Genomic DNA, 72089 nt, shown 5'->3' with positions numbered 1-72089 from the left:
GCTAGACTTACCCGTATACACGGATGATTACTTCACGGCAGAGTGGGACCATTTAACTCTGTTTTGTTTGTAAGTACATCTTTTTTGGCCAGCGTTGTGTCAAGTCACTCCGGTACACAATGACCGTGGCGTGTGCAGAATGTATCTCATCACAACTTTTTCCCACCTGCTAAATTCAGGGCATCAATGTTGTTGAGAAAAGTAGCAAAGCTTTCATATTCCTCGATGGCTATCGTATACAGTATCTTTCAAAAACACCACGGTAGAAAGGACTATCAACACATACTGAGTAGCTCACGTTATAGACAGAAGCATGCTACTTGGCAGACCAATCCAAACTCATCTTCTGGGATGTCCAGCCCATCCATTATCTCAGCAAACCATGGCTAGCTGGAAGGTTCCTTACTTTTTCCGTGGCTAAACCAACTAGGCTCGTAATTTAACCATTTTATTTGTATTTACAGTTTGTATTAACACGTTTGTTATTAACCTCTTGACGCTAGGGGTCATATTATTATTATTTTTTTAAAAGAACTTTCCCAAGGTAAACGGACTATTTCTCAGGTCCAGATCGTAGAATATGCATATAATTTACAGATTAGGATAGAAAACAGTCCAAAGTTTCCAAAACTGTCAAAATATTGTCTGAGTATTTCAAAACTGATTCTGCAGGCGAAAACCTGAGAAAATATAACCCGGAAGTGATATATTTTTTTTAAACTTCTACTTGCTACGCATCCCGGATCCGGGAGCACCCCCCACAGTAAAAAAGCTGACTAGCATAGCCTAGCATAGCGTCACAAGTAAATACTAGCATCTAAATATCATTAAATCACAAGTCCAAGACACCAGATGAAAGATACAGATCTTGTGAATCCAGCCATCATTTCTGATTTTTAAAATGTTTTACAGGGAAGACACAATATGTAAATCTATTAGCTAACCACGATAGCAAAAGACACAACTTTTTTTTCTCCACCATTTTTTTCCTGCATGGGCAGCTATCACAATTTCGACAAAATAAAGATATTTATTTAGCCACTAACCAAGAAAAAACTTCATAAGATGACAGTCTGATAACATATTTATGGTATAGCATATGTTTTTTTAGAAAAATGTGCATATTTCAGGTATAAATCACAGTTCTACATTGCAGCTGCAATCTGAAATAGTGCCGAAGCTGCCAGAATAATTACAGAGACCAACGTCAAATACCTAATTACTCATCTTAAAACATTTCTGAAAAATACACAGCGTACAGCAAATGAAAGCCCAACATCTTGTGAATCCAGCCAATGTCAGATTTTTTAAGTGTTTTACAGCGAAAACACAATATAGCATTATATTAGCTTAGCACAATAGCCAGAAACACAAGCAATTTACCAGCAGCACAGGTTAGCGATCGTAACAATACAGCAAAAGATATATAATTTTTGATTAACCTTGATATACTTCGTCAGATGACAGTCCTGTAACATCATATTACACAATGCATATAGGTTTTGTTCGAAAATGTGCATATTTAGCAGCACAAATCGTGGCTATACAATGTGATCAGTGGCAACAGGTCATGCATTCTGGCCGGCGCCATCTTGGAAAGGCTCCTAAGTTTACGATTATTTATCGATTAGATTGACTAAAAAATACAGGTTGGACAGCAAATGAAAGATGCATTAGTTATTAATGCAACCGCTGAGTTAGATTTTTAAAATTAACGTTACTAGACATACAGTGTGCGTTACAGCCAGACTAGTGCCGCAATAATGGCGGACAAATGCGTTTACATTTTTCCACATAAATACGGAATAACATCATAAATAGCTCTTACTTTTGGACGAGCTTCCATCAGAATCTTGGGCAAGGTGTCCTTTGTCCAAAAGAATCGTTGCTTGGTTGTAAAACGTCGTCTTCAACTTCGGAATTAGCAGCTAACAATAGCTATGTGGCCACAACATGCCCAAATCCCCAAAACGCAATACTAAGGAAATTCCGAAAATAGCAATATACTCGCATAAACTGATATAACTCGGTTTAAAATAACTTCGTTATGATGTTTCTAACACCTATATCGAATTAAATTACAGACGGATATAGCTAAGGCCGATAACTGAGCGTTTCAAAATGCCATCTTGAGGTCTTGCTTTGCGCAATGACGAACGACGAAAAGAGAGCTCACTTCGTTCCTTGGCCTTTTATAAGCTCTGAGAACTACGTAGACACTCCATTCCACTTCTCATTGGTTACTGACATCCAGGGGAAGGCGGGTGCAGTTCATGTCGACCCATAGGATACAGACAGAGCTTTAAACTGATCTGAGAACAGAGCCTCGTTTTCAGACCTTCGCAGTTCCTGTCATGGATTTCGCTGCAGAAAGAGTTCTGGTTCACCCACAGACATAATTCAAACGGTTTTAGAAACTAGAGATTGTTTTCTATCCAATAGTAATAATAATATGCATATTGTACGAGCAAGAATTGAGTATGAGGCAGTTTAATTTGGAGACGATATTTTCCAAAGTGGAAACAGCACCCCCTAGATTGAGAAAAGGTTAATTCTGTGTTTCCTGGCCAGTCTTTCTTCCATTTTAAAGGGGTATCAACCATATTCCTTTTCCAATGGCTTCCTCAGGCTGTGACCAGGCTTTAGACATAGTTTCAGGCTTTTATTTTGAAAAATGAATGAGTTTTTTCAAAAGTAGTCAGGTGTCCTCTGAATAGTACCTGCGTGCCAGAGGGGAGCTCTCCATTTTGCTTTTCTCTCTTATTGAATAGGTTATGTTCCGGTTGAAATATTATCGATTATGTTTGTTAAAAACAACCTGAGGATTGATTATAAAAACATTTGACATGTTTTTACGACCATTACGGATACTTTTTGGAATTTGTCGAACGGAACAAGGCTTTGGTTTTCTGAACATAACGCGCAACACAAATGGCGTTTTTTTGTGATAAAAGTAATATTTATCGAACAAAAATAACATTTATTGTGTAACTGGGAGTCTCGTGAGTGCAAACATCCGAAGATTATCTAAGGTAAGCGATTAATTTGATTGCTTTTCTGACTTTCGTGACCATGCTAATTTGGGGCTAGCTGTTGTAGCATTGATTGCTACACTCACAAAAGCTTGGATTTCTTTCGCTGTAAAGTATATTTTCAAAATCTGTCACGATAGGTGGATTAACAACAAGCTAAGCTATGTTTTGGTATATTTCACTTGTGATTGCATGATTATAAATATTTTTTGTAATATTTTTGCATTTGGCGCCCTGCAATTCTAGCGGTTGTTTAGGAAAATGATCCCGTAAAAGGGATCTGTGACGCAGAGAAGTTAAGGCACATCGAAAACGGTGTCGTGCTTCTAGCTCTTATGAAACTTAGCAGTATTTTGTTTTTTCATGTGTTATTTCTTACATTATTAGCCCAGAACATTTTTTGTGTTATTACATATAGCCGGAAAGAACTATTGGATATCAGAGTGGCGGTAACTCACAAGCACTATCAGCATTACATCCAAGAATACAACTTTACCGAATCGGATACTTTGTTGGTACCCCCCAGGGCAATTTAACTTGTTATGGCTGCAGGGGGCGTATTGAAAAACTGGAAAATATGTGCCCATTTTCAAATGGCCTCTTACTCAATTTTTGCTCGTACAATATGCATATTATTATTAATATTGGATAGAAAACACTGTCTAGTTTCTAAAACAGGTTTAATTATTTCTCTAAGTGAAACATAACTATTTTTACAGCCCATTTTCTATCCGGAAGTGAAATTTCCAAGAAGCTATGTCTCTCTTCAAGATACTCTCTATAAAAGGCCTTGGCACTTAGGACTGTAGAAACACGTCACACGTCTTCCCCTGGGTGTCATGCGGAAGTGAGAGAAGAAATGACTTGATTATCTCTGTCAGGGACTGAAAACAACATCTTGGAGTGATAAGTGCGCACTTTCTTTTTTTTTCTGGGCGCGAAGTAGGAACTGGACTGCGCTCCTGGAAAACCCTCGTTATAGGTGAATATGACCTCCGGCTTCGATTTTATTTGATACATGTCACAATATCATCCTAAAGTATGTTTTTTCAATATACTTTAATTATATTATTGAAATTTATTCTGGACTTTAGACGTGATGCGACGCAAGAATTTTGTCAAGACGGAGAGGTTAGCACGGCATGGCCAGTGTGCATGCTAATTCAAGAGGGACATCGTTCGTTCTGGATCCAAATGAAGACGGTTCTGAACAAAGGACCCTTTGGAGAACATTCTGATGGAAAATCAACAAAGATAAGGACCCAATTTGGGATGCTTTTTCATATATCTGTCGAACTGTGCTATCGCTAGCGTTTGACTAGAATCAATGCTGCTGTGTGTTAGCTATTGTAGTAAGCTAATATAAACGATATATTGTGTTTTCGCTGTAAAACACTTCAGAAATCGGAAATATTGTCTGTATTCACAAGATCTTTCTCTTTCATTAGCTATCCACCATATATTTTTCTGAAATGTTTTCTGATGTGTAATTAGTAGTTGACGTTGGTGTCTGTATTTTCTCTGGCTACTCCCGTGCGATTTCTGACTGTAGCTATGATGGTAGCAGTAATGTAAAACTGATTTATAGCTAAAATATGCAATTTTTTTGAACAAAACATAGATTTATTGTGTAACATGTTATAGGACTGTCATCTGAGGTAGTTTTTTCTAGGTTATTTAGGTTGGTTCTAGGTTAGTTAGGTTGGCTTGTGCATGCTACTTGCATCCTACTTGTGCTGTGAAAAATGTCTGTCCTCTTTTTTATTTGGTGGTGAGCTAACATAAATATATGTGGTGTTTTCTCTGTAAAACATTTAAAAAATCGGACATGTTGGCTGGATTGACAAGATGTTTATCTTTCAAATGCTGTATTGGACTTGTTAATGTGTGAAAGTTAAATATTTAAAAAAAATAGATTTTGAATTTCGCGCCCTGCATTTGAGCTGGATGTTGTCATAGGTGTACCGGCGTCGGGCTGCAGCCATAACAGGTTAACTGATTCCAGTTGCCGAACCAAAACAATTCCGGCGAAGGAGAGGTACTCGGAGTGGTCTTCTAGTCCGACATAGGAGGCACGCACACCACCCATCGCTAATGAGTATATTACTCGCTAATGTTCAATCTCTGGATAATAAAGTTGACGAGCTCAGGGCAAGCAATTATTTCCAGAGAGACATCAGGGATTGTAACATACTCTGTTTCACGGAAAGTCAAACAGGAAGTACCCGTGCTAAAGTCTATTCAACGCTGGTCTGACCAATCGGAATCCATGCTTCAAGATTGTTTTGATCACGCGGACTGGGATATGTCCCAGAAAGCTTCTGAGAATAACATTGACATATACACTGACACAGTGACTGAGTTCATCAGGAAGTGTATAGCAGATGTTTTTCCCACTGTGACTATTAAAACATATTGAAATCAGAAATCGTGGATAGATGGCAGCATTCACGCAAAACTGAAAGTGCGAACCACCGCACTTAACCATGACAAAGTGACTGGGAATATGGTTGAATACAAACAGTGCAGTTTAGCCCGCCATAAGGCAATCAACCAGGCAAAATGTCAGTACTAAGACAAAGTGAAGTTGCAATTCAACGGCTCAGACACGAGACGCATGTAGAAGGGTCTACAGACAATCATGGATTGCAAAGGGAAAACCAACCCCCTTGCGGTCACCAACGTCTTGTTGCCAGACAAGCTGAACACCTTCTTCACCCGCTTTGAGGATAACACAGTGCCACCAACGCGGCCCTCTCCGAAGGACTGTGGGCTCTCGTTCTCCATGGCCGACATAAGTAAGACATTTAAACGTGTTAACCCTTGCAAGGCTGCTGGCCCAGAAGGCATCCCTAGCCGTGTCCTCAGAGAATGCACAGACCACCTGGATGGAGTGTTTATGGACATATTCAAAATCTCCCTATCCCAGTCTGCTGTCCCCACCATTGTTCCTGTACCCAAGAAAGCAATGGTAACTGAACTAAATGACTATCGCCCCGTAGCACTCACTTCTGTCATCACGAAGTGCTTTGAGAGGCAAGTTAAGGGTCTGAGCAAAATACCAGCCTTGGTAAAGTTAAACATTTACCCTGAGGCCTTTCACTCTACAGCTACATTAGTCACCAGTGTCTCCCCAGAGGTCCATAGGTCATCCCTGTAGACTGTCCGAAGCTAGTGCCTTAGAGCTGTAGACTCATCATATACTTATCATGTAGTTTTCAACTTAGGATAGTGCCCTAAGCAACACACCGCTAAGTAGGAACGCCCTAGATAAGACATTAGACACAATGCCATGTTAGGGTCATTTAGCCAGGACCGTGGATGTATATAGAATACAGTCCAATTAGATGATTAAGATGTTGTAACTATTTTGTATATCTTTTGCTTATGTTTTTATTCATTTTTGTTTCATTTTCTTTGATACTTAGGAAATGACAGAGCCATAAACAAGTTCCCCATACAACTATCAGTTGGTGCCACAAGACCGCTCATTTGGGGAAGAAATGTAATGATGTATTTCGGGGGTGTTGTGCGTAAACATCTGCCTAAGTTACTGCCTAGATCTACCAGGCTGGACAACCGGACGACAGGTCCGGAACATCGATCCACAGCCAGGACATCTCCTGGCCGTTCTTGTGGTGGTCTGCAGCCTGCAGAAATCCTACCATGGTAAATCACCAGAGGGGGACTGCAACGATGATCCACAACCAGGACATCTTGTGGTCATTTTTATAGTGGGTTGCAACTTGCAGAAATCCTTCCAAGGTCGAATCCACCAGAGGGGGACTGTCATGACTCTCCTGGTCGAGGATCCAAGGCCTCAGATCAGCTTGGCAAACGGCTGACAGATAGCCAGACTCCCCTCACTCCTCTCTCCCACAGGAGATATTTTATGAAACCTTCACACCCTGTCTTAAATCAAGTGAGAGAGAACTCTCCCTTTGGTCTCTAGTATCAAGATTGGAATGTCTTTGTTACAGGGAAATTGTGCCTCCCCAAAACTATATTTCTATAACAGGAATGTTAGGAATGGCCAGTGGGGACCTAAAGAATAATCCTATCACATTGTTTATTATTTTGTGATGTTATTACAAACTGTATGAACCAAATACTGTAAGTTAGGAAGGAAACACATTCTAGCTTTCAAGTTTCCATCCCCATACAACTATCAGTATGATGTTAATACAATTTGAAGAACAATGAAAATATTTTTGTTAAGATATAAATGTGATTTTGGTTTTCTAATGAGATAATGGTTTTTCATGTCTATTGCACATTAACTAAGCCACGCCCCTAATGAGGTCAGAAGAGCGTGTCAGTGTGATGAAACCGCCTTTCCGACCAGAGTGCTTAAAAGGGCTTGCTAAGAATTAACATATCAGACCAGCAGACGGACAGCGATAGCTGAACGTTACGAATGGTTGAAACTAACAGACCAGTACATTGCCGGGTTGCTACTGGTGTGTAAAGTGGTCGGGAGCTGAAACGTGAATAATCAACCAAAGATCAAACCAGCAGACGTGAAGCCTTGGCTACACATTATGAGGTGAGAAGATAACCTCACCTATCAGAGCAGAAAGCGCACAGCTGTAGCTACTCGTTGAAATGGTTGAAACTCAACACGAGGTGAAGAAGATAAAGGCTAGACCACAACATTTGACAGTCTGCAGCTGTGCATGTAAAGGGATCTAGCACTTGAATATCTACCCAAGAAAGAAAGGAGAAATTCCCATCTCAGAGAATCATTGGTGCATCTGAAGAAACATCCACTACAAGCCGGAACAACAAAGAAGGAAATTGTGACCTCTGGTGGACAACCAGAGCCTATCACCCATCAAGCCACTTCTCATAGAACAGGCCTGGGTAATTATTTTCCATGGAGGGCCACACTTGAATACATTTTTGCCATCGGCCAGAATCATAGTACAGGATTATACATCATGTGTATGACTGTGTTGACAAAACTATCTACTGTAAATCACGTCCAGATATGCTACTTATTTTACTTTTTTAACATACACAGAAATAAACCACATCCATGTTCTCCTTTTGTTAGGTACAGTTGAAGTCGGAAGTTTACATACACCTTAGCCAAATACATTTATACTCAGTTTCTCACAATTCCTGACATTTAATCCCAGGATCACCACTTAACTTTAAGAATGTGAAACATCAAAATAATACTAGAGAGAATGATTTATTTCAGCTTTTATTTCTTTGATCACATTCCCAGTGGGTCAGAAGTTTAAATTGTTTAACTTGGGTCAATCGTTTTGGGTAGCCTTCCACAAGCTTCCCAAATAAGTTGGGTACATTTTGGCCCATTCCTCCTGACAGCGCTGGTGTAACTGAGTCAGGCTTGTAGGACTCCTTGCGCGCACACGCTTTTTCAGTTCTGCCCACACATTTTCTATGGGATTGATGTCAGGGCTTTGTGATAGCCACTCCAATACCTTGACTTTGTTGTCCTTAACTTGTTATGGCTGCAGGGGGCGTATTGAAAAACTGGAAATATGTGCCCATTTTCAAACGGCCTCTTACTCAATTTTTGCTCGTACAATATGCATATTATTATTACTATTGGATAGAAAACAGTCTCTAGTTTCTAAAACCGTTTGAATTATTTCTCTAAGTGGAACAGAACTCTTTTTACAGCCCATTTCCTATCCGGAAGTGAGATTTCCAAAAGCGATGTCTCTCTTCAAGAGCTTGTCTATAAAAGGGCATGTCACTTAGGACTGTAGAAACACGTCATACGCCTTCCCCTGGGTGTCATGCGGAAGTGAGAGCAGAAATGACTTGATTATCTCGTCCTGGGATTGAACACAACCTCTTGGAGTGAGAGTTGCGCACTTTATTTTTTTTTCTGGGCGCGAAGTAGGACCTGGACTCGGCTCCTGGAAAACCCTCGTTAAAGGTGAATATGATCTCCGGCTTCGATTTTATTTGATACATGTCACAATATCATCCTAAAGTATGTTTTTTCAATATAGTTTAATTATATTATTGAAATTTATTCTGGACTTTAGACGTGATGCGACGCAAGAATTTTGTCAAGAAGGAGAGGTTAGCGCCGCACGGCCAGTGTGCTTGCTAAATCAAGAGGGAAATCGTTCGTTCTGGAACCAAATAAAGACGGTTCTGAACAAAGGACCCCTTGGAGAACATTCTGATGGAAGATCAACAAAGATAAGGACCCAATTTGGGATGCTTTTTCATATATCTGTCGAACTGTGCTATCGCTACCGTTTGACTAGAATCAATGCTGCTGTGTGCTAGCTATTGTAGTAAGCTAATATAACGATATATTGTGTTTTCGCTGTAAAACACTTCAAAAATCGGAAATATTGGCTGTATTCACAAGATCTTTGTCTTTCATTAGCTATCCACCATATATTCTTCTGAAATGTTTTCTGATGTGTAATTAGTAGTTGACGTTGGTGTCTGTATTTTCTCTGGCTACTCCCGTGCGATTTCTGACTGTAGCTATGATGGTAGCAGTAATGTAAAACTGATTTATAGCTAAAATATGCACATTTTTTGAACAAAACATAGATTTATTTTGTAACATGTTATAGGACTGTCATCTGAGGTAGTTTTTTCTAGGTTATTTAGGTTGGTTCTAGGTTAGTTAGGTTGGCTTGTGCATGCTACTTGCATCCTACTTGTGCTGTGAAAAATGTCTGTCCTCTTTTTTATTTGGTGGTGAGCTAACATAAATATATGTGGTGTTTTCTCTGTAAAACATTTAAAAAATCGGACATGTTGGCTGGATTCACAAGATGTTTATCTTTCAAATGCTGTATTGGACTTGTTAATGTGTGAAAGTTAAATATTTAAAAAAAATAGATTTTGAATTTCGCGCCCTGCACTTGAGCTGGATGTTTTCATAGGTGTACCGGTGTCGGGCTGCAGCCATAACAGGATTTATTAAGCCATTTTGCCACACCTTTGGAAGTATGCTTGGGGTCATTGTCCATTTGGAAGACCCATTTGCGACCAAGCTTTAACTTCCTGACTGGTGTCTTGAGATGTTGCTTCAATATATCCACATCATTTTCCTCCCTCATGATGCCAGCTATTTTGTGAAGTGCACCAGTTCCTCCTGCAGCAAAGCACCCCCACAACATGATGCTGCCACCCCCATGCTTCACGGTTGGGATGGTGTTCTTCGGCTTTCAAGCCTCCCCCTTTTTCCTCCAAACATAACGATTGTCATTATGGCCTAACAGTTCTATTTTTGTTTCATCAGACCAGAGGACATTTCACCAAAAATGACGATATTTGTCCCCATGTGCAGCTGCAAACCTTAGTCTCGCTTTTTTTATGGCTGTTTTGGAGCAGTGGCTTCTTCCTTGCTGAGAGGCCTTTCAGGTTATGTCGATATAGGACTCGTTTTACTGTGGATATAGACACTTTTGTACCTGTTTCCTCCAGCATCTTCACAAGGTCCTTTGCTGTTGTTCTGGGATTGATTTTCACTTTTCGCACCAAAGTACGTTCATCTCTAGGAGACAGAATGCGTCTCCTTCCTTAGTGGTGTGACGGCTGTATGGTCCCATGTGTTTATACCTGCGTACTATTGTTTGAACAGATGCATGTGGTACCTTCAGGCACTTGGAAATTGCTCCCAAGGATGGACCAGACTTGTCTACAATAATTTTTCTGAGGTCTTGGTTGATTTCTTCTGCAAAGAGGCACTGAGTTTGAAGGTAGGCCTTGAAATACATCCACAGGTACACCTCCAACTGACTCAAATGATGTCCATTAGCCTATCAGAAGCTTCTAAAGCCATGACATTTTCTGGAATTTACCAAGCTGTTTAAAGGCAAAGCTAACTTAGTGTATATAAACTTCTGACCCACTGGAATTGTGATACAGTGAAATAATCTATCTGTAAACAATTGTTAGAAAAATGACTTGTGTCATGCACAAAGTAGATTTCCTAACCACCTTGCCAAAACTATAGTTTGTTAACAACAAATTTGTGGAGTGGTTGAAAAATGAGTTTTAATGACTCCAACCGAAGTGTATGTAAAGTTCAGACTTCAACTGTATATTGGGGGGGGGGGTATTTTAAGAACAAATTCTTATATACAATGACGGCCTACACCGGCCAAACCCGGACGACACTGGGACAATTGTGCGCTGCCCTATGGGACTTCCAATCACGGCCTGTGATACAGCCTGGATTCAAACCAGGATGTCTGTAGTGACGCTTCTAACACTGAGATGCAGTGCCTTAGACCGCAGGGCCACTCGGGAGCCCCCAAAATTGCATGGCCTCTAAAGGCACATTTAAAAGTGTCCCAGACAATAAGGGGATCTCTACCCTATCAACACTTTTCAGACAAGAAAGTAGTCAAGACGACTAACTTGATTGAGCCTCCGTCATATATCACTAGCTCAGGATTTTTAAGCCTCCTTATATCCACTAGTTCCAGTACATCCGTGATATTTTTGATTTCCTTAAGTGCATGAGGGTGGTAGTTTGTGGTGTAATTTCCTTTACAGTCCATTGAGGTATATAAAACTGTATCTCCAAGCATAATAGAGTCTTGTATTGCTTGTAGGTTTGATAATTCGCAGAGTACGACCCTGCCTCACGCAGGAAGCGGCGCAGGTCCTAATCCAGGCACTTGTCATCTCCCGTCTGGATTACTGCAACTCGCTGTTGGCTGGGCTCCCTGCCTGTGCCATTAAACCCCTACAACTCATCCAGAACGCCGCAGCCCGTCTGGTGTTCAACTTTCCCAAGTTCTCTCACGTCACCCCGCTCCTCCGCTCTCTCCACTGGCTTCCAGTTGAAGCTCGCATCCGCTACAAGACCATGGTGCTTGCCTACGGAGCTGTGAGGGGAACGGCACCTCCGTACCTTCAGGCTCTGATCAGGCCCTACACCCAAACAAGGGCACTGCGTTCATCCACCTCTGGCCTGCTCGCCTCCCTACCTCTGAGGAAGTACAGTTCCCGCTCAGCCCAGTCAAAACTGTTCGCTGCTCTGGCACCCCAATGGTGGAACAAACTCCCTCACGACGCCAGGTCAGCGGAGTCAATCACCACCTTCCGGAGACACCTGAAACCCCACCTCTTTAAGGAATACCTAGGATAGGATAAAGTAATCCTTCTAACCACCCCCCCCCTTAAAAGAGTTAGATGCACTATTGTAAAGTGGTTGTTCCACTGGATATCATAAGGTGAATGCACCAATTTGTAAGTCGCTCTGGATAAGAGCGTCTGCTAAATGACTTAAATGTAAATGTAAAATAATTTACTATAAATATTTTCAAAGAAGCGTGGATTATCATTATTTGGACCTTATAGCTTAATGAGCCAAAACTGTTTCTTAAAGTTCTCAGAACAATTTGAGAACATTACATTAAGTAGAACCATGAGGAAACATGTAGGAAACGTTATGAGGAAGTACTGAAAATCCCACAGAGGAATGTTTCTTAACTTTCTCTGAACTATTTTAGAATCTTCCCAATGTTAAAGCAGTTGGAGAACGCTTATACAACATTACCAATTTACCTCTGGTGGCCAAGTGGATCTAGTTTAGGAAATGCCATTGGTTTGTTGAGAATGCCATTGGTTTGACAGGCTGATGCGGAATTGGTTACAGGAAATAATTACGGCCACCTGGTAAAGTTAGCATAGGGCTGAATGTGCCAGGTTATGTAATGGGAACCGCTAACCTGTTGGCTTATCACGTGCAACTATGTCAACGATTTCAATTGGCTGATGCTTAAACTTAAATTAAACTGAAACGTAAACTAAGGTTCGCAAGTATAGCCACGGCATGTTTAGTACTGCAAGGTACATCCTGATAATGATCACATCTCCTCATTGCTGGGAATAGTTGTTTGCATGGTCCCTGAACTTACAGTAGCACTTTATTTGAAGAGTTTATAAATGGTTTATCATTGCTGTAAGAAAACAGTGGCAGGGAATGTCTGTTTTGCATAAAAAATATATCTGCATTTGGTAAATAATTGTTTGTACTTTAATATATATATACCTAATGATTGAATAATTTAACTTATAAATGCCTCATAAATTTAGACCATTTCTTCAGCCCGATCCCTCAGTTGTTTACAAAGTCAGTGGTATGGTAAAAGCTTTGTAACTATTTAAACTACAGATTTACAGAGAGTGCCAAAAGGAGCAGTTCTGATCATTGGCTTTGATGGGGAATTTTGAACACTGAAGACAAAAGCCCTATTTTGATGGTATTATGTAGTATTACAGCATATGTGGGTAATGTGTTTATTATTATTGCACATCAGTGATTTTAATGAACGATCCACACGGGATTAGGCTTCTTCCTAAAAATCTCTGAGAATGGTGTTTCTGATGGTCTGTTCCCAGATGTACTAATGTCTAGTCTAGTTTACGGAAGGAGGCGTGATAGGTTTCCATGTTTTTTAAAGGTTTTATTTTTTGAGACTGTTCCACAGTTTAAAAAAAAGGATATCTTAAGCACTTTAGTTATCATGTTTGAAGTTGCATTTTTTTTAGAAGTTACTTGAACATTTCTATAGGCTTCAGCAATGAACAACGTCTAAATATTAAAAGAAGTGCTTTGCTACTGTAAAGTTATGTGATTATTTGTGAACAAAGATTTTTTTTGTTTGTTTTTGAACAAACAAAATTCGGACATTGTCACGATCGTCTATGGGTGAGAGAGAGGACCAAGGCGCAGCGTGAAAGAAAGCCATCTTCTTTTAATGAAGAAAAAACAAATACTTATTAAACGAACAACAAACGTGAAGCTAAAACGAACTAAGTGCACACATGCAACATGGAACATAGACAATAACCCACAATCACCTAAAGCCTATGGCTGCCTTAAATATGGCTCCCAATCAGAGACAACAATAACCAGATGTCTCTGATTGAGAACCAAACCAGGCAACCATAGACTTTCCTAGACCTCTCTCCTGAACACAACCCCATACACTATACAAAACCCCCTAAACAATACAATCACCCTAAACTAGACAAAACACACAAACTTCCCATGTCACACCCTGACCTAACTAAAATAATAAAGAAAACAAAGAATACTAAGGCCAGGGCGTGACAGACATTTCATCCTACTGCCTCTGCAATGTGTGTAACCAATGCTTGTTGGATGTGATCAGCAGTGGTAGGTGCAAGTGGGATCCGCTGGACAGGGTCTCCGTCCTCTGGCTGCTCAGTTGGGTTGTCCTCTTCTGTTTGTAACTGTGGATGGAGTTCATGTTTCTCAGAAGTTGTGTAATACTATGCAGGCATCTACAACGTATTTAACATTTTGAGTCTGAGAGTTGTTTATCTTCATTATGGAGCACCAGCGACCCTTCAGACGACCGAAAGCATGCTTGACATCAATACGAGCACTGCTCAAGCATTCATTGAACAGTTTCTATGGTCCCCTTGCTACACCGTCGGGGAATGGCTTCATGACGTTTGTGGTCAGGTTGTAGGCTGAGTCGGCAACAATTAGAACAGGTGTGTCAACACTTTGTATGTTGTTGTTCAGTTGGGGGAAGAAAGTGCCGTTCTCCAGCTTTTGGCACAGATCAGAACTCTCAAAAACAAAACCATCATGGCACTTCGGTGGCCAACCGGCGTCAAAGTCTATGAACTTGTGGGTGTGATCCACTAGCCCTTGCAGCAGCACACTGTACCAGCCCTTATGGTTGTGGTAGTCGGTATGGTAGGTTGATGGAGCTACAATGGGTATATGAGTGCCGTCCAGGGCTCCAGCACACATTGGAAATCCAGTTTTCCTCTCAAATCCCACAATGATAGCCTTGACTTCAGGGAGGATTTTGGGTTTTCTGATGAACTGTAACGATATTCTATATCGTCCTCCTCATCGGACGAGGAGAGGCGAGAAGGATCGGACCAATATGCAGAGTGGTTGGTTTCCATGGTAATTTAATAACACGAAAACAAATATGCGATACAAAAATAACAAAATGAAACTACCGTGACAGTCCCGTGTGGCGAAACACTAACAAGGAACAAACACCCACAAAACACACGTGAAACCCCGGCTGCCTAAGTATGATTCTCAATCAGGGACAACGATTGACAGCTGCCTCTGATTGAGAATCATACCAGGCCGAACACACAAAACCCCAACATAGAAAACAACACATAGACAACCCACCCAACTCACGCCCTGACCATACTAAATAAATACAAAACAAGGGAAAACAGGTCAGGAACGTGACATGAACACTCCCTTCAATTTGTAGAGTGCCTCACACACCTCGCAGAAGATGTCCCATCCAGTGCTCACTCCAATTCTAAACAGGTTGGCCACGTCATGGAAATCAACATTGCTTGCCAGCTTGTACAGAGTAACCGCTACTCTTTTCTCCAGGGGCACTGGGGCTTTCATCACAGTGGTTTAGGGGTTTATGTGCACGCGAAGCTGGTCACGTAGATTTTTGGAAAGCTGCTTGTGGCATTCTGAAATTAAGGTACCAATCAATGTATTCAACGTTTTGTAGGATGTCAGTTTCCCAGAACATGCTTCTCCGCTCCTGTAAAAAAAGAGAATGCAGAGAAAGGTCTCATTATCAATAATGGTTCTGTCTAGAAACACACCTAATCCAGACCTGTTAAATGCAGGTGAACTAGCAGCAATAACATTAATAATAATAATGCTTTTCATTAGTGTTCTCAAAGCACCATATTATACCACACAATACCATATTGCATTCACGTACTACGGTATTTTTTAGGCCTACCACACAGAAACATATTGCATCCGAGTACAGTTCCATATTACATTCAAGTACCATAGTGTACCCCATGGGAGCATATTGGATTTAACACTTTCAAATGTCAAAGCCATGGCTTGTTTACATTCTTGTCATTTGTAGGCTAGGCCTACACATTGGAGTAAAAATGTGGGTTATTATTGTTTATTGAAAAAAGGTGGGTCTAATCCTGAATGCTGATTGGTTAAAAGCGTATTCCAGACAGTGTTTATTCCACATGTTACCACTGGCTAAATCTATGATGTTAAAATGCCTATTTACTCTGTTCCATCTGACTGCGCAATCCACTGTCTCATCAGCCCAGCCAAGCCATTTATAAACTTGATCTCCACTAGACATTATCTCACATTTCTTTTAGACAAACATTTTCGTTTTCAACAGTGGACGTTTGTATACACCTTGCTGTCTGTCTTTCCGACATTTGCAACATTGTTTCAATATTAAAATTTGATCTCTAGCTGTCCCATAGTAGTGAAAGTGTTGGGAGTCGGGACGAGACAGACAGGCAGGCAGAGTTTCTCAACCTGTCAAAATCATGAATCAGCTGGCATCATTTTTATGGAAATAAACAAAGAAATGTCAATAGTAAAAAGGTAAAATGAGACGAAGTGCAGCAAGTTTGTAGTTTCTAGCTTCAGTTTGCTGTGTTGTTGGCAACAGTGTCCTGATGAGAGAGCAAATTTTCTATGCCAAGCAAAATCGCGCCTCATTAGCTCCTTGTTATGGATGTATCCAAATGAATGTCTCTTGAAAACAGCTTAAACCAATGCAAATGCAGTTAGCCGTAGTTGGCTAGCTAGCAAGCAAGGGATAAGAACGTTGCCAGACAGTATGGCAATGGAACATTTAGAACGAACGACTGGGTCACGTCCATAGATACAGAACAAAAAGACTGAACGACTGGGTCGCGTCCATGGCAACCGAACCAACAAGCCATAAGACTCCTGAACAGGTAATCAAATGGACTATTTGCCTTGTGTGTCCCCCCAACCCTTCTTTACATTGCTGCTACTCTCTGTTTACCATATATGCGTAGTCACTTTATCTATTCTTTCATGTACATACTATCTCAATTATCCCGACAAACCGGTGCCCCCGCACATTGGCTACCTGCATTGTGTTCCGCCACCCGCCAACCCCTCTTTTACGCTACTGCTACTCTCTGTTTATCATATATGCATAGTCACTTTAACCATACCTACATGTACATACTACCTCAATCAGCCCGACTAGCCGGTGTCTGTATATAGCCTCACTACTGTTATAGCCTCGCTAATGTATATAGCCTCGCTACTGTTATTATTCACTGTCTTTTTACTGTTGTTTTTTATTTCCTTATCTATTGTTCACCTAATACCTATTTTTTACTTAAAAATTGCACTGTTGGTTAGGGCCTATAAGTAAGCATTTCACTGTAAGGTCTACACCTGTTGTATTTGGCGCACGTGACAAATAAACTTTGATTTGATTTGATTACTGGACCTCCATTAGAAAAAAGAATCCCGTCCAAATAGAGCTAAAGAGTTGGAGTGGAGAGGAACTTTTGATTGGCATTGTGTGAGACTGGGAATTAAATAACTTAATGTTAGGTTATGTGTCTTCTTTATTACTTTTCCTTTTATTGGGTTTACTTGTGAGTGTGAATATCTCTGTATCCATATTAGTTACACTAAAAAAGAGATTGAGGCAGAAAATGTCAGTTTTCAATATTTATTAGAATCCTAGAGAAGATAGTTGGAACAATAAATTGTAGCTTTTTGACTAATAGCCATACATTTCATTAAATTACTAAGGGACATTTTTCCAACATTCATGAAATGGAGTGATGTATTAACAGAAATGTGCTCCTAATTCATCGAGTAAGATTAGGCTTTCATTTAAATATACATTTCCATGAAATATGAAACAGTACAAAGAACTTGTATCAATCAATGGATATCTTGCCGATAGTACAATTCAAAGAGTCCTAACTTTTGTCGAACAAAAACATCATATATTTACATCTGCACATATCATCTTGGGAAGCAATTATTTCCAGTGAAAGTATTGAAGTCAATACTTGAACAATGGTTGATTCCTTCTCCTCAAGTTGGAAGCAGAAGCAACATTCCAATTTGAGGGTCTATGAGTTGTCCTGCCAGATTGGGGCTGCTTGTGAAAGGAAGCAAAGTGACAGGGGCAGTTCGACACCTCACCAGTGAAGTGGGTCAGTCATTGAGCTAATTTCACTCCTCTCTTCCTGGCTATGATGGAAGGGAGTGTGCGGCTGCCGGATTTTCTTTAAATGCCGCTGGCAATAACAGCAGGCATTTCCAACATATGGAAGAATGTATGTGAATGAAAGCAATACGTTACAGGGATGGCGAGACGCTTAGAAAGCACTGAACGGTGCAGAGGAATTTTAATGATGCAGCAGTTTAAGAGTTTACGATATAAAATCAATAGGATTTTGATGAAGGGTAGGGATTTCACATGGCTATGTTTATCAGTGCTTTGCGAATCCATAATGACAGCTCTGGCTTATGCTGAGCCTTTAACCTGTTGGCAACAGCAAGTCTATCCACAGTTGCATATTATTCTCAATATGGCATGGTTTGAATTGATATCAAACTATTCCATATCGAAGGGTATATGATTCACCCCACAGTGCAGTGCCATTATCCTGATGAAAAGCTCGGCAAAATGACAAGACCTTGATGGGTCTCATCCTGATCTCCCATTAGGCAGTGGATCGAAATATCTGGGCTCACGTCCAGTAGCCAAAAATACCATCTCTCTTTCTCTCACTCTCTCTCTCTTCCTGTCACTTTTTGTACCTGAAATCCTTGCATAGAGCTCTGATTGTAGGCTATGGCATGCCTTTTGCTCAGAGTATACCATGAAAGCAGTCCATTTCAATACTGACAATCCCGACTAACGCATTTGAAATGGTCACACACACTGTCAAAGTCTTTAAATTATATTTAAGATGAAGGGATCATTAATGACGAGGGAAGTTAATCAGGAAGTGACCCATAAATGTTGAGATATAAGAAGGAGTGTCTGCCACCACAAACTGCAACCAGTGTATTCAGGCGTTCTGTCTAACTGCTTTATATTCCATTTGGAGAATGGGATTCCACTCATGCATTAAGGAATATCTTGTTGCAATTGTTATTGAAGTGTCTCCACAGAGAATTGCAACTGCCTAAATTGAAAATTACAAATCATTTTCTCTAATGGAACCCATTATATTGTCAAATATGTGTCAGGGTGGTTTTTAATTTCTTCTTTATTTGAGGAATGTTTCATTAATTTTGCAGAGTGCCAAGGCATAACTTAAACTGTTACAGACCATTTCACTCAATTTAATACAGATTCTAATGATTTTCCTCCATTACTTAAATGTCTGAAATTATTATTTTATTTTTTATCTCCACGTCTCATGCATGATTCTCATTGTTAGAACCAGTTGGGGTGGCATTTACATCCCTCACCTTTGCAACCATGAAAAAAAGGTTTAAAATGACAAATAGTTACACATCATACATGTTTTTATTTAGACTGAGTGTTCAAAACATTAGGAATACCTGCTCTTTCCATGACATAGACTGACCCGGTAGCTCCAGGTGAAAGATATGATCCCCTATTGATGTCACCTATTAAATCCACTTCAATCAGTGTAGATGAAGGGGAGGATACAGGTTAAATAATGATTTTTAAACCTTGAGACAATTGAGACATGGATTGTGTATCTGTGCCAATCGGAGAGTGAATGGGCAAAACATATTTAAGTGCCTTTGAACGGGGTATGGTAGTAGGTGCCAGGTGCACCGGTTTGAGTGTGTCAAGAACTGCAACGCTGCTAGGTTTTTCAGGTTCAACAGTTTCCGTGTGTATCATAAATGGTCCACCACCCAAAGGACATCCAGCCAACTTGACACAACTGTGGTAAGCATTGGAGTCAACATGGGCCTGCACCCCTGTGGAACGCTTTCGATACCTTGCCCCAACAAATTGAGGCTGTTCTGAGGGCAAAACGGGGTGCAACTCAATATTAGGAAGGTGTCCTTAATGCTTTGTACACTGTTTATCAATGATAAAACATAATGCAAGTCCTTAATTATACTGCAGAACGTTACGAATTGTGGGCCTAGATTCAATCAGATCAAGCGTTAACCGGCGACAGCCAACACTGAGGTTGATGTTTAGGGGTGTCAGAGGTTAAACTGTATTGGTGCTGCCCTTGAGCATTGTCACGGACCCACACCCGTCCCTCTTGCTTTAAAGGTTCAGAACAACAGAGTGAAGTCTACATAGAAATAATGAAGCTCAAATTGAGAATCATTAAATGAAATAATGACGTATTCTAGCAGGCTAATCGAGGTGTAGATTTCATCTCACCTCCCAGTGTTCGAACTTGTAAACAAGGCTGCATGGGACTTCCCTTAATGCGACACCGTGCAGATAATGGCAATGTCCGCTTTAGGTATAAATGCCAGGAGCCGCTTGTGGATTTGACAGCTCTAACACAGTTCCACATCCGACACTGCCAAAACAACCGCTATGTGGATGATTATATTTAATAGAGTCCCAGGGCAAGCATATGTACTGTATGTATGTACGCACAGTATATAAATCAAATCAAATCAAATTTTATTAGTCACATACACATGGTTAGCAGATGTTAATGCGAGTGTAGCGAAATGCTTGTGCTTCTAGTTCCGACAATGCAGTAATAACCAACAAGTAATCTAACCTAACAATTCCACAACTACTACCTTATACACACACACAAGTGTAAAGGGATGAAGAATATGTACATAAAGATATATGAATGAGTGGTGGTACAGAACGGCATGGCAAGATGCAGTAGATGGTATAGAGTACGGTATATACATATGAGATGAGTACTGTAGGGTATGTAAACATAAAGTGGCATAGTTTAAAGTGGCTAGTGGTACATGTATTACATAAAGATGGCAAGATGCAGTAGATGATATAGAGTACAGTATATACATATGAGATGGGTAATGTAGGGTATGTAAACATGATATTAAGTGGCATTGTTTAAAGTGGCTAGTGGTACATTTTTACATAATTTCCATCAATTCCCATTTTTAAAGTGGCTGGAGTTGAGTCAGTATGTTGGCAGCGGCCGCTAAATGTTAGTGGTGGCTGTTTAACAGTCTGATGGCCTTGAGATAGAAGCTGTTTTTCAGTCTCTCGGTCCCTGCTTTGATGCACCTGTACTGACCTCGCCTTCTGGATGATAGCGGGGTGAACAGGCAGTGGCTTGGGTGGTTGTTGTCCTTGATGATCTTTATGGCCTTCCTGTGACATCGGGTGGTGTAGGTGTCCTGGAGGGCAGGTAGTTTGCCCCCGGTGATGCGTTCTGCAGACCTCACTACCCTCTGGAGAGCCTTACGGTTGTGGGCGGAGCAGTTGCCGTACCAGGCGGTGATACAGCCCGACAGGATGCTCTCGATTGTGCATCTGTAGAAGTTTGTGAGTGCTTTTGGTGACAAGCCGAATTTCTTCAGCCTCCTGAGGTTGAAGAGGCGCTGCTGCGCCTTCTTCACAACGCTGTCTGTGTGGGTGGACCAATTCAGTTTGTCCGTGATGTGTACACCGAGGAACTTAAAACTTTCCACCTTCTCCACTACTGACCCGTCGATGTGGATAGGGGGGTGCTCCCTCTGCTGTTTCCTGAAGTCCACAATCATCTCCTTTGTTTTGTTGACGTTGAGTGTGAGGTTATTTTCCTGACACCACACTCCGAGGGCCCTCACCTCCTCCCTGTAGGCCGTCTCGTCGTTGTTGGTAATCAAGCCTACCACTGTAGTGTCATCCGCAAACTTGATGATTGAGTTGGAGGCGTGCATGGCCACGCAGTCGTGGGTGAACAGGGAGTACAGGAGAAGGCTCAGAACGCACCCTTGTGGGGCCCCAGTGTTGAGGATCAGCGGGGTGGAGATGTTGTTACCTACCCTCACCACCTGGGGGCGGCCCGTCAGGAAGTCCAGGACCCAGTTGCACAGGGCGGGGTCGAGACCCAGGGTCTCGAGCTTGATGACGAGTTTGGAGGGTACTATGGTGTTAAATGCTGAGCTGTAATCGATGAACAGCATTCTCACATGGGTATTCCTCTTGTCCAGATGGGTTAGGGCAGTGTGCAGTGTGGTTGCGATTGCGTCGTCTGTGGACCTATTGGGTCGGTAAGCAAATTGGAGTGGGTCTAGGGTGTCCGGTAGGGTGGAGGTGATATGGTCCTTGACTAGTCTCTCAAAGCACTTCATGATGACGGAAGTGAGTGCTACGGGGCGGTAGTCGTTTAGCTCAGTTACCTTAGCTTTCTTGGGAACAGGAACAATGGTGGCCCTCTTGAAGCATGTGGGAACAGCAGACTGGGATAAGGATTGATTGAATATGTCCGTAAACACACCAGCCAGCTGGTCTGCGCATGCTCTGAGGACGCGGCTGGGAATGCCGTCTGGGCCTGCAGCCTTGCGAGGGTTAACACGTTTAAATGTTTTACTCACCTCGGCTGCAGTGAAGGAGAGCCCGCAGGTTTTGGTAGGGGGCCGTGTCAGTGGCACTGTATTGTCCTCAAAGCGGGCAAAAAAGTTGTTTAGCCTGTCTGGGAGCAAGACATCCTGGTCCGCGACGGGGCTGGTTTTCTTTTTGTAATCCGTGATTGACTGTAGACCCTGCCACATATATACCGTATGTATGTATGTAGGCAGGCAGGTAGGTGTAACAGAGGTCGTTGTATATTATTTCATACCCTGTAAAGAAACAAGTAAACATTTTCAATACCGCCTTTCATCTTAAATACTGTCCCAAGATTTTCAAAAGACAATCAGACTAAACAAGCCTAGCGTTTCCTCTTTTTTTGGATGTGTCCTCAGGCCAGTTGATGTGATGTTTGCTTTGTTCTTTTGTCTTCCTAATTGTTAGCCTTCCATACAGTTATGATATCAGTGGGAAAAATGATGTAAAAGATTAACAGATTGCTAGCTATGTGCATGTTGATGTTTAGCATGGTTTTCCTGTCAGCATGCAGGGGTTGTGTGGAAAAGCCTTGGGTTTGTTCCATCTGCAATCAAGCGAATTAGGGATAGATCGGTAATAATGCAATGCATATTTTTGGAGTGTCCTTTTTGCTAACAAATCGAATCTGAAAGAGATCTTCAGTGGCAAGTGACAGAGAGACACAAGGATTTTGTGGATGCTCTTCTTGTAATCAACATTTTTTGATGACTCTTGTCACTGTAAACATTGAAATCCTCTTAGCAAACCACAATGTGATTAGGAGGAGGCTACATTCCTCTTGGAAACTTTCAGCTTTTCCCAAGAGTTTAAAAACAATCAGCAGAGATATTTTCTTCTTTCTCAATTTAAACAGATCTTCGTTAATATATATATATATATATATATATATAGCTTTTCTGGGAGCAATTATATACATCCAGATTACAATCACACCTTGTGTGGTGGTGGTTGTATTTATAAATGGATTTTGTAAAGATAACAAAATGAATGCGGATCATAAATGTAGATTTGTACTGAAGGGTTATATTATTAGGATACAATAACATAGCCTGTGCTTTCAATATAACTAAATATGTCTGGGTTTTTAGAGTAAAACATGAGTCTTCAGAGTAAAGCATTGGTTAGGAAGCTTTACTGACCCCAGCTCCAAGTTCTCCACATGGAATCAACTGATTTGTTCCAAATCTTTGTAGGCGAAACAGATTAATTTTGGTTTCAATATAATCTGCTTTGGTTGGATCAAGAGTTCTGAAAGAATGTGAAATGCCACAATTCAGAGAAACAAATAAATTATTTTGATCTTTGCATGTCAGATACACAACACAATACATCTGGGTCTCCATAGTGTGCATTACCTCTAGATGACTGGTAGACATTTTATACAGTGCAGCTTTTGCCAAATGGTAAAACCTCTGCCACTGAGATCTACTGATGTCATTGTAATGTAAGTTGAAGCTAAGTATAGACAGAAACCTGATGTGGTTTTTCATGAGAGGCCAGAACTCCTCCAATGTTGCTTGAATTAAATTCCATTGCCTCTATTTCCTCCAATAGCTGTGCGGAAAGTAATACATCTCCTATAAAATATTACGTATAATTACAGTAAATTATATAGCATGTATCCAATGAACACTGTAATAAATTTAAAGGCATATTCACCAGAGCTCGTTAAAGTTTCAAACAGACATCTCTCTCACGTGAATATGAGGCATTGGACTGAAAAGTTTTGTGTTCCGCAAGAAAAAATAGTATACATGTTAACTCGATTGAATCAGGGGCTGTTCCACAAAACCCCAAATGTTCAGCGTCTTAATCAGTCACGGCCTTGTCGATGGAAGCTCACAATTCTACTAAGAAGCTCTGCCATCAAAGGGACAGGGCCATCTGGCTGGTGGCACTACTCTCTGAGTGGGTGATCTCGCTGCAAGGCCTGGGCCTCTGCCAGTGCCTCTCAGGAGAAGCCGAAAAAAGACGCACGACAAAGTCAGACTGGATTTATGGGTAAGAATGAACGAAGCCTTGGATGTGTTCGTTAGGGCACACTACAGAAACTATGTTTTAAACGCTTTGCAACAGAAAATGACAATAACCATTTCTCATTGGAAAAGTTTAGGTAGTCATTTGTTTCAGTCCTTTTTTTTGCCATTTTGTGGCTAATGAACAGAAGTCTGGTCAATAATTAAGGAAAAAGGATTTCAATTTCAATTTATGAAAGGGAAGAATGGTACACTGTCATACCGTTGAAGCTGAGCTGCTGTGTCACTCGGAAGGGACGAAGGTTAGCAGCCAGTGTTCTTAACAGTGCACTATGATGCGCAAGAAAAAATTATAAATTGAATCAAATTCATCACATTTTTATTTTGTTGCGTGTCAGACCCACTCATGTCATCAAGTTTACTCTTTTGAAATTTCATGTTATGCTTAGGATGTGGTAATGGCTTTGTGTTTGTGTTTCAGTTTACAGAGATAGACTGAGTAAGAGACTGTGCTTCGTTTTAATTACACTGTATTTTAATCTAACCCTTCTTTTTTGCCATGTGCTTCTTCGTTCCAAAATGGAAATATTGGAAAAAGACAAAGAAAAAGTTAGTCTCTGACCGCATACCTTCTTCTTTTTCAATTTTAATTTTGCCAGCCGACTAATCTTCGACATTCAAGCAACCAGTGTCATTGTCCACAATTTTTCTTGATCCTCTTTCACCTGGCATTATTTCCTGAGAAGGTTGCCAGTTTCACATTGCCAGATCTCCTGCATGTTTGTGATAAGATTAATTGAGTTACTTTTTCATCATCCATATGCCAGTAGAAATTAGATGAATGGCTCAGAGGAAGGTAATGAGAATTAGAACCCCAGCAGGAAAAAAACAACTATGTCATACTGGTTTGGAAGTTAGATGTCTGGACAGGGTGATTGTTTAGCATGTTCTGCTTGTGTAATATAGACATTCCTTATTTCATGACTTTGGAGATGTTAAACAGTCCATGACTATAATTATTGTTACTAGGCAAAATATAATTATTATTGTCTAATATACACTGAGTATACAAAACATTAAGAATACCTGCTCTTTCCATGACATAGACTGACCAGGTGAGTCCAGGTGAAAGCTACGATCCCTTATTGATGTCACTTGTTAAATCCACTTCAATCAGTGTAGATGAAGGGGAGGGGACAGGTTAAAGAAGGATTTGTAAGCCTTGATACAATTGATACATGGGTTGTGTATGTGTGCCATTCAGAGAGCAAAGACAAAAGATTTATGTCCCTTTGAACGGGGGGGACGGCTCATTATAATGGCTGGAATGGAGTAAGTGGAATGCATCAACCACATGGAAAGCATGTTTTGATGTGTTTGATGCCATTCCATTGATTCCATTCCAGGCATTACTATGAGCCCGTCCTCCCCAATCAAGGTGCCACCAGCCGCCAGTCGGTAGTAGTTGCCAGGCGCACCAGTTTCTGTCAAGAACTGCAATGCTGCTGTGTTTTTCATGCTCAACAGTTTCCTGTGTGTAACAAGAATGGTCCACTACCCAAAGGACATCCAGCCAACTTGACACAACTGTGGAAAGCATTGGAGTCAACATGGTCCAGCATCCCTGTGTAACGTTTTCAACACCTTGTAGAGTCCAAGCCCTGACGAATTGAGGCTGTACTGATGGCAAAAGGGAGGGGTTCAACTCAATATTAGGAAGGCGTTCCTAATGTTTGATATACTCAGTGTAAATAACCTACGGCGTAAGCCCCCCCACTCCTCTAGACATAGAAGAACGGTTCAACCACGTTAGATACTGTATATGGGTCCCTTTGGGACATAAATCCCACAGAGATGACTAATGACCACGGCCGCTATTCAAGCCAGGCACAACGGTCATTCTCAGTGAGGCTGAGTGTTACGGCCCTTTATTTGTAAAAGCAAGAGTGCACACTTTGGTAAAAAAGTTCAGTGGGCCAAAGAAGATAGATTGTCTCCATCACCCAAATTAATTTATCTTTTGGATAGTTCTTTATATATTATTTAGGAATCAAGGTGCATTGTTTGCTGCTGTACTGTACAAGGAGTGTTTTAATTCCTGTATTCCACACTGGTTTGGTCAAAGATTCGCCCTTAAAAAAGGCGAAGGTTCACTTTGTATGACTTCTAGTCAGAAAATGGCACAGATCTGTTTTTTCACAAGCCCCAAGATATATTTAGTCATTGTATCAGTGGTGAAATCTCTTTGAAAGTATGCAGCAGGGTGGATGTGACATTTTTTCCACCTTCCACGACATTACTCTTAAATGCAAGCAATGAAAATCTAAACTGATTAAAATGGCTGGGTTTACACATGAGTGAAAAGACATAGATATTAATATCCCAAATTATCCACGCTTGGAAACATGCCAATCTTGGCATGGAATGAAATAGAAAACATTTAACCAGGTTTCCAGATGTTAAATAAGGGAAACTGTCTGACTGTGACATACTGTAAGTATGCTTAGTGTGAAAGAGCTGGTGATGATTGGCCACATTGACTTGATTCCTTCATTTATTTAATGAAAAGAACTAACCAATGATAATGGCCTGGACAACTCTCTCATTGTGTTCTGATACATGATTGTAGAAATTATGAATGTAGTACAATTGTATTTTACATAAAGCTTGAGGCACAGTAAAAGAAACACATCCTAAAACAATGTACTCCCTCAGTTCTTTCGTTTTTCATTTTTTGACAGTTAGACTACAGGGAGGCTTAAATGCAACAGAAAAGATTTGCACAATTTCAGGAGATTATTCTTATTTTATTTAAAACATGGGTTTACTTTGGCTTAGGTGGGGATTAATAAAGCACATTTATCTGACACCACTTACCCTACATTTTGCTACCTGTCATTAGAGACAATTTTGGTCTGATTGGATTGCCACATGTGTCCATTACAACATGTTATCAACATGCTTTCTGACATTTCGACATCTTTTAATGAAATGATCCTCCCTTTTATTGACGCAGTTGCCCAATTTAAAGGAGCCCATGGTCAGCTGGGTATTTTCGGCCACTTTGGTGGAATGCTTGGCTCAGATTTGAAGGAAAATTACTTCCAATCCTGTGATCATCCCTGGCATAGGTTTACCCAACCCCATCCTGCTCACAACAGAGAGAGTTTGGAAGTGCATTTAAAGCAGATAATGGCCCATGGACACTCAGCCAGGAAGTTTACATTTACATTTAAGTCATTTAGCAGAAGTTCTGCAATTCTTGTTTGACAGTGGATCTAATATTGCAGAGTCAGTTTACTGCACAGATATATGGCATGTAGATCAGAGGAACATCTATTACAGATGCTCCTTTATTGCTCACACCCGTGTGATGTAACATCAGCCATCCAGTTTACGATCACAGATGTACTGTTATCACGAGGAAACCGTAAGGTGATGTGCTAACGTGTAAATACAGGTATACTGTTAATAGTCAAGTTATCGTGGCTATGAGTGTGCCAGATATATGTTTTGTCCTTGATCAAACATATCATTAGTTTGACAGGGCAATGGCATGTACTTTTACCACTAATGTACTTTTTCATTTCTCTCATAAATGCACTACATGTACAAAGGTATATGGACACCCCTTCAAATTAGAGGATTCGGCTATTTCAGCCACACCTGCTCCTGACAGGTGTTTAAAATCGAGCACAAAGCCATGCAATCTCCATAGTCAAACATTGTCAGTAGAATGACTTTTAACGTGGCACCGTCATAGGATGCCACCTTTCCAACAAGTATGTTTGTAAAATGTCTTCCCTTCTAGAGCTGCCCTGGTCAACTGTAAGTGCTGTTATTGTGAATTGGAACCGTCTAGGAGCAACATCTCAGCCGTGAAGTGGTAGGCCAAACAAGCTCACAGAACAGGACCACTGAGTGCTGAAGCGCGTAGCGAGTAAATATCGGGTGTTCTATATTGGCAACACTCGCTACCGAGTTGTCAGCACAAGAACAGTTCATCGGGAGATTCATGAAATGCGTTTCCATGGCCGAGCAGCCACACACAAGCCTAAGATCACCTTGCACAATGAGAGTTGGCTGGAGTGGTTTAAAGCTAGCCGCCATTGGACTCTGGAGCAGGGGAAACGTGTTTTCTGGAGTGATGAATCACGCTTCACCATCTGGCAGTCCGACTGACGAATCTGGGTTTGGCGGATGCCAGGACAACGCTACCTGCCCGAATGCAAGGTGCACACTATAAAGTGTATTTTTATTTATTTAAAAAAAATTCTACCAGTCACACTGCATTGTGTGTCCTTGACCAGGAACAAAGGTGAGTATTTTTTTAGTTGACAATTCTCCCAGAGTATATTAGATAGTCATGCAGACACAGTATAACTGGGCATTGAGAGAAACGGAAGACAATGAAAGCAAACTACACACCACCAATAGCAGTATTCAAATCAATTACCTTGCATACAGTGTACAGTATTACCTCAATTACCTCGACTAACTGGTTCCCCCGCACACTGACTCTGTACCGGTATCCCCTGTATATAGCCTCGCTACTGTTATTTTACTGCTGCTCTTTAATTATTTGTTACTTTTATTTCTTATTTTTTTAGGTATTTTTCTTAAAACTGCATTGTTGGTTAAGGACTTGTAAGTAAGCATTTCACAATATTTTTGTATTTATTGCTTTATTTAACTAGGCAAGTCAAGAAAGGTCTACACCTGTTGTATTCGGCGCATGTGTCAAATACAATTTGATTTGATTCACAGTGTACAGAGGAAACAAATCCTACCACAAATATGCCAAGCAATGACATGTTATTGCTGTATGTAAATTCTATTATACATGTATATTCTTTAATAGTCTCTGCATTGCAGCTTACTTATGTTCATCCCCATAAAATGATTACAACGTTAACCCTTCCCTTACCATCCACCTCAGATTAAAGTAAGTGATGGCTTGCTGTATCTACAGTGTAAGCTGCTTATGGACAAGCATGCCAAGCAGTAATCTATTTACCAATCGTAAACTGGATTCATCTCCACCGAAGATATGCTGGCGCTTTGAAAGACGGGCGCTCACAATAAAAGCTCCTACAGTGCATTCGGAAAGTATTCAGACCCCTTGACTTTTTCCACATTTTGTTACATTACAGCCTTATTCTAAAATTGATTAAATTGTTTTTTCCCCCTCATCAAACTACACACAATACCCCATAATGACAAAACAAAAACAGGTTTAGAAATTTTAGCAAATTTATTACAATAACAAAAACTGAAATATCACATTTGCATTTACAGTATTCAGACCCTTTACTGAGTACTTTGTTGAAGCACCTTTGGCAGCGATTACAGCCCCGAGTCTTCTTGAGTATAACACTATAAGCTTGGCACACCTGTATTTGGGGAGGTTCTCCCAATCTTCTATGCAGATCCTCTCAAGCTCTGTCAGGTTGGATGGGGAGCATTACTGCACAGCTATTTTCAGGTCTCTCCAGTAATGTTCAAGAGGGTTCAATTCCGGGCTCTGGCTGGGATGCTCAAGGACATTCAACGACTTGTCCCGAAGCCACTCCTGCATTGTCTTGGCTGTGTGCTTAGGGTCATTGTCATGTTGGAAGGTGAACCTTTGCCCTATTCTGAGGCCCTGAGCGCTATGGAGCAGGTTTTCATCAATGATCTCTCTGTACTTTGCTCCATTCATCTTTCCCTTAATCCTGCTTAGTCTCCCAGTCTCTGCCGCTGAAAAACATCCCTAAAGCATGATGTTGCCACCAAAATGCTTCACCGTAGGGAAATTGCTAGGTTTCCTCCAGACGTGAAGCTTGACTAAGAGTTAAATCTTGGTTTCATCAGATCAAATAATCTTGTTTCTCATTGTCTGAGAGTCCTTTAGGTGCCTTTTGGCAAACTCCAAGTGGGGTGTCGTGCTGAGGAGTGGCTTCCGTCTGGCCACTGTACCATAATGTCCTGATTGGTTGAGTGCTATACAGATGGTTGTCTTTCGGCAAGGGTCTCCCATCTCCACAAAGGAACTCTGGAGCTCTGTCAGAGTGACCATCAGGTTCTTGTTTACCTCCCTGACCAAGGCCCTTCTCCCCCGATTGCTCAGTTTGGACGGGCGGCCAGCTCTAGGAAGAGTCTTGGTGGTTCCAACCTTCTTCCTTTTTAGAATGATGGAGGCTATTGTGTTCTTGGGGACCTTCAATGCTGCAGAAATCCTGTCTCGGAGCTCTACGGACAATTCCATGGATTGGTTTACATTTTTTTTTTAAATGCACTGTCAACTGTGGGACCTTATATAGACAGGTGTGTGTCTTTCCAAATCATGTCCAATCAGTTGAATTTACCACAGGTGTACTCCATTCAAGTTGTAGAAACATATGAAGGATGATCAATGGAAACAGGATGCACCTGAGCTCAATTTTTAGTCTGATAGCAAAGGGTCTTATGTAAGTAAGGTATGTTTTTTATTTTTAATACATTTTCAAAAATGAAAAGTTACTTCGAAACTAGTGGATGGGACAGGTGAAGGTACAGTAGGCTTTATCTATTTATCTATCCCATCTGCCCTAGAGTGTGTGCTGCAAGAAGATCGATGGCGCTGAGTGCAATTCTGAGGGTTGATCGCCTCACGTTCACTGGAGCCATGTTTTCAATCAATGAGTTTGATGTAGGTTCAGTCGCTGGCAGGGATTGATTGGATGGAGTGTAATTGGTCTCATTTGGCACTGCAGTGAGTTACTCTGAGAACTTGATAAAGCAATGCTGCAGTACTGTACATGAAAACAGAATCATCCACTTGGATAGAGGGCACGTGAGCTACAGAACACTTGGCCCTGTATTCGGTGAATGGTCCTTTTCTCAATGTTTGCATTGAAAGTTGGATTGGGGCCTCCTTTAAAGTGAGAACATAAGAAGTACAGGAAGTGTGAGTACATGTCAAGTCTTGTTAGTTATCTGTTTTTAAAAAAGGTTAGAGGGAACTCAAAGGATGAGGTATACAATGATTAACAGTGTGAAGGGATAAATCAAGATTCTTTCCCTTTGTTTTTAATTTCCGAATGCGGTGTCAACTTAATGGCTTGATTAAGTAAGGTCAGTGAGTTAAATAGCAGGTTACAAGAGGGGACCATAATTATGGGAAAGGCTAATGATGGACTCATTTGAAGTTGGACCTTTTCAGAAAATTGTCTTCTCACTTCCCTAAGCAAAGCAAATAGGAGTGGAAAGCCAAGGTGGATTATGTGTGTAAGGGTTCAGGCTCAATTAACCTTCTTCAGCAATATTAGCTTAACTTTGGAAAGGATAAACTCAGAAATGTCATGAAAAGTTACAAAGCAGTTATTCCAAAACACCAACCAAATGAATTTTTAAAGATGATGCCGAGCTTTAAAGGATGTTTAAGCGATAATGCCTGAGAACCTGGGAATTATCGTGTGACAATTCCTGGCAAATGCTGTTCTGAAGCCCGAGTTCGGGATACAGCCAGGGAATTATCAAACGATAATTCCCTGGTTCGAGGGCATTATGGCTTTCATAAAATGGTTGCCAACATATGTATAAACATATTATTTAACGTAAAGTAAATTGTTTTTATGGATTCTGCTACCCAAGCGGGCTGGTTGTTAGTTATTTTCTCCAGTCGTTAATTCTAATAATTCTATTCATTCAACTTTGCTATGCTAAACAAGTCATTGGCATGTAGCTAGCTAGCAGAGATTCAATGATGATGAGAGAGAAGGACCTAAATAAATAATGACTGAATAAATATCCAATTTATTTTTATTTTTAACCTTTATTTAACTTGGCAAGTCAGTTAAGAACAAATTCTTATTTTACAATGACAGCCTAGGAACACTGGGTTAACTTGTTCAGGGGCAGAACAACAGATTTCTGCCTTGTCAGCTCTGGGATTTGATCTAGGAACCTTTCGGTTACTGGCCCAATGCTCTAGCCACTAGGTTACCTGCCGCCCCCCCAGTAGGCCTACATAGGCAATAACTATTATGGTTGGCGAGTCCGAACTAACCAAGCTAGTTGGTGATGTTAATAGGGAAGTTTCCGTTGATGGCACATGAGTGGAAGAACTGTCCATGGTCCTGACACTGGTTGGTGACAGCCAGTGCTTGCTTCTCTTTGCTGGCAAGTGTGAGATAGCATTTGTAAAATGATACATTGTTGCACAGGTTGTAGAGGCAGACAGGTAGGTTTATACAACCCCCAACTGTTGCAAAGCAAATAGTAGCATAGAAAAATTATGTGTACAGTAGATGCTTTTTAACAGAGGGAGATTAAGTTGATGATTTTCCTCCCTGGGCTGTAGGACAGTGGCATTATGACATTAACACATCATGTTATTTTGCGGGAGATGTTGTCCTACAATTCTTGTATATCGACCAACCAGAATCCAGAATCCAAACAACCCGTTTTATCGTAAAGTATGAAGTAGTTGTCTTACTCTTCTTTGACTGCCCAATCTGAGATTTGGGCAAAAATAACAAAGTAAAAACAACAGACAACCACTTGGTTTGCTATAAAGTTAGATGGTGCTGGAGAATGTAAACTCACTCATAAGAACAGCGCAAAACCCACACCTAGCTATACACTTTTGTGTAGACAGAACACAGCAACTTTTGTGTTCACCGGCGTCATGATGGCTTAATAGTTTATGTTACATGAATGTTTTGATACTGTATTTGTTTTGCTATTCGGGAGATGTGCTTGTTTCCATGGTTGCATTCCTGTTACTGTTGAGATACGTCTTAAAAAATCTGTAAACTATGTGGATATTCATACATAATAATGTTATAGTGGTATAATATCATTATTTGGTCTCCAAATCTATTGTGCAATTGTATTTAGGTGAGGGGAAAAGCCACACAAGATGTATTAGTACTGGTTTGTTCCAGAGTCATCTTGTGTTGTCTGTTCGTGCTTTGAGGACAAATTCTGCATGTGCTTAGCAATTTGCTTTGTAATTCCCTCTGTCCTGAGGCAAAGGATGTTTGTGCTTGCTTGCATATCCATCGCTAGATCCCTTTCTCTGTGCACACATTCAAGCTAATTAAACAAAGCACACTATTTGATGAAACAAGTCAATTGTGGTAGTCAGTGTTTGAAATCATCAAGATAACCCTGAGTTTCCTAAGAACATTACTGTGATGGATGTTTCTGGTTCAAGCCAATTTACACATGGCTACCAATGCCCTGGTGCAAAAGGATCACAATTCCATTGTGACACAGAGACATCCAGATTGAATCTGGTTAATCTAGGATGAAATGACACAACCGGCCTGGTAATGCCACTTTGCAAAGATCAGCATAATAAACAACACATGAGCGCCATGATAAACTACCTTGGGTTTCATTGCCCTCTTCAGGACTTTAAGATAGGATAAGCATTAGGGAAGAGAAGGGGATTAGTGAACCTTCAAATCTGGGCCTCATTAATGGTGTTTACAAATGGCTTATGGTAGCGGACATGTACTGTAAGAGCAAGGTAGAGGTTTAATTTACACTTCTGATTTTCCTCATTTTCACAGGGGCTCATTTGAGGAGGATAAGTTGCAGAGTAAAAAGGGGGGTGGGGGGGAGTGGACGAGCAAATCCTCCCCAAAAGTGGTCTGTTTCATTTAGGGAGGCTGCTCAAGTGCTGTATAAGTTTTGTGATGCATTTATTATGAGCTTGTGTTAAATGGCAGGCTCAGGCCACTGTAACCATGACCCAGCTTATTGTTATCAAAGTTGTGTGACAGTATACCTGTAACGAGTGCGCTGAGAGTCAGGAAGCAATTTCAAGGAGAGAGCGTTTTAGTTGATAAACACAACTAACTACAAAACAAGAAACACAAACAACACACAGACATGACACTGGAAAGAAACAACAATGCCTGGGGAAGGAACCAAAGGGAGTGACTTATATGGAAGGTAATCAGGGAAGTGATGGAGTCCAGGTGAGTCTGATGATGCGCAGGTGCGCGTAACGATGGTGACAGGTGAGCACCATAACGAGCAGTCTGGAGACCGAGAGGCCAGAGAGGGAGCACACGTGACAATACCATCTACATGTGATGTCTGTCTCCCACTTCAGCTCTTATGAGGTGCTGCACTGTGTCAGGTCTGCTTTCGATGTGATAAAGAATAGTCAAGAGAAACTAAAAGATGTTAATGCAAGTTATTCAATGGCTTACTCTAGGTCAGGTCTGCTTTTTATGTTACATTTCAATCTCACTTTACCGCTGACCTTCAGTGATACGGATTGAATCCAGCCGCTAATATTTCTCCAAGGTTGTGTCACAATAGTGGAAATAAAAATGTAGCCTACAGAATAGTCACGAGAAAAAAGACGTTAATGCAAGATATTGTATGACTTATTTTTCTGTCTCAAAATGCTTTTTCACGTTTTTTTATGTATTTCACATCCGGTTTACCAGCTATTATTTTTATGACATAACATTAAATTATGTAACATGTTATTTCATTGACCTTTTCATTCTACTATTATTTTTTATGGTAGACACTTGTTGATAGTCTGGAAGCTCAGGAAGTCTGTACCATAAATAGAGAATGAAAGAAATCTATTGTAACTCAAGTAACTAGCTGCCATTTACTCTATACAAGCTACAACTTAGGAACAAATTCCTTCTCTTACTGGTCATGGAGAAAATGTTCACAACATTGTTCTGTTTAATCAGGAATATTTAGCAGAATGCAGTCAACGTCAAGTCGAAATGTACAAACAAAGAGCCATACTTTCAAACACAGTTGTACATTTTTGAGCCAATAAACACAATTTACCTTGTGCAAGGAGTGAGTGAGAAGAATATGAAGAAGAGGTGATGGCTGGTGCCACTTTAAATGTGAGGACATGCTCATTGTAATTCCCAGAATGGAATCAATGGAATGGTATCAAACTCATGGTTTAGATGTGTTTGATACCACTCCTTTGATTCAATTCATGTCATTAATTAACTCAGGAAAAAAAAGAAACATCCTCTCACTGTCAACTGCGTTTATTTTCCGCAAACTTATCATGTGTAAATATTTGTATAAACATAACAAGATTCAACAACTGAGACATAAACTGAACAAGTTACACAGACATGTGACTAACAGAAATGGAGTAATGTGTCCCTGAACAAAGGGGGGTCAAAATCAAAAGTCACAGTCAGTATCTGGTGTGGCCACCAGCTGCAATAAGTGCTGCAGTGCATCTCCTCCTCATGGACTGACCATATTTGTCAGTTCTTGCTGTGAGATGTAACTCCACTCTTCCACCAAGGCACCTGCAAGTTCCCGGACGTTTATGGGGGGAATGGCCCTAGCCCTCACACTCCGATCCAACAGGTCCCAGATGTGCTCAATGGGATTTTGATCCGGGCTCTTCGCTGGCCATGGCAGAACACTGACGTTCCTGTCTTGCTGGAAATCATGCACAGAAAGAGCAGTATGGCTGGTGGTATTGTCATGCTGGAGGGTCATGTTAGGATGAGCCTGCAGGAAGGGTACCACATGAGGGAGGAGGATATCTTCCCTGTAACGCACAGCGTTGAGATTGCCTGCAATGACAACAAGCTCAGTCCGATGAGGCTGTGACACTCCGCCCCAGACCATGACGGACACTCCACCTCGGTGTAATGCTCATCCCTTCGACGATAAACATGAATCCGACCATCACCCCTGGTGAGACAAAACCGCCACTCGTCAGTGAAGAGCACTTTTTGCCAGTCCTGTCTGGTCCAGCGACGTTGGGTTTGTGCCCATAGTTGACATTGTTGCCAGTGATGTATCGCGAGGACCTGCCTTACAACAGGCCTACAAGCCCTCAGTCCAGTTTCTCTCAGCCTATTGCGGACAGTCTGAGCACTGATGGAGGGATTGTGCGTTCCTGGTGTAACTCGGGCAGTTGTTGCCATCCTGTACCTGTCCCGCAGGTGTGATGTTCGGATGAACCGATCCTTTGCAGGTGTTGTTACATGTGGTCTGCCACTGCGAGGACGATCAGCTTTCCGTCCTGTCTCCCTGTAGCGCTGTCTTAGGCGTCTCACAATACGGACATTGCAATTTATTTCCCTGGCCACATCTGCAGTCCTCATGCCTCCTTGCAGCATGCCTAAGGCACGTTCACACAGATGAGCAGGGAACCTGGGCATCTTTCTTTTGGTGTTTTTCAGAGTCAGTAGAAAGGCCTCTTTAGTGTCCAAGATTTTCATAACAGTGACCTTAATTGCCAACCGTCTGTAAGCTGTTAGTGTCTTAACGACCGTTCCACATGTGCTTGTTCATAAATTGTTTATGGTTCGTTGAACAAGCATGGGAAACTGTGTTTAAACCCTTCACAATGAAGATCTCTGAAGTGATTTGGATTTTAAGGAATTATCTTTAAAAGACAGAGTTCTGAAAATGGGACATTTCTTTTTTTGCTGAGTTTATGAGCCGTTCTCCAAACATCAGCCTCCATTGTCAGAAACAGCTTTTTTTGGCCACACTTAATGATTAGACCCACAGAGTTATGTTTCATGCCACCTATCTGTTTTTTTTGTTAGTTTTAAATGCAATGGGGAGAGGAAAGGGTAAAAAGAAGTGAACATCTGATTAAAGAGTCTTGTCTTTGTTATGTAATTAGTTGCAAAGGAGCTCAAGGTCGAAAGGGATGGAGAGCAGCTGACCCGAGGTTGCATAACTGCTCGTTCGGATCTCTTCTAGCAGGCCCTATTCACTGAAGCTCACATCCGTAATGACACAGATATTTACTGCTGGGTATGAGGAAAAAAGCTGTTTGTAGGCTCCATTTATATTTTCACTATTGTGACGCAGCCTTGTAGAAATATTAGGGTCTGTATTCAAACCATATAGTCAACATTCAGCGCTAGGGCTCCCGAGTGGTGCAGCGCTCTAAGGCACTGCATCGCAATGCTAAAGGCGTCACTACAGACCCTGGTGCGATCCCGCGCTGTATCACAACCGGCCGTGATCAAGAGTCCCATAGGTTGGCACACATTTGGCCCAGCGTCATCCTGTGTTAGGGGAGGTTTTGGCAGGGGTATGCCGTCATTGTAAATAAGAATTGTTTCTTAACTGATTTGCCTAGTTAAATAAAGATTCAATGAAAATAAAGTGCGATTGAAAAATAAAGGTAATTTCTGATTGGGCCGTCATAAAAAGCAGACCTGACATAGAATAAGTAATAAAATAACATGCATTAACATCTTTTAGTTTCTCTTCACTATTCATTATCACATCAAAAGCAGACCTGACACAGTGCAGAACCCCATAAGAGCTGAAGTGGGAGACAGACATCACATGTGTATGGTATACTGTCACATAACTTTAATGACAATAAGCTGGGTCATGGTTACAGTGGCCTGAAACTGCCATTTAAGACAAGCCCATTAAAAAGACATCACAAAACTTATACAGCACTTGAGCTGCCTCCCTAAATGAAACAGACCACTTTGGGGGAGGATTTACTCATCCTTTTCACACTGCAACTTATCCTCTTCAAATGAGCCCCCGTTAAAATTTTGCTAAATCTGAAGTGTGGATCCATTTTACAGGGTTCAGCTCAGCCTAGGGCAAGAAAGTTCATCACTAATGTGCGATTGAAATGTAAAGGTAATTTACGATTCGGCCAACATACGCGGCATTTACCATGAATTCAGTCTCCGCTTACATGTGAACATTGCCTTTACATTTCTATTGTGCAGTAGTTGGGGTGTTTTCACACATAATCCTCTTTAAAATAACTGATCTCAGTCCTCTTTAAAGTCAACTCTGGGGTAAAAAAACTAAATAACTCAGTTCTCTTTATAGTCACATTGTTACGTTCGTTATTGGATGAATGAGACCAAAGCGCAGCGTGGAAAGTGTTCATGATTTTTAATACTGAACTCCGACAAAACAACAAAGTACAAAACTGAACGTAAAGTTCTTCAGGGCTAGACAGCAACTATGCAAAAACAAGTATGATCCCCAATCATAGACAACGATACACAGCTGCCTCTGATTGGGAACCATACTATGCCAAAAAATAAATAGAAACATAGATTTGCCCACTCAAGTCACACCCTGACCTTACCAAATAGAGAATAAAGAGACTCCGGACCGTAGATCGTCGTCGCGGACTCCGGACCGTAGATCACTGCTGGAGGATACCGAACCACCGATTGTCGCCGGAGGCTCCGGCCTGGGAACCCAAGCTGGAGGCTCCTGACTGGGAGCCCTCGTTGGAGGCTCCGGACTGGGTGCCCTCGCTGGATCTACCCTATTTTACTCGGAAGTGAGATTCTGGGACAAAGTAGGGTTAGCGTTGCATGAGATGCTAAGCTAACAAAGGGATAGCAGCCATTTTTTGTTCACAGGGCGACATCCCTGTGCCGTGGGAAATGGAAGTTCCACCTGCTTTGGACTCCGGAGTCGACTGCTTCCGATTATACATTTTCCACTTTGTGGGGGACTGAAACCCCTTACAATGACACTAACGGTGTCATTCCAGCATCTGACCTGATTGCTCCCACTGGTGAAACGCTGTGTGATATCGCAGACAGATATCCTTGTCTCAATTCGCAGGTACTGGAGAGGTTGCCACACCCGGACGCTGTGGTGACTGACAGGTCTCGACAGCCACTGAGCGTTTTCAAGCACAAACAACAGGAGATATGGTTGAAAGGTTACAGTCAATCTAATAACAATGTGGCTGCTGACAACTCGTACAAAGGGTCCAACCTTTTCGTTTGTGCCTCGGATATCAACACCAATCGCTGGTGGGGGGTCCCGAGACACAAAGGGGGGGAATACTAGTCCAGACCCATGATGAGCCTCGTCGAGGCCGGTGGGGGGGTCGAGCCTACGTGCAGCACTGTACGAGGCCACCAGAGCAGGAAACAAATCTAGTTGTAAACTTCCCTATGAGAACAGAGGGGAGCGGACAGGCCCCTCGACGGGGATAACCTTAGAACACATCTAAAATATCACTGAGGTGTACCACACTGGTCATACAATAAGTCCAGTGGACTTTCCACCTACAAAACAAATGGCAATAATAATCATTCCTTGCCATGTGTAGTTTCAACTACAATGCAACTAGTAAAATGCTCTAATCATGTGTTCCGGTAGGAAAACATTTCAGAATAAATCGGTAGGATAACTGGTCCCCTTGAGTACCAATGCCAGCACAGTCAGTCCAGCCACAATCAGTAAGGAGGTTAGAGACCTCACATGTCAAATTGCTATTGATAACAGCGACAGAGGAGTTAGTAGTCACTCAGATTGCAACATGTGGAAGGGAATCTCCAAAACACTCTTCTGATGGTTAACACACATGCCACTAATAAATAGAACCCTCTATTCAGGAGAAGAAGAAAAAAGGTCATGAACCATGATCACACCGCGTACGACTGGTTCAGTGCTTATAGAGAGAGTACTTCCGTCGTGAGGTTTGCTCCTCCGTGGATAACATAGGTATGAACATAGGTAGACTCCTTCATACCTATCGCCACTACAATGGCGTAAGACACATTGACGTGTAGTAAAAATACTACAGGTCCCCTTAACTTCTAGTTCCTCCCAAACCCGGATCCGGGAGCACCCCCCACCAGTAAAAAAGCTGACTAGCATAGCCTAGCATAGCGTCACAAGTAAATACTAGCATCTAAATATCATTAAATCACAAGTCCAAGACACCAGATGAAAGATACACTTCTTGTGAATCTAGCCACCATTTCTGATTTTTAAAATGTTTTACAGGGAAGACACAATATGTAAATCTATTAGCTAACCACGTTAGCAAAAGACACCATTTTTCTTACTCCACCATTTTTTCACTCCATCAGTAGCTATCACCAATTCGACCAAATAAAGAAATAAATAGCCACTAACCAAGAAACAACTTCATCAGATGACAGTCTGATAACATATTTATTGTATAGCATATGTTTTGTTAGAAATATGTGCATATTTCAGGTATAAATCATAGTTTACCATTGCAGCCACCATCACAACTCGACTAGAATAACTACAGAGAGCAACGTGTATTACCTAATTACTCATCATAAAACATTTCTTAAAAATACACAGCGTACAGCAATTGAAAGACACAGATCTTGTGAATCCAGACAATATTTCAGATTTTCTAAGTGTTTTACAGCGAAAACACAATATATCGTTATATTAGCATACCACATGTGCAAACATTACCCCAGCATTGATTCAAGGCAAAAAGAGCGATAACGTTATCACCACCAAAATATATTAATTTCTTCACTAACCTTCTCAGAATTCTTCAGATGACACTCCTGTAACATCATATTACAACATACATATAGAGTTTGTTCGAAAATGTGCATATTTAGCCACAAAATTCGTGGTTATACAATGAGAAAAGTAGCCAAACTGGCCAGAAAATGTCGGGCCCCATCATGGAGAGTGACTTAGTCTAATCAATAAATAATCATAAACTTGACTAAAAAATACAGCGTGGACAGCAATTGAAAGACAAATTAGTTCTTAATGCAATCGCTGAATTACATTTTTTAAATTAACCTTACTGCGCAATACAGGGTGCGCCAAAGCGAAGCTACCCCAAAAAAAATGGCGTCTTATGCGTTTAACATTTTTCAACAGAACAACGATTTATCAGCATAAATAGTTCTTACTATTAGCTGAGCTTCCATCAGAATCTTGGGCAATGTGTCCTTTCTCCGGTCTAATCGTCTTTTGGTCGAAAGATGTCCTCTTGTCCTGTCGAAATGGCCACTAACGTTCGGCATGTACCGGAAAAGTGTCCAACTCTTGAAAGTGCGTCACAAAGAAATGCCAGAAAATCGCAATAAACTGCTATAAACTGCTATAAGTCGGTTGAAATTAACTACCTTATGATGTCTTTAACACCTATAACGAATAAAAACATGACCGGGGATATAGAACTTGCTAAACCAAAGCTTGGAAGGAGGCCAGTCCGACGTCCATCGTGCGTCAAGCGCAGGGCAGAAAAGAAAGGTACTTCCGCAATTTGGGTTTATATAAAGTCCCAGATTGCGCAATCGACCCCATTCAAATTGTCACCACTTACTGACATCTAGAGGAAGGCGTAGGCAGTGTTTGTAGCCCCACAGCATTCACAGGGACTTATAAACTGACCTGGGAACAGAGGCCAAGATTTCTGAAATCTCACTCCCTGGCAGGAAAAGTGCTGTAGAATGAGTTCTGTTCCACCCACAGACATAATTCAAACGGTTTTAGAAACTAGAGATTGTTTTCTATCCAATAGTAATAATAATATGCATATTGTACGAGCAAGAATTGAGTACGAGGCAGTTTAATTTGGAAATGTAAATGAAAAAATAGTGCTAACAGCTCCCCCTATTGACAAAAGGTATGTATTGAGGTCAACATCAATTCTTACTGACCTCCAGGCATTGACCTGGCAATTATCTGATGACGTCAGACTCATTCTGAACAGGTTGCAGCATACTAGGATACTAGGTTTTCTTCCCTTGGCATGTGCGCTTGTATAAGCATAAACAGACATGTTTAAACTCGAACAAAACAGAGATGCTTGTTCTAGGTCCCAAGAAACAAAGAGATCTTCTGTTGAATCTGACAATTAATCTTGATGGTTGTACAGTCGCCTCAAATAAAACTGTGAAGGACCTCGGCGTTACTCTGGACCCCGATCTCTCTTTTGATGAACATATCAAGACTGTTTCAAGTACAGCTTTTTCCCATCTACGTAACATTGCAAAAATCAGAAACTTTCTGTCCAAAAATGATGCAGAAAAATGTATCCATGCTTTTGTCACTTCTAGGTTGGATTACTGCAATCCTCTACTTTCAGGCTACCCGGAAAAAGCACTAAATAAACTTTTAATGCTAAACACGGCCGCTAGAATCTTGAATAGAACCCAAAAAATGTATCATATTACCCCTGTGCTAGCCTCTCTACACTGGCTTCCTTGCTCCTACCTATCTTTACGATTTGGTCCTACATACCTACACGTATGCTATGGTCGCAGGTCCTCCTTACTATCCCTAGAAATTCTAAGCAAACAGCTGGAGGCAGGGCTTTCTCCTATAGAGTTCCATTTTTATGGAATGGTCTGCCTACCCATGTGAGAGACTCAGACTCGGTCTCAACCTTTAACTTATTTGGGAGCATTTTCACGTTTGGATGAAAAGCGTGCCCAGAGTAAACTGCCTGCTACCCAGGCCCAGTTGCTAATATATGTATATTATTAGTAGATTAGTAGATAGAAAACACTCTGAAGTTTCTAAAACTGTTTGAATCATGTCTGTGACTATAACAGAACTTATTTTGCAGGCGAAACCCCGAGGACAAACCATTCAGATAAAAAAAAATTGAGGTCACTCTCTTTTCAACGTATTTTCATTGGGATTCCAGATTTCTAAGGGACCTTCTTGCAGTTGCTATCGCTTCCACTGGATGTCAACAGTCTTTAGAAATTGGTTGAGTTTTTTTCTTTGAGAAATGAAGAAGTTGCCATGTTCAGAATGAGGCTCGAGTGAAGTGTACTGTTTGTTAGAGGCGCGTGACCAGAAAGCATGCATCATCCCGTCTTCAATTGTATCGATTATTTACGTTAAAAAATACATAAAGTTGTATCACAAAAGTAGTTTGAAATGTTTGGACAAAGCTTACAGGTAACTTTTGTAGTCATGTTGAGCGAGTTGGAACCGGTGTTTTTCTGGATCAAACGCGCCAAATAAATGGACATTTTGGATATATATCGACGGAATTAATCGAACAAAAGGACAATTTGTGATGTTTATGGGACATATTGGAGTGCCAACAGAAGAAGCTCGTCAAAGGTAAGGCATGAATTATATCTTTGTTTCTGCGTTTTGTGTCGCGCCGGGAGGGTTGAAATATGATGGTCGGTGATTGTTTGCTTGGGTGCTATCCTCAGATAACAGCATTGTTTGCTTTCGCCGTAAAGCATTTTTGAAATCTGACACGTTGGCTGGATTCACAACAAGTGTAGCTTTAATTTGGTATATTGAATGTATGATTTCATGAAAGTTTAATTTTTTTAGTATTTTAATTTGGCGCTCTGCATTTTCACTGGATGTTGGCCAGTTGGGACGCTACCGTCCCACATATCCAAGAGAGGTTATGTCTTTATTGAAGACTCATCTCTTCAGTAGGTCCTATGATTGAGTGTAGTCTGGCCCAGGAGTGTGAAGGTGAATGGAAAGGCACTGGAGCAACTGACCGCCCTTGCTGTCTCTGCCTGGCCGGTTCCCCTCTCTCCACTGGGTTTCTCTGCCTCTAACCCTATTACAGGGGCTGAGTCACTGGCTTACTGGTGCTCTCCCATGCCGTCCCTAGGAGGGGTGCGTCACTTGAGTGGGTTGAGTCACTGACGTGATCTTCCTGTCCGGGTTGGGCCCCCACCCTTGGGTTGTGCCATGGCGGAGATCTTTGTGGGCTATACTCGGCCTTGTCTCGGGATGGTAAGTTGGTGGTTGAAGATATCCCTCTAGTGGTGTGGGGGCTGTGCTTTGGCAAAGTGGGTGGGGTTATATCCTTCCTGTTTGGCCCTGTCCGGGGGTATCATCGGATGGGGACACAGTGTCTCCTGACCCCTCCTGTCTCAGCCTCCAGTATTTATGATGCAGTAGTTTATGTGTCGGGGGGCTAGGGTCAGTCTGTCATATCTGGAGTATTTCTCCTGACTTATCCGGTGTTCTGTGTGAATTTAAGTATGCTCTCTCTAATTCTCTCTCTCTTTCTCTCTTTTTCTTTCTTTCTTTCTTTCTTTCTTTCTTTCTTTCTTTCTTTCTTTCTTTCTTTCTTTCTTTCTTTCTCTCTCCCTCGGAGGACCTGAGCCCTAGGACCATGCCTCAGAACTACCTGGCCTGATGACTCCTTGCTGTCCCCTGTCCACCTGTCCGTGCTGCTGCTCCAGTTTCAATTGTTCTGCCTGTGGCTATGGAACCCTGACCTGTTCACCGGACGTGCTACCTGTCCCAGACCTACTGTTTTCAACTGTCTAGAGACAGCAGTAAAGATACTCTGAATGATCGGCTATGAAACGCCAACTGACATTTACTCTTGAGGTGCTGACCTGTTGCACCCTCAAGAACCACTGTGATTATTATTATTATTTGACCCTGCTGGTCATCTATGAACATTTGAACATCTTGGCCATGTTCTGTTATAATCTCCACCCGGCACAGCCAGAAGAGGACTGGCCACCCCTCATAGCCTGGTTTCTCTCTAGGTTTCTTCCTAGGTTCTGGCCTTTCTAGGGAGTTTTTACTAGCCATCTGGCTTCTACACCTGCATTGCTTGCTGTTTGGGGTTTTAGTCTGGGTTTCTGTACAGCACTTTGTGACATCAGCTGACGTAAGAAGGGCTTTATAAATACATATGATTGATTGACATGTACAAGGAACATTTAACAAGGTTTATGCTAGGATCACTTAAGGGCTCTACAGCTACATTAGACACCAGTTTCTCCCCAGAGGTCAAAAGGTCATCTCTGTAGACTGCCCGAAGCTGATGACTTACAGCTGTAGACATTATCATGTAGTTATCAACTTAGGATAGTGCCCTAAGCAGCACACTGCGAATTAGGAACGCCCCAGGTATGACATTAGACACAATGCCATGATAGGGTCATTTTGCCAGGACCGTGGACATATATAGAATACAGTCCAATTAGATGATTCAGGTGTGATAACCATATTTTGTTTATCTTTTTTTCATGCTTTTATTCATTTTTGACACTTAGGAAGTGATAGGGCCATAAACAAGTTCTGCATCAGTTAATGCCACAATGCCACTCATTTGGGGAAGAAATGGAATTATGTATTTTGTGAGTGTTGTGCGTGGTTAACATCTGCCCAACTTTCTGCCTAGACCTACCAGCCTGGAAGATCAGACGACGGGTCCAGAACGGCAATCCCCCAACCCGGACATCCGCTGCCCATTCATGTGGTGGACTGCTGCTGGTGGACTGAAAACCTACAGGGTAAACCACCAGAGGAGGACCACAACAGCAATCCCCAAACAGGACATCCCCTGGTCATCCTTGTGGTGGCCGGCAGCTTGCAAAAATCCTACCAGGATAAACCACCAGAATGGGACCGCAACGGTAATCCCCAACCAGGACATTCCCTGACCATTCTTGCGGTGGCCGGCAGCTTGCAAAAATCCTACCAGGATAAACCACCAGAATGGGTCCGCAACGGCAATCCACAACCAGGACATTCCCTGACCATTCTTGTGGTGGTTTGCAGCTTTCAGAAAGCCTACCAGGGTAAACCACCAGAGGGGGACTATTATGATTATCCACAAACCAGGACATCCGATTGTCATTCTTATGGTGGGTTGCAACTTACAGGATACTTCCAAGGTTGAATCCACCAGAGGGGGAATGTCATGACTCTCCTGTGAGGATCAAAAAGATCAGGTTACAGTGGATCAGCTCTACAGAGCTCTCTCTCTCCAGCAGAGGGTGAGAGGGATGGAGTTGGGCCAGTTTAATGACATAACGACCGGTCATAAATACTTTTCAGAAACTCTCCCTTTGGCTCGTCAGTTTTGGAAAATGGAATGTCTGCGCCGCCAAAACTTCAACATCAAACAATGGACATTGATACAATATTTCTAACATTAAGAAAGTTGGGAATGATGACAGATGGAATATGGGAAATGAAAGTCTATTTCATCAGAAAAACGTTATAACGGAAACATAGTAACTTTGAGATATTGCACAATGTATATATCAGATTTACATCTAAATGTTGTAAAACGAATATGATTAAATATGAAACTATTTGTGAAAAGATAGCAATGTGATTTTTGCCTTCTAAATGAGACTTGTTTTTCTTGCAAAACTTCTGCCAGTCAGTAGCCATGCCCAAGTAAGCTCAGAGTTAGTGTCAACATGATGGAAACGCCTTTCAGGCCAGAGTGCTGGGCATTTAAATACAGACCAGACAGCTTGGAGTGGTGGCTACACGGCTGAAAATGTTGAGACCAGAGAACGTGAGGATGTGGTCCACACGTTGAAATGCTTAAAACTACAAGACCAGAAAATGGTAAGACCCTCTGAAACTCTCGAAGAGTGAAGAAGGTGTAGACCAGACAAAACATTCTCAGTCTGCAGCTGGGTATTGTGAAGTAGTCTAGGACGATTGACCAAGACGGGAGGGAACAGCAGTTCCCTCTCACCACCGTGTGGTACATCTGATGTATCCATTCTAAGAACAATCCAGAACAAAGGAAGCCTACAACTAAGAAGGACATTAGGATCTCTGGTGGACAACCAGAGACTTACATTGAACTACTCGCCATAGACGGATCGAGTGATTTTAACAGAGAGACATCTATGTGTAAATATATGTAGCATTTCTATGAGTGAGTTCTATGAGTGAATGAGTTGTTGTTAGGGTGATAAATATTAATATTTATGGTGAGCGTAGTTTCCAAATGTATGTACGATTAGTCCACTCCCTTTGTCTCTCCCGCTCTTTATCTTTCCCCACCCCCTTTCCATTGTGTGTAACAAGCCGTCATATCGGGTTAGTCCACTAGGGACTTTTTTTATTATGTTAGTAATCAATGTGTGATTATTTAGTTAGTTAGTAAATACATTTTTAAGCCAACTTGTGTATCGCAGATTCATTACTTAGGTTAGGGTTTGTGCAGATGTATGAAGTCAACGACATTCAGAATGGGACTGATATGAGGAAATTATTAATTACTGACTGGAATGATATCCATATATTCTCGAGTTAATTCGGGAAACGGTAACTCATTAAACAAACTTTTCCCGTTGTGCCCCAAATTACTAATTAATTAACTGTTACATGATTAATTTAATTGAATAATAATTCAACCTAGTATGTAATTACATTAATGATAGTCATATCACGACAATGGTGATCGAGCAGGTTTCCTGTTATATTCATCAGAGGTGTAGGGAGGGTGCAGTCTGTGAATATTTATTTTTTAATTATACAGATGATTACTATTGGACAGAAAACACTTTGAAGTTTGTAGAAATGTTAAAATAATGTAGGAGAATATAACACAGTAGATATGGTAGGGTAAAATCCAAAGAAAAACCAACCAGAATTTATTTTTTTGAGAGCGATCATCCTCTTAGAAAGGCAAGAGAAAGGTCATATTGACAATTAGCTCCCTTGTAACTTCAAAAACGAATAAGAAATATCAGTTTTAGCAGAAGGACACAGTCTTTGAAATTTGTGTTTGCGCATGCATGAAGAAATTACGCACCTGCAAAAGGTTTCTAATTGAACATACTTCTTTCCGCAAGAAATATTATAGTTTGATTACATTTTTGGGTATCTGAAGAGTAAATTTTGACTTGTTGAAACAAAGTTTAGGGGTAGATTTTCGGATTCCTTTCTCTGCATGTTGAACGAGTGGGTTACTCAAATCGATGGCGCCAACTAAACTGACTTTTTGGAATACAAAGAAGGATTTTATCTAACAAAACAACACTCTATTTTATAGCTGGGACCCTTTGGATGACAAATCAGAGGAAGATTTTCAAAAAGTAAGTGAATATTTAACTTCTTGGTGACATGCGGGCAGTATTGAGTAGCTTAGATGAATAAGGTGCCCAGATTAAACTGCCTGCTACTTTGTCCCAGATACTAATATTTGCATATTATTAGTAGTATTGGATAGAAAACACTCTGAAGTTTCTAAAACTGTTTGAATGATGTCTTTGAGTATAACAGAACTCATATGGCAGGCGAAAACCTGAGAAAAATCCAACCAGGAAGTGGGAAATCTGAGTCTTGTAGTTTTTTAACTCAGCCCCTATTGTAGTTCCAGTGGGATATTGGTTATGTTGCACTTCCTAAGGCTTCCACTAGATGTCAACAGTCTTTAGAACTTTGTTTGAGGCTTCTACTGTGAAGTGGGACCGAATGAGAGAGGAATGAGCCAGGTGTCTGGGAGAGTGCCACCGGCTCTGAGGAGTGGTCACGAGAGAGTTAGCTCTCGTTCCATTCGCTTTTCTACAGACATAGGAATTCTCCGGTTGGTAAATTATTGAAGAATTATAATAAAAACATCCTAAAGATTGAGTCATACTTAGTTTGACAAGTTTCTATGGGCTGTAACAGAACTTTTTGAACTTTTCGTCCGACGTTCGGCTGGACCAAAATGCGCTTTTGGATTTGTTTACCAAACGAAGCTATTTGGACATAAATGATGGACATTATCGAACAAAACAAACATTTATTGTGGAACTGCAATTCCTGGGAGTGCATTCTGATGAAGATCATCAAAGGCAAGTGAATATTTATAATGCTATTTCTGACTAATGTTGACTACCCAATATGGCGGATATCTTTTTGGCTGCTTTGTTGTCTGTTTGCTGTACTCAGATTATTGCATGGTTTGCTTTTTCCGTCAAGTCTTTTTGAAATCTGACACAGCGGTTGCATTAATTCTTGACGCTAGGGTTCAGATATATATATATTTTTAAAATAACGTTCCCAAGGTAAAAGGACTATTTCTCAGGTTCAGATCGTAGAATATGCATATCATTTACAGATTAGGATAGAAAACACTCCAAAGTTTCCAAAACTGTCAAAATATTGTCTGTGAGTATAACAACACAGTTTTTGCAGGCGAAAACCTGAGGAAATCTAACCCGGAAGTGATAAAAAAAAATTATAATCTGTGTTTCATTTCCCGTCTTTCTTCCATTTAAAGGGGTATCAACCAGATTCCTTTTCCAATGGCTTCCTCAGGCTGTGACCAGGCTTTAGACATAGTTTCAGGCTTTTATTTTGACAAATGAGCGAGATTTTTCAAAACTAGTCAGGTGTCCTTTGATTAGTTCCTGCGCGTGAGAGTAGTAGCTCTCCATTTTCTTTCTCTCTTTTATTGAGTAGGTTACGGTCCGGTTGAAATATTATCGATTATGTATGTTAAAAACAACCTGAGGATTGATTATAAAAAACATTTGACATGTTTCTACAAACATTACGGATACTTTTTGGAATTTTGAATTTCGTCGAACGGAACGAGGCTGTAGTTCTCTGAACATAACGCGCAACTTTCCCCCTTCTGATAACCAGGTGGTGAATCGCATCTCTGCATGTCTGGCAGACATATCAGTGTGGATGACGGATCACCACCTCAAGCTGAACCTCGGCAAGACGGAGCTGCTCTTCTTCCCGGGGAAGGACTGCCCGTTCCATGATCTCGCCATCACGGTTGACAACTCCATTGTGTCCTCCTCCCAGAGTGCTAAGAACCTTGGCGTGATCCTGGACAACACCCTGTCGTTCTCAACTAACATCAAGGCGGTGACCCGTTCCTGTAGGTTCATGCTCTACAACATTCGCAGAGTACGACCCTGCCTCACGCAGGAAGCGGCGCAGGTCCTAATCCAGGCACTTGTCATCTCCCGTCTGGATTACTGCAACTCGCTGTTGGCTGGGCTCCCTGCCTGTGCCATTAAACCCCTACAACTCATCCAGAACGCCGCAGCCCGTCTGGTGTTCAACTTTCCCAAGTTCTCTCACGTCACCCCGCTCCTCCGCTCTCTCCACTGGCTTCCAGTTGAAGCTCGCATCCGCTACAAGACCATGGTGCTTGCCTACGGAGCTGTGAGGGGAACGGCACCTCCGTACCTTCAGGCTCTGATCAGGCCCTACACCCAAACAAGGGCACTGCGTTCATCCACCTCTGGCCTGCTCGCCTCCCTACCTCTGAGGAAGTACAGTTCCCGCTCAGCCCAGTCAAAACTGTTCGCTGCTCTGGCACCCCAATGGTGGAACAAACTCCCTCACGACGCCAGGTCAGCGGAGTCAATCACCACCTTCCGGAGACACCTGAAACCCCACCTCTTTAAGGAATACCTAGGATAGGATAAAGTAATCCTTCTAACCCCCCCCCCTTAAAAGAGTTAGATGCACTATTGTAAAGTGGTTGTTCCACTGGATATCATAAGGTGAATGCACCAATTTGTAAGTCGCTCTGGATAAGAGCGTCTGCTAAATGACTTAAATGTAAATGTAACCCAAATGGCGTTTTTTTGTTATAAAAGTAATATTTATCGAACAAAAATAACAGTTGTGTAACTGGGAGTCTCGTGAGTGCAGACTTTCGTGACCATGCTAATTTGGGGCTAGCTGTTCTAGCATTGATTGATACACTCACAAAAGCTTGGATTCCTTTCGTTGTAAAACATATTTTCACAATCTGACACGATGGGTGGATTAACAACAAGCTAAGCTGTGTTTTGGTATATTTCACTTGTGATTGCATGATTATAAATATTTTTAGTAATATTTTGCGCCCTGCAATTCAGCGGTTGTTTAGGAAAATGATCCCGCTAAAGGGTCCGTAGCGCAGAGAGGTTAACCTCTACTTCATCACCATCCCTGATCCGGGAGCATCCTCATCAGTAAAAAAGCTGACTAGCATAACCTAGCATAGCGCCACAAGTAAATACTAGCATATAAATATCATGAAATCACAAGTCCAATACAGCAAATGAAAGATACACATCATGTGAATCCAGCCATCATTTCCGATTTTTCAAATGTTTTACAGCGAAAACACAATATGTATTTCTATTAGCTAACCACAATAGCAAAAGACTCTACCGCATATTTTCACAATTTTTTTACCGCATAGGTAGCTATCACAAAACCGACCAAATAGAGATATAATTAGTCACTAACCAAGAAACAACTTCATCAGATGACAGTCTTATAACATGTTATACAATAAATCTATGTTTTGTTCGAAAATGTGCATATTTGAGGTATAAATCATAGTTTTACATTGCAGCTACAATCACAAATAGCACCGAAGCAGCAAGAATAATTACAGAGAGCAACGTGAAATACCTAAATACTCATCATAAAACATTTATGAAAAATACATGGTGTACATCAAATGAAAGATAAACATCTTGTGAATCCAGCCAATATTTCAGATTTTTTAAGTGTTTTGCAGCGAAAACACAATATAGCATTATATTAGCTTACCACAATAGCCAAACACACAACCGCATTCATTCACCGCAAAGGTAGCGATCGCAAAAAAACAGCAAAATATATAAAATGAATCACTAACCTTGACCAACTTCATCAGATGACAGTCCTATAACATCAGGTTATACAATACACTTATGTTTTGTTCGAAAATGTGCATATTTTGAGCTGCAAACCGTGGTTATACATTGTGAATATGTAGCATCGATTCACCAGAATCTCCGGAGAAATTTTGGACAGTCACCTAATCTAATCAAAGAACTCATCATAAACTTTACAAAAAAATACATGTTGGACAGCAAATGAAAGATACACTAGTTCTTAATGCAATCGCCGTGTTAGATTTTTAAAAATAACTTTACCATAACAAACAGCTTACGTTATAGCGAGACAGCGCTCGAAAAAAGGAAGGAAAATACGACTAAACATTTTCCACAGAAATACGAAATAACATCATAAATGGTTCTTACTTTTGCTGAGCTTCCATCAGAATCTTGTACAAGGAGTCCTTTGTCCAGAATAAATCGTTGTTTGGTTTTAGAATGTCCTCTTCTCCTGTCGAATTAGCAACCTTAGCTTACCAAGTGGCGCGAAGATGTCCATCTTCACCTAACGCAGAGAACGGAAATCTCCAAAACTCATACTTTACGATGATATTATCACATGTATCAAATAAAATCAAAGCCGGAGATATTAGCCGTCTATACCGAACGCTTTTCAGAAGCCAATGCTGATGTCCTTCCCGCGCCTTGGTAGACAAAGGAAATAGTGGTCACGTCATTCCAAGAGCTCTTGTTCGACCTCAGATCAAGCTAGACACCCCATTCCACCTCCCACTGCCTGTTGACATCTAGTGGAAGGCATATGAAGTGCATGTATATCCATAAATTTCAAGCAAATGAATAGGAAGGCCCTGGAACAGAGCCTCGATTTCAGATTTTTCACTTCCTGTTAGGAAGTTTGCTGCAAAATGAGTTCTGTTTTACTCACAGATATAATTCAAACGGTTTTAGAAACTTGAGAGTGTTTTCTATCCAATAGTAATAATAATATGCATATTGTACGATCTAGAATAGAGTACGAGGCAGTTTAATTTGTGCACGATTTTTTACAAAGTGAAAACAGCGCCCCCATATTGACAAGAAGTTTTAAGGAGAAGTATATCTCTAATTCCATGTATAACACTTGTATTTTCATCAACATTTATAATGAGTATTTCTGTAAATAGATGTGGCTCTCTGCACAATCACCTTATGTTTTAGAACTCCTGAACGTAACGCGCCAATGTAAAATGAGATTTTTTTTATATACATATGCACTTTAGCGAAAAAAACATACATGTATTGTGTAACATGAAGTCCTATGAGTGTCATCTGATGAAGATCATCAAAGGTTAGTGATTCATTTTATCTCTATTTGTGCCTTTTGTGACTCCTCTCAATGGCTGGAAAAATGGCTGTGTTTTTCTGTGAGTTGGTGGTGACCTAACATAATCGTTTGTGGTGCTTTCGCTGTAAAGCATTTTTGAAATCAGACACTGTCTGGATTAACGAGAATTTTATCTTTAAAATGGTGTAAAATACTTGTATGCTTGAGGAATTTTAATTATGAGATTTTTGCTGTTTTGAATTTGGCGCCCTGCTTATTTGTGAATGTATGAAACCTGTGCCGATGGAAAAATATTTTGATGTGGGGCGCCGTCCTCAAACAATCGCATGGCATGTTTTCGCTGTAATAGCTACTGTAAATCGGACAATGTAGTTCGATTAACAAGAATTTAAGCTTTCAGCCGATATAAGACACTTTCATGTACATAAATGTTATTTTTTTGAATTTCACCGGAAATTGTCCCCCTAGCGGGACTCCTATCCCTAAGAAGGACTACTAGCTTACCTTGCTGTCACTACTCACTCCTGACCTTGTTCGTTGTGATTGAATAGCAAAGACACACCCAAGAAACACTCACATCATATCACACTCCCAAGACAAGTCTCGTTTAGCTTCATTCATCACAGCTAGAATTTCTTAACAAGCTGGCAAATCAGGAAGTACAGCTACCCTTTAAAAGCATAACTAATATAAATGAACGCAAAACAATTTACTTGAGGTGTGACAATTTTAAATAGAGATGGAAAGATAGAGAATAGTTAAACAAAGAAATAGGAACAGATGTTTCAACATACAGAAAATACATACAGTTTTCATATCCTTTACTCAAAACATGTCTCAGCATAAATATGGCTGTTTTTCAGTGGTATACAGGAGACTGTGAAATGTGCTGTCTTTACTCTTCATAAAGGGAGAAAACAGGTGGGTTGTCTTTAAAAAGAAATATTAAACTATATTACCTCAGGGTTCCTAAGCAAATATGATGCGATATTCCTGCATGTTTTTCTGCAGAAAAGAGATAAAGCTCTGTGAATCTGTATATTTGTATTATCTATATTTCTCTGGAATGACTGGCTGAGAACCACATCAGTAAGCCTCGTGCCTGGGTCTAAAATGCAGGCCTTTTGAAGATGGAATGTGGGCTCTTCTTATTTCATAATATTTCACCCACAGACGTCCAGCAGATATTGTCCTGTATGTGTGTGTGTCCTCTGTGTAGGACACATTTGCTGGATGTGGGGTACAGGTGTTGTTTTTTTGAGAAAAAAAAACAAAAAAACGGGGTCCTCCTAATGAGGTAATTATGGTCAGTCGTCAAAATGATTTTGCTCAATCTAAGCGATGCCAATGGTTCTGCTATAATGCAGTTGCAGGCTGAGCCCAACCAGCGAGGGAGCTGTGCTCCAGCACACCTGCTGATTTGGATCCAGCCAAGCACCTGCATCCCCACATCTCTCTCTCTCTCTCCCAACTTTACCCTCATCTCCCAAGCCCCATTTACCTAGATCCACCGCGTGCGTTGTCTCATTTATGTGTGGCTCACAGCTTGCGCTTCTCAGACGGCTCCTGATGACTTTCTTTTTCCCCCCGGTTCCTCTTTGCTGCTTTTGCTGATATTAAAAAGGAGGAAGCAGCTGAGTCTGTGCTTGATAATGAAGTCAAAGCCATTGTAAACAGTTTCGGGATGAGCCGAACCTGGGTAGAGCCAATGATGAGGAGGAAGAGAACAAAGCTGCTATTTTGGGCCCTGCAATTTGTGGTTGTTAGTAACCTAGTTATTTTCACATTTATAAGTAACTTTTAAAGTATTTAATAATGATTCATAGGATCATTCATAAGATGTTTAATATAGGTTCTTATAAACCATTTACTTATTACTAGTTAAGTCTTTTTGTGTGGCCTCATCGAAAGTGTGGGCTATTTATAGTTAATACATACTTTATACATTTTGAGTGACTAGTGTAATTTCTCACAAAAATATGGATATGCCACTCGTAGACATTCCAGCAGTACCAAATGCTCTTTAAGGTCTCTGTCACGCCCTGACCTTTAGAGAGCCTTTTTGTTTCTCTATTTGGTTAGGTCAGGGTGTGATTTGGGTGGGCATTCTATGTTCTATATTTCTTTGTTTTTGGCCAAGTGTGGTTCCCAATCAGAGGCAGCTGTCTATCGTTGTCTCTGATTGGGAATCATACATAGGTAGCCTGTTTTGCCACCTTAGTTTGTGGGATGTTGTTTTTGTACATCTCTGTGTAGCCTACCGAACGTTACGTTCGTTTTCCTTTTGTTGTTTTTGGGTGTTCATTTTTAATAAAGATAAAATGTACGCCTACAACGCTGCACTTTGGTCCGATCATTTCGACAAGCGTAACAGAACATCCCACCAAAGAAGGACCAAGCATTGTGGACAGGAGGACTGGACATGGGAGGAGATTTTGATGGGAGAGGTCCCTGGGCGCAGGCTGGAGAGTCTCATCCTTCCAAGGGAGGAGATAGAAGCAGCAAGAGCGGAACGGCGAGGATACGAGGAATTAGAGGAACGGCAACTATACAAGGGGTCACGGCTAGCATGGAAGCCCGAGAGGCAGCTCCAGAAAAAAATGAGGGGGGACACGGGGAGATTGGCAGAGTCAGGGTTTAGACCTGAGCCAACTCCCCGTGCTTATCTTGGAGAGTGTGACCGGTCGGGCGCCGTGTTATGCGGTGAAGCGCACGGTGTCTCCAGTGCGCATTCACAGCCCGGTGCGCTCTGAGCCAGCTCTCCGCATGTGTCATGCTAGAGTGGGCATCCAGCCAGGACGGATTGTGCCAGCACAGCGCTCCTCGTCTCCGGTGCGCCTCTTCGGCCCAGGGCATCCTGCGCCGGCTCTGCGCACTGTGTCTCCGATGCGCTGTCACAGCCCAGTGCCTCCTGTGCCTGCGCTCCGCACGTGCCGGGCCAAAGTGGGCATTCAGCCAGGACGAGTGGTGCCAGCTTTAACTTCTCTAGGGTAGGGGGCAGCATTTTCACGTTTGGATGAAAAGCATACTCAAATTCAACTGCCAGTTACTCATCCCCAGGAGATAAGATATGCATATTATTAGTACATTTGGATAGAAAACACACTGAAGTTTCTAAAACTGTTTGAATCATGTCTGTGAGTATAACATAACTTATTTAGCAGACGAAACCCCGAAGACGAACCATTCAGATTTTTTTGTTGTTGAGGTCACTGTCTTTTGAATGTGCTTTCATTGGGAAACCAAATTTCTATGCGAATTGCTTGCAGTTCCTACGGCTTCCACTAGATGTCAACAATCCTGAGAAATAGGTTGAGGTTATTCCTTTGTGTAATGAAGAAATACGGCCATCTTGAAGTCGAGGCACTCCAGGTGTCCTGAACATGCGCTTCAATCAAACAGAAGGCATGCTACATATCGTTTTAATCCTGTATTGAACACATATCATCCCGTCTTCAATTTTATTGATTATTAACGTGAAAAAATACCTAACGTTGTATTACAAAAGTAGTTTGACATTTTTTGGCAAAGTTTAAAGGTAACCTTTGAGATATTTTGTCGTCACGTTTGAGCAAGTTGGAACCGGTGTTTTTCTGGATCAAACGCGCCAAATAAATTGACATTTTGGATATATATCGACGGAATTAATCGAACAAAAGGACCATTTGTGATGTTTATGGGACATATTGGAGTGCCAACAACAGAAGCTCGTCAAAGGTAAGGCATGAATTATATTTTTATTTCTGCGTTTTGTGTCGCGCCTGCTGGGTTGAAATGTTTTCTCTCTTTTGTTTACTATAAGTGCTATGCCTAGATAATAGCATCGTATGCTTTCGCTGAAAAGCCTATTTGAATTCTGACACGTTGGCTGGATTCACAATCAGTGTAGCTTTAATTTGGTATCTTTCATGTGTGATAATGAAAGTTTGATTTTATAAAAATGTTCATAGTTATTCATTTTAATTTGGCGCTCTGCATTTTCTCAGGATTTTTGCCAAGTGATACAGTAGCGTCTTGCCTAAACTCAGATTTTGGGATATAAATATGAACTTTATCGAACAAAAAATACATGTATTGTGTAACATGAAGTCCTATGAGTGTCATCTGATGAAGATTATCAAAGGTTAGTGATTAATTTTATCTCTATTTCTGCTTTTTGTTACAGCTCTCTTTAGCTGGAAAAATGGCTGTCTTTTTCTGTGACTTCTGTGACCAATCGTTTGGTGTGCTTTCGTCGTAAAACCTTTTTGAAATCGGACACTTTGGCTGGATTTACAACAAGTGTAGCTTTAAAATGACTCTACCGTCCCACATACCCTAGAGAGGTTAAGCACCAGATCTTCAGTGCTCCCCCACAGCCTGGTGAGTTCTGTGCCTGCTCCAAGAACCAGGCCTCCAGTGTGTCTCCCCAGCCTGTTGAGTCCTGTGCCTGCTCCAAGAACCAGTCCTCCAGTATGTCCCCCTAGCCTGGTGAGTCCTGTGCCTGCTCCACTGGCCAGTCCGGGGCCTGCAGAGAGGGTCCCCAGTTCGGGGCCTGCAGCGAGGGTCCTCAGTCCGGGGCCTGCAGTGAGGGTCCCCAGTCCGGGGCCTGCAGAGAGGGTCCCCAGTCCGGGGCCTGCAGAGAGGGTCCCCAGTCCGGGGCCTGCAGCGAGGGTCCCCAGTCCGGGGCCTGCAGCGAGGGTCCCCAGTCCGGGGCCTGCAGCGAGGGTCCCCAGTCCGGGGCCTGCAGCGAGGGTCCCCAGTCCGGGGCCTGCAGCGAGGGTCCCCAGTCCGGGGCCTGCAGCGAGGGTCTCCAGTCCGTGGCCTGCAGAGAGGGTTCCCAGTCCGGGGCCTGCAGCGAGGGTTCCCAGTCCGGGGCCTGCTGCGAGGGTCCCCAGTCCGGGGTCTGCGGCGAGGGTCCCCAGTCCGGGGCCTGCGGCGAGGGTCCCCAGTCCGGGGCCTGCGGCGAGGGTCCCCAGTCCGGGGCCTGCGGCGAGGGTCCCCAGTCCGGGGTCGGCGATGAGGGTCCCCGCACCAGAGGCGCCACCAAAGTGGGGGGAGCCAGAGGTGGAGCGGGGTCTGCGTACCGCACCGGAGCTGCCACCAAGAGAGATGCCCAGCCAGACCCTCCCATATAGTGTCAGGTTTGCGTCCGGAGTCCGCACCTTTGTGGGGGGGGGGGGGGGGTACTGTCACGCCCTGACCGTAGAGATCATTTTATTCTCAATGTTTGGTCAGGGTGTGACTCGGGTGGGAAGTCTATGCTTTCTGGTTCTTTGTTTTTGGCCGGGTATGATTCTCAATCAGGGACAGCTGTCTATCGTTGTCTCTGATTGGGAATCAGACTTAGGCAGCCTTTTTTCCTTTTCTCATTTGTGCGATGTTGTCTTTGGTAGTGGCATGTATAGCCTTACAGAGCTTCACGTTCGTTTTGTTTATTGTTTTTGTTGGCGACATTTAAAATAAAAGAATGGACACTTACCACGCTGCACCTTGGTCCGGTCATTTCCTTGATGACGATCGTGACAGACTCAAAATGGACCCTAGAACATATCAATGGTTAAACAATAAGCACACAATACAGAGGATGTTTAGGGATAGATACACATTTACAGAATTGGTACCTGGAAGTAAAATGGGGAAGGGTCATGCTTTTTAATTTCAGTCAAGGGGAGGGTTTAGTATTTTTTTTATCTAGTCCAGGGGAGGGTCATGTCATTTGTTATTGATGTCATTTCAATATTTCTCAGTGTTTTAGAATGTGTTGCTTATTAGGCTATATTTCGATGTGTGCCCGATGCTGCCCATCATCGCTGATTCTCGGCTGGGCGTGCAATATCAAGTGCGCCTGTATGCTATTTAGTGTGGTCTCAATCAAATGATCCATAGCCTATAGGCTATAGCCTGTGAAGTGCATGCTCGGAGAAGCACAGAGCAAGGTTATATTTCTGAGATAGCTGCTGGAATCATGTAAATGAAACTTGGCTGCATTACACACTGCAATGGATATTCCAACCTTGAGCCCCAGCGAGCTCTGGTCTGCTGATCAAAAACTTTTTGGTGTGCTGCTTAACCAATTGCTGTGCTGTGTAGGCCTACGGTGGCAGGAGAGTCAAATACTTTTTGATTAGGCCTAGTCCAAAAAATACCGTATTTTGGTACGAACTACCCTGTAGCCTATGTTCTGTTCCGTTTGAGAAGGAGAGCACAAAGTTGAGAAGAAAGACCAGAAGTCAACTTTGATGGCTTGCTACTATTATAATTGATTTTATTTAAAAAAATGGTTTCTTGCCCATTATATATTTGTCAGAGTTATTGATCTCACAATGAGACAGATTCCAGTAACTTACATTGTGGTGCTGAAACTTGATTGTGCCGCAGCACGATCAATCGGAAATGGACAGCTCATGGTGCTGAAAGTAGGAAAATTCAAGTAGGAATAGTTCATTTCATCTTTATTTTAATTTGACTTTACTAACAACAAGAGAGCTTTGTTTTGGAGCATATTTCTTCCTAAGTAAGAGGTAGGCCTAACTGTTTGACAGACAAAATTAGGCTATAGGCTGCTATATCCATAGATTTGTCAGTCAATTCCTCCATTCCTCCATCCACCACGCACAAATATCCTACCTCCATGTCAGTGAAGGGCTGTGAAGTTAAGACCGAGACTCTAATTGAGGGGATATGAGAGGGTATGCCACATTCCTACCTTTTATTAGCTTAAGATTTTGAAGAAAATAAATATGATGATATAAAGTGATCTAGCTCTTTGGTCCGTGATGCCTTATGCTAGAAACAAGCTGTAAAATATGTGACTCCGATGCATACAGGATATCATACAGGAAAGCTACAACTTTCTATAGCCCAGGAGACAAAAACATGGAGTAATCTAATTCTGTCACTATCAATTGATTAAGCTATTCACTTTCTTTATAATGGAAGATGTTTAAACCCAGACAGCTTTTAGGGAAACACTTGTGACCTTCTCTCGTTGGGTTAAGTCACGGAAGAAGAGTAGCCAGCAGTTTTTGTGATGGTAGGCCCAGACAGACTGGGATGGAAAGGTAGGCTTACTCTGTCTGGGGTGGAAAGGTAGGCCTAACTTTATAAAGTACCATGCTCAGATTCCTAATGATGTCTCCGATTGAATTATTTGCACACATGGACCGTTTCGTTGCAAACAAGACACACTGATTTGGCATTGGAGAAATAGGATAAGATGAACACAAAGGCCTATCTCTCTGTAATTTCGGTAATTTGTGTAATATTATGTAGAATTGCATGAAATGTTTATAAAAAGCAATTATTTCTCGGACCTGCAAATACGATGATAGATTCATGCAGTGCTTTTACTATAAAGGAGATCTTTCCACCCTTACTCTTGTCGACGGTGGTTTGCGAACCAATAACCTTCTGGCCCACAGCCCTGTGCAAAATCCCTACATTACCATGTAATGCTTAATGGATGAAGAACAGTTTCTAAAACGGCCTCTCTAAGGCTCTGGTCTGTCCAAGAACTGAGGTTAAGCAGTAGACATGTTCTCTGCTATCCACTTTATGTTTAATTATTATTTGGGGTATAGGGGAGGGTCACTTGTTTTTGGTTTTTCAAGCGTTCAGAAGAGTACGATTTTCTCAATGTAACCCTAATTATAAATAATGTGCACTACCTTAAGAAATTACACTGAACAAAGAAATAAACGCAACATACAAAATGGAAATTTAAATAAATTCATTAGGCCCTAATCCATGGATTTCACATGACTGGAAATACAGATATGCATCTGTTGGTCAGAGATAAGCATGGATAAGCGTGGATAAGGCGTGGATAAGAAAACCAGTCAGTATCTAATGTGACAACCATTTGCCTCCTGCAGCGCGACACATCTCCTTCGCATGGAGTTGATCAGGCTGTTGATTGTGGCCTGTGGAATGTTGTCCCAATCCTCTTGAATGCCTGTGCAAAGTTGCAGGATATTGGTGGGAACTGGAATACGTTGTTGTATACGTCAATAAAAAGCATTCCAAACATGATCAATTGGTTACATGTATGGTGAGTATGCAGGCCATGGAAGAACTGGGACATTTTCAGCTTCCAGTAATTGTGTACAGATCCTTGCGACATGGGGCCATGTATTATATTGTTGAAACATGAGGTGATGGCGGCGGATGAATGGCACAACAATGGGCCTCAGGATCTCTGTGCATTCAAACTGCCATCGATAAAATGCAATTGTGTTCGTTGTCTGAAGCTTATGCCTGCCCATACCATAACCCCACCGCCAGAATGGGGCACTCTGTTCACAATGTTGACAGCAAAACACTCGCTCACACGCAATACACACTGTCTGTCATCTGACCGGTACAGTTGAAACTGGGATTCAGCCGTGAATAGCACAATTCTCCAATGTGCCAGTGGTCATCAAAGGTGAGCATTTGCCCACTGAAGTCAATTACGATGCTGGCGAGCATGACGAGTTGAGCTTCCCTGAGACGGTTTCTGACAGTTTGTGCAGAAATTCCTTGGTTGTGCAAACCCACAGTTTCATCAGTTGTCCGGGTGGCTAGTCTCAGACAATCCCTCAAGTGAAGAAGCCAGATGTGTAGGTCCTGGACTGGAATGGTTACACGTGGCCTGCGGTTTTGTGAACGGTTGGGCGTACTGCCAAATTCTATAAAATGACGTTGGAGGTGGCTTATGGTAGAAAAATTAACATTAAATTCTCTGGAAATAGCTCTGGTGGACATTCTTGGAGTCAGCATGCTACATGCACTTTCCCTCAAAACTTGAGACATCTGTGGCATTGTGTTGTGTGACAAAACTGCACATTAGAGAGGCCTATGATTGTGGACTACAGGAAAAGGAGGACCGAGCACACCCTCATTCTCATCGACGTTGCGGGGCTGTAGTGAAGGAGGTTGAGAGCTTCAAGTTCCTTGGTGTCCACATCACCATCAAACTAACATGATCCAAGCACACCATGACAGTCGTGAAGAAGGCACAACAAAGCCTTTCCCCCTCAGGAGACTGAAAAGATTTGGCATGGATCCTCAAAAAGTTCTACATCTGCACCATCAAGAGCATCCTGACTGGTTGCATCACTGCCTAGTATGGCAACTGTTCGGCCTTCAACCGCAAGGCACTACAGAGGGTACTGTGTATGGCCCAGTACATCACTGGGGCCAAGCTTCCTGCCATCCAGGACCTCTATACCAGGCAGTGTCAGAGGAAGGCCCTAAAAATTGTCAAAGACTCCAGCCACCCTAGTCATAGACTGTTCTCTCTGCTACAGCACGGCAAGTTGTACCGGAGCGCCAAGTCTAGGTCCAAAAGGTTTCTTAACTTTTTTGGGATGGGGGCAGCATTCGGAATTTTGGATCAAAAGCGGGCCCAAAGTAAACTGCCTGCAACTCAGGCCCAGAAGCTAGGATATGCATCTAATTGGTAGATTTGGATAGAAAACACTCTACAGTTTCCAGAACTATTAAAATAATGTATGTGAGTATAACAGAACTAAAATGGCAGGCGAAAACCTGAGGAAAATCCATCCAGAAAGTGCTATTATTTTGAAATGGGTGTTTTTCCATTGAAAGCCTATACACCATTTAAAGGGATAGGACCCAGATTCCGTTCCCTATAGCTTCCACTAGCTGTGAACAGTCTTTAGACATTGTTTCGGGCCTTTATTCTGCAAAATGAGGGAGAATGAGCAGTTTCAATGAGAGGCCAGTGGAAAATCCCCAACCTGTTTGGTGCGCAATCCCGAGAGCGTGCCTTTCTTGTTTTTCTTTTATATTGACGACGCTATTGTCCGGTTGAAATATTATCGATTATTTAGGCTAAAAACAATCTGAGGATTGATTATAAACATCGTTTGACATGTTTCTACGAACTTTACGTCTGCCTCTTGTGACCGCATTTGAACCATTGGATTACTGAAAAAAACGTGCCAACAAATTGGATGTTTTTGGATATAAAGACGGACTTTATCGAACAAAACAAACATGTATTGTGTATCTGGGAGTCTTGTGAGTGCAGCCATACGAAGATCATCAATGGTAAGTGATTAATTTTATTGCTATTTCTGACTTTCGTGCCTAATCTACTTGGCTGGTAACTGTTTGTAATGTTTTGTGTGCTTAGCGCTGTCCTCAGATAATCGCATGGTTTGCTTTCGCCGTAAAGCCTTTTGAAATCTGACACGGCGGCTGAATTAACAACAAGTTAACTTCTTCAGGCTGCAAGCCCGACATCGGGATCAATATGACAACAGCCTGTCCAAGTGCAGAGCGCGAAATTCAAAATCTATTTTTGTAAAATATTTAACTTTCACACATTAACAAGTCCAATACAGCATTTGAAAGATAAACATCTTGTCAATCCAGCCAACATGTCCGATTTTTTAAATGTTTTACAGAGAAAACACCACATATATTTATGTTAGGTCACCACCAAATAAAAAAAGACAGAAAGACATTTTTCACAGCACAAGTAGGCTGCATTTAGCATGCACAAGCCAACCTAACTAACCTAGAACCAACCTAAATAACCTAGAAAAAACTACCTCAGATGACAGTCCTATAACATGTTACACAATAAATCTATGTTTTGTTCAAAAAAAATGCATATTTTAGCTATAAATCAGTTTTACATTACTGCTACCATCATAGTTACAGTAAGAAATCGCACGGGAGTAGCCAGAGAAAATACAGACACCAACGTCAACTACCTTATTACACTTCAGAAAACATTTCAGAGAAATATATGGTGGATAGCTAATGAAAGAGAAAGATCTTGTGAATACAGACAATATTTCAGATTCTTTAAATGTTTTACAGCGAAAACACCACATATATTCATGTTAGCTCACCACCAAATACAAAAAGAGAGACAAATTTTTCACAGCACCGGTAGCATGCAGCTAGCATGCAGCTAGCATGCAAAGCCAACCTAACTAACCTAGAACTAACCTAAATAACCTAGAAAAAACTCCCTCAGATGACAGTCCTATAACATGTTACACAATAAATCTATGTTTTGTTCAAAAAAAATGCATATTTTAGCTATAAATCAGTTTTACATTACTGCTACCATCATAGCTACAGTAAGAAATCGCACGGCAGTAGCCAGAGAAAACAGACACCAACGTCTACTTCTAATTTCACATCAGAAAAGATTTCAGAAAAATATATGGTGGATAGCTAATGAAAGAGAAAGATCTTGTGAATACAGACAATATTTCCGATTTCTGAAGTGTTTTACAGCGAAAACACAATATATCGTTATATTAGCTTACTACAATAGCTAGCACACAGCAGCATTGATTCTAGTCAAACGCTAGCGATAGCACAGTTCGACAGATATATGAAAAAGCATCCCAAATTGGGTCCTTATCTTTGTTGATTTTCCATCAGAATGTTCTCCAAAGGGTCCTTTGTTCAGAACCGTGTTCATTTGGACCTAGAACGAACGATGTCCCTGTTGAATTAGCATGACACACTGGCCATGCCATGCTAACCTCTCCGTCTTGACAAAATTCTTGCGTCGCATCACGTCTAAAGTCCAGAATAAATTTCAATAATATAATTAAAGTATATTGAAAAAACATACTTTAGGATGATTTTGTGACATGTATCAAAGAAAATCGAAGCTGGAGGTCATATTCACCTATAACGAGTGTTTTCCAGGAGCGCGGTCCAGTTCCTACTTCGCGCCCAGAAAAAATTATAAAGTGCGCACTTATCACTCAAAGAGGTTCCTTTCAGTCCCTGACAGAGATAATCAAGTCCTTTTTTCTCTCACTTCCGCATGACAACCAGGGGAAGATGTGTGACGTGTTTGTACAGTCCCAAGTGCCAAGGCCTTTTATAGAGAGTATCTTGAAGAGAGACATAGCTTCTTGGAAAATTCACTTTTTCCAGAAAATGGGCTGTAAAAAGAGTTATGTTTCACTTAGAGAAATAATTAAACCTGTTTTAGAAACTAGAAGGTGTTTTATATCCAAAGGTAATAAATAATATGCATATTGTACGAGCAAGAATTGAGTACGAGGCCGTTTGAAATGGGCACCTTTTTTCTGGCTACTCAATAATTTCCCTTGCAGCCATAAGAGGTTAACCTTTCTAGCCCAGGGGTTCTGTTAGCAGAACACCGACAGGATTCCGCTGAAAAGGCAGCGCGCGAAATTCAAAAATATTTTTTTTAAATATGTAACTTTCACACATTAACAAGTCGAATACAGCAAATGAAAGATAAACATCTTGTTAACTTCTTCTTGATAGGGGGCGCAATTTTAACATATGGCACAATATGCGTACCCATTTTAAACTGCCTATTTCTCAGCCCCCGAAACTAGAATATGCATATAATAGTCAGATTAGGATAGAAAACACTCCGAAGTTTCCAAAACTGTAAGAATTTTGTGAGTTAAACAGAACTTTTATTGCAGGTGAAAACCTGAGAAAATTTCAAGCAGGAAGTGGCACTCATTTTGAGAGCTCTGTGTTCCAATGCCTTCCTATCGCATATGTGAAGTCACATCAATAAGACCTCTTCCCTAAGGTGTCTTCCCTAAGGTGTCAACAGCCTTTAGACGTAGTTTCAGGCCTTTATTTTGAAGGATGAGCCTGCAAGAGCACATTGGGTAAGTGGACAGGTGGGGGCTCTCCGGGTGATTTTTGCGCAAATCTGAAAGGTAGCCATTGTCTCTCTCGCTCCTAGTGAAAAGCCAACTGTCCCGGTTGATTTATTATCGAATAGATATGTGAAAAACACAATGAAGTTGGATCAAAAACAACGTTTGACATGTTTCTGTGGACATTATGGATATAATTTGGAATTTTTTCGCGAACGCTTTTTCCGGTGGATTCCTGGTCATGACGCATCAAACAAACGGAGGTATTTGGATATAAAACATATCTTTATGGAACAAAAGGAACATTTGCTGTCTAACTGGGAGTCTCGTGAGTGAAACCAACCGAAGATCAACAAAGGTTAATGATTAATTTGATTGCTTTGCTGGTTTTTGTTACCGAGTTACCTGGCGCTAGCTGTTCTTATTGTTTTGTCGAGCGATCGATACATTTACACAAATGCAAGTATTGCTTTCGCTGGAAAGCATAATTTCAAAATCTGAGACGTCAGATGGATTAACAAAAGGCTAAGCTGTGTTTTGCAATATTGCACTTGTGATTTCAGGAAATTATAATTTATGATTACCCTCTGGCGCTAGGCTACGCTATGCTAGTCAGGGTTTTTAATGACAGAAATCCCGGATCCGGGATGGGTATGACTGAAAGGTTAATCTACCCATGGTGTCAGATTTCAAAAATGATTTACAGCGAAAGCACAACATATGATTATGTTAGGTCAGAGCCAAGTCACAAACACACACAGCCATTTTTTCAGCCAAGGATAGGAGTCACAAACAGCAGAAATATAGAAAAAATGTATCACTAACCTTTGATGATCTTCATCAGATTACACCCATAGGACATCATGTTACACAATACATGTATATTTTGTTCGATAATGTGAATATTTATAGCAAAAAATCTCAGTTTACATTGGCGCGTTACGTGCAGTAATGTTTTGATTCCAAAACATCCGGTGATTTTGCAGAAATACTCATAATAAACATTGATAAAAGATGCAAGTGTTATTCACAAAATTAAAGATAAACTTATCCTCTATGCAACCGCTGTGTCAGATTTCAAAAAAACTTTACGGTAAAATTATAATCTGAGAACGGCGCTCAGAACCCAAAATAGCCAAAGAAATAGCCGCCATTTTGGCGTCAACAGAAGCTACAAAAAACACTATAAATATTCACTTACCTTTGATGATCTTCATCAGAAGGCAGTCCCAGGAATCCCAGTTCGACAATAAATGACTGATTTGTTCCATAAAGTTCCATAAAGCCCATCATTTAGCCACTTGTTGTTAGCATGTTCAGCCCAGTAATCCATCTTCATGAAGCACGAGAACTTCCTCCAGACAAAAACTCAAAAAGTTCCGTTACAAGTCGTAGAAACAAGTCAAATGATGTATGCAATCCATATTTAGGATGTTTTTAACATTAATCATCAATAAGGTTCCAACCGGAGAATTTCATTGTCTGAAGAAAAGCATTGGAATGAGAGCATTCTCTCTCGTGACCGCGCATCATGAGCCCGAGGCTCTCTGCCAGACCACTCAGTAAAAGAGCTCCTATGAGCCCCTCCTTTATAGTAGAATCCTAAAACCAGTATCTAAATACGGTGACATCTAGTGGAAGCCCTAGGAAGTGCATGCACATCCATAACTAACAGGGATTTCAATTGGCACTGTTTGGATTTCTTCTCAGGTTTCTGTCTGCCATATGAGTTCTGTTATACTCACAGACATCATTCAAACAGTTTTAGAAACTTCAGAGTGTTTTCTATCCAATACTACTAATACTATGCATATATTAGCATCTGGGACAGAGTAGGAGGCAGTTCAGTTTGGGCACGCAATTCATCCAAAAGTGAAAATGCTGCCCCCTTTCCATAAAAAGTTACGGTTTATTTTGATGTATTGCACTTGTGATTTCATGAAAGTTAAATATTTTTTGTATTTAATTTGAATTTGGCGCTCTGCAATTTCACCGGAAGTTGTCGAGGTGGGACGCTAGCGTCCCACTGATCCATAAGAAGTTCAACTTCTACCTATAACAACTTCTGCTCTAATGTGGATAAAGAGTTACTTGTCTAACAGAACACAGAGTGTGTTCTTTCATGGAAGCCTCTCAAATATAATCCAGTTAGAATAAGGAATTCCCCAGGGAAGCTGTTTAGGCCCATTGCTTTTTTAAATTTTTACTAACGACATGCCACTGACTTAGAGTAAAGCCCGTGTGTCTATGTAGGCGGATGACACAACACTATACACTTCAGCTACTACAGCGACTGAAATGACTGCAACACTCAACAAAGAGCTGCAGTTAGTTTCAAAGTGGGTGGCAAGGAATAAGTTAGCCCTAAATATTTCTAAAACTCAAAGCATTGTATTTGGAACAAAACACTCACTAAACCCTAAACCTCAACTTAATCTTATAATAAATAATGTGGAAATTGAGCAAGTTGAGATGACTAAACTGCTTCAATTAACCCTAGATTGTAAACTGTCATGGTCAAAACATATTGATGCAGTAGTAGCTAAGATGGGGAGAAGTCTGTCTATAGTAAAGTGATGCTCTGCCTTCTTAACAACACTATCAACAAGGCAGGTCCTACAGGCCCTAGTTTTGTTGCACCTTGACTACTGTTCAGACGTTTGGTCAGGTGCCACAAAAAAGGCTTTAGGAAAATTGCAATTGGCTCAGAACTGAGCAGCACGGCTGGCCCTTGGATGTACACAGAGAGCTAATACTAATAATACGCATGTCATTCTCTCCTGGCTGAAAGTGGAGGAGAGATTGACTTCATCACTACTTTTATTTATGAGAATTATTTACATGTTGAATGCACCGAGCTGTCTGTCTAAACTACTACCACACAGCTCGGACACCATGCATACCCCACAAGACATGCCACCAGAGGTCTCTTCACAGTCCCCAAGTCCAGAACAGGCTATGGGAGGCACACAGTACCACATAGAGCCATGAATACATGGAACTCTGTTCCACATCAAGTAACTGACGCAAGCAGTAAAATTAGATTTAAAAAACAGATGAAAAAATTAATGACACAAATATGACACAAATATTAATTTTCACAAAGTTTTCTGCTTCAAAGTCTTTAGATATTTTTGTCAGATGTTACTATGGAATACTGAAGTATAATTACAACTATTTCATAAGTGTCAAAGCTTTTATTGACAATTACACAAAGTTGATGCAAAGAGTCAATATTTGCAGTGTTGACCCTTCTTTTTCAAGAACTCTGCAATCCAATCTGGCATGCTGTCAATTAACTTCTGGGCCACATCCTGACTGATGGCAGCCCATTCTTGCATAATCAATGTTTGGAGTTTGTCAGATTTTTTTGTTTTTTTGTTTGTCCACCCGCCTCTTGAGGATTGACCACAAGTTCTCAATGGAATATTGGTCTAGGTAGTTTCCTGGCCATGGACCCAAAATATCGATGTTTTGTTCCCCGAGCCACTATGGCAAGGTGCTCCATCATGCTGGAAAAGGCATTGTTCGTCACCAAACTGTTCCTGGATGTTTTGGAAAGGTTGCTCTCAAAGGATGTGTCGGCACCATTCTTTATTCATGGCTGTGTTCTTAGGCAAAATTGTGAGTGAGCCCACTCCCTTGGCTGAGAAGCAACCCCACACATGAATGGTCTCAGGATGCTTTACTGTTGTCTTCTCTGGACAAGCTTCTTTCCGGATGCCCCAAACAATTGGAAAGGGGATTCATCAGAGAAAATTACTTTACCCCAGTCCTCAGCAGTCTAATCCCTGTACCTTTTGCAGAATATCAGTCTGTCCCTGATGTCCATAATAAATACAAAATAGAAAAGCCATAAGACACCTGAACAGCTAATCAAATGGCTACCCAGACTATTTGCATTGTCACCCCCTTCTTTTATGCTGCTGCTACTCTCTGTTTAATATCTATGCGTAGTCACTTAAACTCTACCTACATGTACATATTACATCAATTACCTTGACTAACCTGTGTCCCTGCATATTGACTCTGTACCGGTACTCCGTGTATTTTACTGCTGATCTTTAATTATTTTGTATTTTTGTATGTTTTATTTTTTACTTATACATTTTTTTAATTAACACTTATTTTTCTTAAAACTGCATTGTTGGTTAAGGGCTTGTAAGTATGTATTTCACTGTAAGGTGTACACCTGTTGTATTCAGCGCATGTGACAAATTCATATTTAATTTTTTTTATTTGATTGTTCCCAGCAGAAGGTGGACCTGTGTAATGAGCATGCTGTTTAATCAGCTTCATTATATGCCACACCTGTCAAGTGGATGGATTATCTTGGCAAAGGAGAAATGCTCACTAACAGGGATGTAAACAAATTTGTGCACAACATTTAAGAGAAAAATGCTTTTTGTGCATATGGAAAATATCTGGGTTCTTTTTATTTCAGCTCTTGAAACATGGGACCAACACTTTACATGTTGCGGTTACATTTTGTTCAGTTTACAGTATATAGAAGATTTTCTTCCGAAACACTCAAACTGTTGTAATAGTGTGATGTGTAACTTCAGACACTCTCTATGCTAGTAAAACAAAGATTTTAGTCCGAAAAAGCTAACATACAGTGCATTCGGAAAGTATTCAGACCCCTTCACTTTTCCACGTTTTGTTACGTTACAGCCTTATTCTAAAAATGATTAAATAAACCATCTATACACAATACCCCATAATGACAAAGCGAAAACAGGTTTTTAGCAAGTTTGCAAATGTATTACAAATAAAACCAGAAATACCTTATTTACATAAGTATTCAGACCCTTCGTTGCTATGAGACTCGAAATTGAGCTCAGGTGCATCCTGTTTCAATTGATCATGCTTGAGATGTTTCTACAACTTGATTGGAGTCCACCTTTTGCAAATTGAATTGATTGGACATGATTTGGAAAGGCACACACCTATCTATATAAGGTCCCACAGTTCACAGGGCAAAAATCAAGCTGTGAGGATGAAGGAATTGTCCTTAGAGCTCTGAGACGGGGTTGTGTTGAGGCACAGATCTGGGGAAGGGTACCAAAAGAATTCTGCAGCATTTAAGGTCCCCAAGAACACAGTGGCCTCAGTCATTCTTAAATGGAAGAAGTTTAGAACCACCAAGACTCTTCATCGTGCTGGCCACCCGACCAAACTGAGCAATCGGGGGAGAAGGGCCTTAGTCAGGGAGGTGACAGAGCTCCTTTGTGGAGATTGGATAACCTTCCAGAAGGATAACCATCTCTGTAGCACTACACCAATCAGGCCTTTATGATAGAGTGGCCAGATGGAAGACACTCCTCAGTAAAAGGCACATGACAGCCCTCTTGGATTTTGCCATAAGGCACCTAAAGGACTCTCAGACCATGAGAAACGTGATTCTCTGGTCTGATGAAACCAAGATGGAACTCTTTGGCCTGAATGCCAAGCGTCACGTCTGGAGGAAACCAGGCACCACTCATGACCTGGAAAATAACATCCCTACGGTGAAGCATGGTGGTGGCAGCATCATGCTGTGGGGATGTTTTTCAGCGGCAGGGACTGTGAGACTAGTGAGGATGAGGGAAAGATGAACAGAGCAAAGTACAGAGAGATCCTTGATGAAAACCTACTAAAGAGCATTCAGGACCTCAGACTGGGGCCAAATGTTCACCTTCCAACAGGACAATGACCCGAAGCAAACAGCCAAGACAACGCAGGAGTGGCTTTGGGACAAGTCTCTGTCTTTGAGTGGCCCAGCCAAAGCCCGGACTTGAACCCGATCTAACATCTCTGAAAATAGCTGTGCAGCGACGCTCCCATCCAACCTGACAGAGCTTGAGAGGATCTGAAGAGAAGAATGGGAGAAACTCCCCAAATACAGGGTTGCCAAGTTTGTAGTGTCATATACTCTAGGCTGTAATTGCTGCCAAAGGTGCTTCAACAAGGGTCTGAATACTTATGTATATGTAATTTTAAAGATTTTAATTTGTAGTAAATTTGCAAAGAAATTCTAAAAACCTGTTTTTGCTTTGTCATTATGGGGTATTGTGTGTCATTTGATGAAGGAAAAAACTATTGAATACATTTTAGATTAAGGCTGTAATGTAACAAAATGTGGACAAAGTCAAGGGGTCTGAAAACTTTCCGAATGCACTGTAAGCATTTCTCAACAGTGACTTCTCAACCAAAACCAAAGTGTGAATTTTTCACGCCCTGACCTTAGACACCTGTTTTATTTCTCTATTTGGTGAGGTCAGGGTGTGATATGGGGTGGGCATTCTATGTTTTGTATTTCTTTGGTTTTGGCCGAGTGTGATTCCCAATCAGAGGCAGCTGTCTATCGTTGTCTCTGATTGGGAATCATACTTAGGTAGCCTGTTTTCCCACCTATGTTGTGGGATCTTGTTTTTGTTAGCTCTGAAGCCTGCAGAACGTGACCTTGGTTATTATTTTTTTTGTTTGGTGTTCTGAGTATTAAAGATCATGAACACTTACCACACTGCACCTTGGTCTACTTCTTCAGACGAGCGTTACAGAATTGCAGTCACTCCTTAGGATAACCGAGAACTCTCACACAGTTTGGTCAGCTGCGTGATTAAGTTCTGTGTTCATACTTTTTAGAAATTGGGCGTTCTGGGCCGAGGGTACGTTGACCTCCTGCTCTTGTCCCGGGAAGAGTGAAGGCTGATACTCTCACCTTTCAAGTTCTCCAATGGGGTCCGGTGGCAGAACTGGGAAGAT

This window comes from Salvelinus alpinus, chromosome 16 (genome assembly GCF_045679555.1).
Source record: "Salvelinus alpinus chromosome 16, SLU_Salpinus.1, whole genome shotgun sequence".
NCBI classification, from domain to species: Eukaryota; Metazoa; Chordata; class Actinopteri; order Salmoniformes; family Salmonidae; genus Salvelinus; species Salvelinus alpinus.
Note: the sequence above shows the minus strand (reverse complement) of the source record.